Source organism: Haemaphysalis longicornis, unplaced genomic scaffold, assembly GCF_048455015.1.
Source record: "Haemaphysalis longicornis isolate Haplotype H1 unplaced genomic scaffold, Haemaphysalis longicornis Haplotype H1 scaffold_11, whole genome shotgun sequence".
NCBI lineage: Eukaryota > Metazoa > Arthropoda > Arachnida > Ixodida > Ixodidae > Haemaphysalis > Haemaphysalis longicornis.
This window is the reverse complement of record NW_027526214.1, coordinates 118,130,531-118,202,619: the sequence shown is the minus strand read 5'-3', so window position 1 is coordinate 118,202,619 and position 72,089 is coordinate 118,130,531. Positions and strand designations below refer to the sequence as shown.

General features: G+C 47.8%; 2 long non-coding RNA genes across 2 annotated transcripts; one reads left to right on the top strand and one right to left on the bottom strand.

The window, feature by feature from the left end:
• The first annotated feature begins 26,818 nt into the window (after nt 1-26,818).
• LOC144160895 (uncharacterized) lies at nt 26,819-31,232 on the top strand. Its single transcript, XR_013320428.1, has 2 exons — nt 26,819-27,123; nt 30,288-31,232. It is a non-coding gene; the product is annotated as an uncharacterized LOC144160895 (long non-coding RNA).
• A 6,676-nt stretch (nt 31,233-37,908) lies between these two features.
• LOC144160893 (uncharacterized) lies at nt 37,909-49,658 on the bottom strand. Its single transcript, XR_013320427.1, has 3 exons — nt 49,341-49,658; nt 46,372-46,445; nt 37,909-38,199 (listed from the first exon to the last, which is right to left on the bottom strand). It is a non-coding gene; the product is annotated as an uncharacterized LOC144160893 (long non-coding RNA).
• Between the last annotated feature and the right edge of the window lie 22,431 nt (nt 49,659-72,089).

Here is a 72,089-nt window from a genome sequence, read left to right as displayed (position 1 = left end):
CGTCCGGTTGGGGAGCGCCAGATAGCAAAAGTTGCTGCATGATCTCGGTAAGTCGTTACACGCTCTTCTCAAGGCGCGACAGTCGATCTGGTAACTCGTGTGTTCTTGCAGCAGCTGTCGGAGCGAAGGTTGGAGTTGAGTAATCCGAAATGCGATCGGAGAGTTGCGATAGTCGATCAAGGGACGTCTCATTAGAACCCGGGAGAATCACGCGCACCGACTGGGGCAGCCGTTGCTGAAAAAGTTCACGAAGAAGTGGGAGCTGGCCGTCCTGAAACGCGTGCACACAGAGTAGTTGCCGCATTCGGTGCAGCAGTTGGGAAGGTGGTTGGTCGCCGAGCTCTTCACGACACAAGAGCTGCCGAAGTGTTCTTTCGTGAGGCGCCTCGAGGCGGTCCAGCACCATCTGTTTGAAGGTGTCGTATTCCCCTTGTGTGGGCGGTTTAACCAAAATGTCCTCGATAGCGTCGGCGATTTCTGAGGGCAGGGCTGCGACGACGTGAAGGTACTTCGTCGACTGCGAGGTAATGTAACGGAGCTGAAAACGGGCCTTCACTTGGCTGAACAAAACTCTTGGATTTTTAGGCCAAACATTTGGTAGCATTATTTCGGTGGCGATGACTGCAGGCGTGGAGGCAGCAGTGTTGTCGTCGGAGCTCATCGCGGCGTGTTGGTTGAAGCGTTTTTCGGGTCACCAATTCTGTAGCAGCCGGGAATGTCGGCTGCCGAAGGAAGCGGAAAAGCAGAAGTGGAGCTGGTTTGGAGTTTCAAGACACACTGTTTATTTTCCAAAGATGCGAGAGCCGAGAGTTTCCTCCGACGAGGGAGAGAAGGAACACTCCAGCGTCCTTCTAAAAGAGAGAGGAAAAGGGGCCCCCGAGCCAGCAGACGGCAATGCCGCCCGAACTAATCCCAAGAGTCGGCCGGACAACAGGTTGTTCCCCGAAGAGGGTAGGAGCAGGCGCTGGCGTCGCGTATACCACTCTTCCACAAAGGCGCGCTGTCGACAGGCCGGCTGCAGACGGGAGAGAAAAGAATGCCGCGGTGCTAACCAGCTGCCGCAACACAGGAATCCGTGCCAAGCCAGAATGATCCTGAGCAGTATGGGACCCAGAATTTCATTATCTTACTAACACTTTAGAATAAGTTCAATCCCGCAGCCCATGTTTTATCTTTGCTAACTACTCTCGCATGTCAAGTTTAACAAACTAAAGTTTGGGTTTGGGCTAGTTGGTTCATATTTAAAAATTTAAATTTTTAAATCAAGTTTAAATCAAGTTTAAATCAAGTTTAAATCAAGTTTAAATCAAGTTTAAAAATCATATTTAAATCAAGTTTAACATCTATGAAACTCACCCCTAATCTGCCCAATCTTTCTTTGAGCAGAAAAGCAGCTGGATTGAATCTATTTCGAAAGATCTAGCACTTTAACCCCATTAAAAAAAAACGAACTGGTAACTAGTTCATCACATATATCACAACGCACTGATCATCCCTGTCAGGTTAACGTTCCGCATTGCAATACAAATCTTGATTCTTTCATGCCGAAAAAATCGAAACAAAGGAACCACCTGCCAACCTCAATCTCCACAATCACCCATGCGCGCGCATTTCGAACGGCCGCAAAAAGGTTACTTTCGTTCCCGTTGAACAGTTTTTTTCTTATTGTTGTTTACAAACGTGCATTATATAATTATCGAACATAAATTCGGGCTTTCTATCTTTTATGGTGATTTGTTTTTGGTGGATGGGTTTATTGTTCGTGTGTTGGTATGTTCGTTTTGTATTTTCTTCGGCTGGTATTTTGGTCTTCTATGCTGATTTTATTTGGTAGGTGTTTTAATTGCCTTGCATTAGTTCATATGCCCGCTTTGTATTTATTTCATTGTTTGAGCCTGTATATTGCTATCGGCTTTGTAAAATTTCTGGAAATATTATTATTTTCTAAAGTAACCGCATTTTGAGTGTAACTTTACTAATCTGCCTGTGTACAATTGTTTTGTATACTTGCCAACTTAACCGCTCCCTTATGTAACGCCCGCCGGGCATTGAAGGTATTTAAATAAGTAAATAAACAAATGAACTCATAAATAAATAAATAAATAAATAAATAAACAGTTTGTGAGTACACAGTTGCTGCCCAGAAATTTTTACTAGAAAAAATGGGCAGTGCAAAATAAATAACACAGTAGGTGGCTCGTCGTAAAAAAAGGGAATGTAGGAATGTTCATTAAAATAGCTATATTAAAACACAAAAAACGAATGCGAGATATGAAGTGAGGGACATCCCCGCTTGTTTAGAGGACATAAATCTTTGTCAATGTATGCCCTAATACTTGTGCCTGCGAACACACTTATGTCTTTACGCTACTTACGTGCTATTCGAGAACGTTTCGGGGAGCCTTGTTATTCCAGGACAATCTAACACCCCTTCATCCTGGTAGCACCCTGTCGCTGAGCTTAGGACACCCGATCGAATTGTGTGCTTGGGAAATAAATTATTTATTTGCGCGTTCGTTGCGAGCGTTGACAAAAGAAGAAAGAGTACGATTCAGCTCAGTAGAGCTTCAGCGCGCACCCCGTATGGTACTATTGTGGAAGCGGCTAACCTTAGTTTGTTTTAGCAGCGGGTTTTGAAGCGGTTAGAAGAGAATATAAAAGGCGAGTGTCGTTACAAAAGGTGCGGGGAGTCTGTTCCTACTCGCCACACCAAATGTGTGCCATCGCTCGAAGAACTTTCCCTTCGCCATGCACATTGCGCATTCGGAGGGTGTTCTCGCCCAAACACGAACACTTCACTGGACCAACTTCCTTTCCTTTATCAGCCACCGACAACTTTATGTACCGTTGAAGACTGCAGCGTTTCCTAGACAAAAAAAGTCATTCTTTGCAATGGCCGGCGTGAATTCTCGAGCGAAAGGCTGCTTTCACACGTACTTGGGCAACGTCGACTTTTTATCGATAATACCGGTAACCATGCATTCGGTTTGTTTATTTATGTGTTGTGTTTTTCGCCCAGCCGCGCCGGGCTGTGTTATCTGGCGGCCAAGTGACGCACGGGTTCTATTCTTTTTTTTATGCCACACGTGGTTTCTCTTTTGATACGTAGAGTGGCTGAAGCTAACGTCACCAGCCTGGAATAATGTTTTTTGATCTACAGTGTTCTAATTGAACGGTTCCAGAAACGATGTGCCGATAGATATATGCTCGCAGAACCGCAGAACAGGCGCCGCAGTATTCAATTAGCCAATATTCGAGTACTGCTGCCATAGACAAATAAAAAAATTAGAAGAGCGGACACACGGGCTTATCGCGCCAAAATGGCCTGACTCCTGCGCCATCCGGCAGTTGGCGCCAGTGCTAAAAACTATATATTAAAAAATTACGCTAACACAGAATATTATACTTTTAAAATTTCGTTACACATTAGACTACACACTATTATTCACGTAATAAGTTGAATGGCTGTGAATGTAAATTTTTGTGTCTTCTTTGTGCCAAGCCTGGCCAAGGCGGAAGCGCAAGCCGCCATTTGGCTCTTTCGGCAGCGTTTGCACGTGCGTTTCTGCAGCCTCGTGCTAACCTCTGTTGTGGAGAAGGAAACGCCTAGTGCTTTCTTTGCGACATCGGTTTTGCATCCTGAATGAAAGGTGAGACTTTGTTTTCTAAAGTGCTGGTGTGGCGTATCATATTCTCATTTCCTTCTACTTAAAACGCTGCGAGCACTGCGGAGCCTCAGGGAAATAAGGCATAGCTAGTTCTGCGTCTTTAGTATACGCGCTTTGGAAACGCCCCGGAAAGGCGTAAGACACCATTTTTTTAGCCGGACGTAATGATATTTTAGGCTGGTTGCGCCGTTATACCTAGCGTTGATGGATATCTGCGTTACGCGCCAGTCGTCGCACGTAGCGTTTACGTGCCGCAAACGGCGGCGGTGAGTTGGGTAAGTGGCCGGCCGGACGGCCGGCCGGCGGTCCGTAGGCAAAGCAGGCATTGTGCGCTGTCGGTGCACTGAATTACGTGAGCCGCGCGCTGTGTTGTATTATACTAGATAGCCATTGCTATCTTGGCCAACTGCTACAGTTATTATTATTATGCCCGTGACGCACTGCAAAGCCTTCCGGGCGAACGTACTGTCGGGAGCAAACGTCTGGATTCCACGCGAGCGGCGGCCGAAATGCATTGCAGCGCCACCCTGCGAAAGCTCGCCTGCTGTCGAGACACCGGCTGTAGGGCCTATCTTAACTGCACGCATGTTCGTTTGCTCGCACGAGCGAGTCTGATACGCTTTTTGTTCACGGAAAGACCGAACGGTGTCGCTTCGGCCGTGTCTAGCATTTACGACTGGGCAATTCCGTCGGCGTGTAGCATTTGCGATACGGTCTCAGTGAGTGGCAGTAAGCGGCCACTGATGCGTTGAACGGGTAGTTTTTCGTCACTCTTTATCAGCGTTGCACATGGAAAGTAGTTGCTATCTGCGACTGCACCGCAAAACAATAGTCTCAAACTGGTTTAAGGAAGCGTGTCGCTTCGCGACTGCTTTTATCGAATGAATCGAACGAACATGCGTGCAGTTAAGATAGGCCCTACAGCCGGTGTCTCGCAGCAGGCGAGCTTTCGCAGGGTGGCGCTGCAATGCATTTCGGCCGCCGCTCGCGTGGAATCCAGACTTTTGCTCCCGACAGTACGTGACGAAGTAACGGTATCTGCAATATTTGGCTTATCTGGGCATAACCAGCAGCCGTACACACATCGTAAAGTTTTACACGGGTGCATACCAAGCTGCCTGCGTACAGTGGTGGTCTCGGTAAGGGTGAACACGGGAGCGCGTGGCTGCCGGTACTATCAGAGCAGCCTACCGTGCCCTGTGCGAACAATCACGCATGCGCTGTGGGTGCCATGCGAGACCATCCCTTCAGTGCGCGCACAGCGACATCGGAGCGTCTGCGCGTCGTCTGCTATGTTTATAGTGCGTGTGGCGGTGGAGCTATCAGCCAATATGTAAATGAGTGGAAACTATAATCTATATGAAAAATGTATCCGTGTGAGCGGTAATTCGTTCTTTAGCTCTAATACAATTGTTTCGGCACAGCAACCTAACTCAAACCCATGTTTCAAACAGACTCATTCAAAAGATGAAGCACATTTTAAGAACACATAATTTTTGCGCTTGCTTACAAAACGTCTGTTAAATGCACATAAAAGCACGCAATTCAAGGCTTCGAGGGTGGTCCCTAAAAGGTGGTGTAGGCGCTACGACCTCCATTCAATATACGGGAGAAAACTATCATCCTTTACATTTTTATATTTGGGCGTTTTCATGCAAGAATGTTCTAATCGCGGATCAAAGCAAGGTACCATTAGCAGACGAGACGCAACATAGCAGACGACGAGCACACGCTCCGATGATGCCATGCGCGTGCTGAAAGCAAAACATTCCTCGGCACTCACAGCGCGTGCGTGATGGTTCGCGCTGGGCACGGTAGGCTGCACTGATAGGGCTGGTGGCCATGCGGTCCCGTGTTCACCCTTAGCGAGATCACCACTGTACCAAGCCAACCCACTCGCCGAAGCCGAGAACGCGCGCACGTCACTTCGCTTTGGCTCGTCAGGTGCGGTAAAAACGTGTCTTTAGTCGGCAGTTACAGCTTTCCTGGAGGCGGGGTGAGTGCGCAGTGAATTGAAACCTTCAAATTTGATCTTCTTTCTACATTGTTTATCAAGTCCGGTAATAGGCATTGCATACAACTGTTGGCCACTTGTCGTTTTTTCAAGCGTTTGCTCTTTTTTCTCCAGTCATATTTTGGCTAGTTTCTTAAAGCCCGTATTGCACAGATTGCACCTATTCAGTCGGAGCTGCGTGTGTTCTTGTCATGTTTTTCCGCACATGGCCTCTGGCGGTCATCAGTACGACGCTCACTGCTGCTTGCCATGGTGCCCATACTGCGCCCAAATATAACTTCGCCAGTTACTCATTCTCAAGATGCCTATCTTTCACGGGCCCATGGGGCAACAGGTTTGTTTAAGATTTGTATTATGTTCAGTTCCCTCTGGCTGGTCATCCTGATTTTACAAAAAAGATCAAGGGATTCAGGTTACGTGAGCAGCATCATCATTTTTGTTAAACCAAACAATAGCTGAAATGCATAAGAATCTGCCTAACCAGTGTTGCGAAATCACAGCGACACATATTTCAAGTGTTGCTAATTGCTTGACCGCGTGATTGCTGAATAGAATAGGAGAACGTAGGTTTTAAATAGGGGGCATGCACTGGAGGCAATGCTTGAGTACTAGTTGCAGTGAAATTTTCAGACTGTTCGCAGGTCATCTATCAGTGCAAGCAGTTTGTGTACGATATCACCTATCACCTGCCCAGGTCTACAGGTGCCTTCAAGACAGAGCCAACCAGCCAGCTGCATTCGTCATACCAAACATGGTGTAAGCACTTCATGGCACAGGAATTCATGGGTCCTGCCCTCACACGACTCACAAAAGTAGCCGTGCCAACTGTTCTCCCACTGCATTTTACTAGCGAAACATAGACGCGGACGAAGAAGAAGTACACAGGACACTCGCTAGACTACAACTGAAATTTTACATAGCGTCCGTGAAACAAAGAAAGATAACATATCACCACGACCTGCCTCTACACATCCCCACACCCGCCAACCTATGTGTCACACATGCGCCCTCGTAGGTAGCATATCTCCTTATCTGTAAGAGTGATTGAAGGCGTGCTGACACAATTAACTCCTTCCCTGTAGATCTGAAATGCCTCGTTAATCTCGCGACTAGTTTGGTCACGTCCAGATCCTACAACACGTGTTTTATCGAACGCCGGCGTACAATCAGGGCACCGCCTGCAATGATCGGCCAGATGGCCTCCCGCCGCAAGCGACGAAACTGCTGCACGGTGCTCTCTAAGCCTGTCGTTTAAACACCGCCCCGTCTGTCCCACGTAGCATTTGCCACAGGACAGCGGAATGCGGTAGATGACACCTTCTTTGCAGGTTACAAACCTGGTCAGCACCCCTTCAATCACTCTTACAGATAAGGAGATATGCTACCTACGAGGGCGCATGTGTGACACATAGGTTGGCGTGTGTGGGGATGTGTAGATGCAGGTCGTGGTGATATGTTATCTTTCTTTGTTTCACGGACGCTATGTAAAATATCAGTTGTAGTCTAGCGAGTGTCCTGTGTACTTCTTCTTCGTCCGCGTCTATGTTTCGCTAGTAAAATGCAGTCAGATAACCAACTAGCCAAACTTTATGCCTTAACTGTTCTCCCACAGTTATTCAGTTGTAATAATGACAGCCTGCAATGCTTCTGCTTCCTTATTGATGCTTCTGATGGATACCACAACTGTATTCCATCTATTGAACCTTGCCATTAGCACCCGAAAGTCTAACGCAATTCTCGGCACTCAATAAGGCTTGACAACTGATAAGCCTTTCGTTTACACAAGGTACAAACTATTTTTATCTCTGACGTGCCTCATCTCATTAAAACCACTGACAACAGCGTGCAGTCTCCACACACCGCTCGCAAATTATTGTTGCTGGTAGCTCTAATATTGTGAAAACAGTACATCCACGAAAACCCTTTTACAATATGAAGATTTCCAGGCGAAGAGGTCCTGCTAAATGTCGTTTGTCACCGTACGTGCCGCGTGTTGTTTGAGTGACCTAGATAAAGAGAACCATGCTGGGACCTACGTTGTCAAATGCGCTCGTAACGTCCTCAGAAATGATGTCTGTCTCAGCTGATTAGAACTTCTTGCTGTACTTGTTGGGGAATGATTTCCAGCGCCTGTTTGTGTTTCTTTGTTCGTGTTTCCTGTTGCGCTCCAAATATTGGCTCTGTTGCTGTGCCTTAGAAGTTCGTCGGTACTTAGTGTAACCCCTCAACGTAAAACTTTAGCCACGTGTTTTTTTCTGGCCAATTGTGTACTCGCATCGCGGCAAATAGATGCAACTGTTGTAAGTGCAGTGTACGCCGACTTTGTAGTGGGGTGGCCCTTTTCCGGCATCTTTGTTATCAGGTGAAGCACAGCTTGCCAATATACGCAGTGCTCCCGTGATGTGCCTCGTAAATCTAATTGCACTGCAATTCTTCTTGTTGTAATCAGGTAGACAAAGGGTACAATGCCATGCTGAATACATATATGCGATGTAATCCGCGATCATATAGGCGGCACAGACATTTTTAACCTCTGTCGTAGCACATGGTCGATTGCGAAACATACCTGATGTAAAATGTACTGTAGTAGCATTCCTCACTGCCTGGTGCCTGGTTGTGAGATGCACAGCATACTAATGTTAAGTTAAGTTGTGCATTTGTGCGTGTCACTTTTGAAATTTTGCTCGGCTACGTGTTCGAAATGGCACAAATGTGGCGCGTGGTCCCACAATTGTCGCGTTATCTTATGGGACTCTATAATGTGCCACCATTGCCTCATACACATATACTGTTTTCCTGTTTCTTATATTAGACTGTTCGTACTTACAGCGCCCCGCACGGGGCACCTTGAGCAATCTTGGTGACGGTACTGGCGATACCGCGGACCCCGAGCCCCCAAACATACGCTGGATCCAACCGTGGCAATGTGTTTATAGGTGGAGGGTTAGAAACCACGAACGGTGGCCGTCGGAGCCCAGGTCAAGCTCCGGCGGATGGGCTCCCTGTCTGTCTACCAGGCAGGGAGCTCCGGGACCTCTTTGGCTACCAGGGTAAGGTCAAAGAAGAAAGTACCCCAGTCTCCCTGCTTTTCAATGTATCATATGGCATTTTCGAAACCCCCCCCCCCCGACGTGATCGGCCCCCGAAAAGGGGCCGCACCGAAGTTTCCTTTCCACCCCTACCAACTATCAACGTTCCAAAACATGACAACTATCCCCGTTTTTTGGTCCTCGAATCAATAGACAAATCCAAACCCGTCTCCTCCCAATCTGTATTCCTCGTCTCCAAGTTCCTTGAAGGAATCATTGGCAAATCTTTCGAAGCGAAAAAACTACGAACAGGCGAAGTGTTGGTTGAAGTCAAGACGCAGCAGCAAGCCACAAATCTCCTGACCCAAACCCGCATGGCAGATCTGGACATCACTGTCACACCCCACCGCAGCCTCAACAGCTCGCAGGGGGTGATATCTCAGCCAGATCTGCTAAGTGAAACAGAGGCCGACCTTCTGGAAGGCCTGAAGGATCAGGGCGTAACAGCTGTCAGGAGAATCACCATCCGTCGCGACAATGTAGAAATACCAACAAAGCACGTAGTCTTAACATTCAGCAGTTCAAAACTTCCTGAGCACATCAATGCTGGTTTCATTAGGTGTGGTGTACGTCCGTACATACCTAACCCGCGCCGCTGCTACAAGTGCCAGCGGTTCGGGCACGCTACGACTTCTTGCCGCGGCAAACAGACCTGCGCAAAATGCGCCGCACACGACCACCCCATGAAAATTGTGACTCCACCACCTTCACCTGCGCAAACTGTCAGGGGCCGCACGCGGCATGGTCCCGCAGCTGTGAGAAGTTTCACCAGGAGAAGAAGATAATTCACGTAAAAGTAACCGAGAACATCTCCTTCCCCGAGGCGCGAAAGAGGTTCGCCTCTTTCCCCCTGGGGAGGTACGCCGACGCAGCTCGACGGGGGGCGGAGCGGCGTCTTGTTTCGGCGGGGACCCAGTACCGCGAGTCGGACTTGGTCCCGCCCCCGCCCCCCTCTGGGTTGCCTCAGGCAGCCCAACCCGCCTCCGCACCGCTCGCTGAGCAAGCAGCGGCTGTGGTGGCAACCACGTCTCGTGGGGATGCTGCTGCACCCACTGTTTCCTCCTCTCCACCGGCCCGAAGCGCCTGCGAGGGCCCGGAGGAGATGGAGCTGGAGGAAACCGCAGCAGTTCCCACCTCCGCCGCACCGCCTGTGCCACCCGGGGGGCTCCTGACGCCCTCGGCGGTCGCGGCCAAAACGAAGGGCACCGCAAAGGGTGCCCAGTCCAAGTCTAGGGGGCCCAGTCCGCTGGGCACCCCCTTGCCCTCAGATGACGACCTAGACGTCGAGCCGTTCCGGCATGCACCACAGCGGAAGGAACGGGCTCCGGCGTCCAGGTCAGTAGACAAAATGAAAAAGCCCCTTCCAAGAGTACAAGCCCCGAAAGCCGACACGTAAACACACACATACTCCAGTAGATCTAAACTTCAATAATGGGAAGAGAAAATATCATACAATGGAACTGCAGAGGCCTTCTTAAAAATCTTGATGATGTTTATGAGTTACTGCATTCCAATCAGCCAAGTGTCATGTGTGTACAAGAAACACACTTAAATTCCAGACATACAAACTTTTTGAATAGTTACCAGGTATTTAGGAAGGACAGGGTTGGTGGTGGTACATCTTCCGGGGGTGTGGCCATCATTGCCCGAAAGTCCTTGGCGTGTCATTCTATCCTGTTACAGACCGTCCTTGAGGCTGTTGCCATTCGTACCATAATTTTCAATAGGCTAATAACTCTATGCTCAGTTTACATCCCTCCTGATTTCCAGCTCTTGAGCTCGGATTTCGAGGTCCTTATGGATCAGCTACCCACACCTTTCATTCTTTTAGGCGACCTCAACGCACATAACTCTCTTTGGGGCTCTGCTCGCACAGATGCCCGAGGTCGCCTTATCGAAAAATATCTAACATCTTCGGGAGCATGTCTATTCAATACAAACAAGCCTACATACCATAATTTAGGACACAATAGTTATTCACACCTCGATTTGGCGATTGGCTCAGCAGTACTCTTTCGATCTCTAGAATGGGACGTTGGCACTAACCCATATGGCAGTGACCACTTCCCAACCACATTAACATACTTAGGTAAAGGCCCGAGCAGTCCATCTTCCCATAACAGGTTCAATGAAGATAGAGCGAACTGGAGTACATTTACAGAAACATCTAAACTACACCACACATCCATTGAACACCTACACGTTGAAGAAGCTACCCAACTCCTCACGGCGCACATCCTCGACGCCGCTGAGAAGTCCATTCCCCACGCCTCTGGTGCTCCGCGCAATCAGAGGAGGCCATGGTGGAATGAGGACTGTAGGCGGGCGCGAGAGGCCCAGAACAAGGCGTGGGGTATCCTTCGACGGTACCCCACGTCGGGCAACCTTATTTTGTTCAAACGGGCCAAGGCGTTAGGAAAACGTGTGCGCCGTGAGGCAAAACGAGAGAGTTGGCGCACCTTCCTTACATCTATTAACTCGTACACAGACACACACAAAGTCTGGACACGAATACGAAAACTAAAAGGACAACAGACACACAGCCTGCCCCTGGTTAGTACAACAGGGGACACACTGGAAGACCAGGCTAACACACTTGCACAACACTTTCAACACGTTTCCAGCTCTGCACACTACACAAACACTTTCCTGAGACATAAAACCACTTGTGAAAAGAAGTCCTTACATGATAATAACTGGTGAAAATCTGGTTACAACTCTGAATTTACTCTTTATGAGCTGAAGGCTGCCCTGAGCACATGTAAACCTTCAGCTCCAGGCGCAGATCAGATTACATACACAATGATACAACACCTACACCCAGATACTCTTGAAACACTCCTACACTTATACAACAACATATGGCTTTCGGGGCACATTCCGAAATCTTGGAGGGAGGCTATTGTAGTGGCGTTCTTGAAGGAGGGTAAGGACCCGTCTTCTCCCGCCAGTTACCGACCCATCGCCCTCACAAGCTGCCTGTGCAAGCTTCTCGAGAAGATGATTAACAGGAGACTCGTGCACTTCTTAGAATATAATGGTCTTCTCGAGAGCTGCCAGGCCGGCTTCAGGGTGGGGCGATCCACAAACGACCAACTCGTCGCCCTTGAGTCGTATATAAAGGATGCCTTTGTCCACAAACAGTTTTGTGCTACGGTCTTTTTTGATCTCGAGAAAGCCTACGATACCGCTTGGCGATACGGGATACTTTGCGACCTAAAAGCCTTCGGTGTCTCGGGAAATATGTTTAATACACTTCGTAGCTACCTGGCGGAGCGAACCTTTCGTGTGAGAGTTGGCACTGCCCTTTCAAATGTTTTCGTGCAGGAAAACGGCGTGCCTCAAGGCGGCGTTTTGAGCTGCACATTGTTCATTGTCAAGATGAACTCACTTCGAAAGGCGTTGCCACGAACCATTTCCTGTACAATATATGTTGATGATGTGCAAATTTCTTTTAAATCATGCAATATGTCAATCTGCGAACGCCAAGTCCAGCTTGGTGTCAACAAACTAGCAGGCTGGGCAGATCAGAACGGTTTTAAGCTGAACCCAGTCAAGAGCACTTGTGTTGTGTTTTCCAAAAGGCGTGGGATCAGGCCAGATCCAGACATCAAACTGAATGGTGTCTCGATTCCAGTCAAAAAAGAACACAAGTTCCTCGGTATAATTCTTGACGAAAAACTTTCCTTTATTTCTCATATGAAACAACTAAAACAAAAATGTCTTAAAACAATGAATATCCTTAAGGTTCTCTCACACCAATCCTATGGTTCCTTGAGAACCAGTTGGGCTTGTTGGTACATAGTTAAAATGGTTGCAGCGCAGAAACGACGACGGACGAGTAAGGAACAGACGGGACGTCCCGTCTGTTCCTTGCTCGTCCCGTCTGTTCCTTACTCGTCCGTCGTCGTTTCTGCGCTGCAACCATTTTACCTATGGTTCCGATAAAGAACTCCTGCTGCGCTTGTATACTGCTTTGGTTGGGTCTCGTTTGGACTATGGCAGTGTGGTATATGGGTCGGCGAGTAGAACAGCATTGCGAATGCTTGACCCAGTACTTGGGGCTACGGCTTGCGTCGGGTGCTTTTCGCACTAGCCCTGTCGAGAGTCTATATGTTGAATGTAATAAGTGGAGCCTTGAGAACCAGCGAACGTACATGGTCTTGCTTTATGCTTTTAAAATTTCATCTCAGAATAACCACCCTTTTTATCCTGTCCTTAACGATACATCCACATCTGTGCTGTTTGTAAATCGCCCGTCCATTACTCCGCCTTTTTCACTTCGAGCGAGAGAGCGAGCCTCGGATCTGAGTGCTTCGTTTTTAGACGTGTACGGGTCATCCTCTTTAAACATTTTACCGCCTTGGCAAGTTCGCCCTGTGTCCTGTGACCTTTCTTTTATGAGACTTGACAAAAATCGGGTACCGCGAGCTGCAATACTGCAGCACTTTCTGTCTTTGCAGTTTAAATACACATGTGCAGAATTTTATAGTGACGCTTCTAAATCCTCCAGTATGGTGTCGTGCGCTGCTCATGGTCCTAATTTCAATGCAGCTAGAACCATGAGCGTGCACACATCAATTTTTTCAGCAGAAGCGTATGGGATTTTATTAATTGTACGACACATTCTTGAAACTCAAATTCCCAATTCCATCATCTATACAGATTCTTTGAGTGTTGTTCGCGCACTGTCATCGCACAAGCCCCCCAGAAACCACATAGTTAATCTTGTATTCTGCACTATCATGTCCCTGTATGCACAAAAGCATGAGCTGGTCCTCTGCTGGGTCCCAGGACACGCAGGGATCTCTGGGAACGAGTTGGCAGACGAGAGGGCCGGTGCTGCTGCACTCAGGAACACTGTGGACATTACAACGGTACCCTACACAGACCTCAGGCCACACATAAGACAACACCTGCGCAGAACATGGCGAACACACTGGGACGAACAGACAGACAACAAACTACATGTAATAAAGCCACACTTGGGATGGTACACATCTGACTCACACAACAGACACACTGAAGTCGCCTTGGGTAGGCTGCGGATAGGGCACACCCATGCGACGCACTCGTATCTGCTGACGGGATCTTCTAGACCCCAGTGCAGCAGGTGCGGAGAGGCCCTATCCGTAGTGCACATACTAATCACATGCAAGGCACTTCACACAGCACGACACAAACACTTCAGAGAACTCTACAGACAACATATTCCCCTACATCCATCGTTTTTCCTAGGTGATGATGCCATTGTTTCCGTGAAACGTGTGTTTGAGTATTTGTCCGACGTCAAGTTTTTAAACCTCATTTCCTATCACGCATCATGAAATCTGGCCCTATACACCAGCCATGCTCATTGTCGTGCTGTGATTTTACTTTTGTTTTTGCTGATTTTACTTAGTGTTTAAGGTTCCACCCCTATCACCGACTATTGTTTTGGCGCTCTTTGCCCCAGTTGGCCTTGCGCCATAAACATCCAACGATCATCATCATCATCGTACTTACAGCGGAAGACATGAATTTGTGTGCCTTAATCGAGCCTGGAACCTGTCGTTGACAACGTACACGTACCTAATATATCCCCGCCTGGTCCTTTGCCTTTACTGAGAAGGCAACGCTTTCGGAAGGTAACCGGGCTTCTTGGGAAAATGCACACTGGCAAGGAACCAATAGGAAGTTGATGTTTTTCCTCTTAACGTTTTTGCGAGCGAATGTCCAAACAAATGTGATTTCTGTTCAATTACTGCTACTGATTTGAAGTTGCCCCGAGGCAATAGACCTCATCAGAGGTCATCAAACAAGCAAGGCCATCAAAGCCGGTTTGGTAAACGGGGCGCAAGTGTTTCCCTTCTTTCACATCCTAACTGGAGAAATTCCCAGACTAAAAAAAATATTTGCGGATATTGTGGTCGTAAACACTTGCAAGTAACCAGATGTCTAGATTTTGTTATGGTTCATATTTTTGTATGATTGAAACAGCGCACAGAGTCTGAGGGTGTCGTAGATACAACTTAAACTGTGGATGGCTGAATCTTCTGGGTTTTCTACATTTTCAATTACCCTGGAGAATTATTCCTCTGCTTGGTTGTGCTACCTCTACTTTTGCATTTTTTTTATTCCAGGAAACGTATTCTCCTGTCACTACTGTATACTGTCTTTGTTGTGGTGTATTACCCACTCTTTATTATTATATGTGTGTTGCAAAGAATGATAATTTGAACTTGTTGTTCCATTTAGTCACAGGCAATAAATATTTCTTCGTTGATGACGTATCTCTTTTATGTGGCTTGACCTGATGTGAACACACGACAGAATTTTTAACCAACTGTAAATGTACTGTAAATAGCAATTTCACATTTCAAAAAACAAAATGTTTTTTATTCCCTTGAAGTCATGCGGGCATTAGGACTGAGAATGATGTATTCTAGTAAACACTAATTAGTGCACGAAAGCCTCCGAATACCGTACCGATGCCCGTCGCCGTGAGCAGCGCTTTCCAGCCATTCAAAATACCCGCCAAAATCGGTATCCGGGAAACAGAAAGTGAACGTACGAAATCGAACGAGAGTACGTTTACCAGTTTGGCTACCCGCTCGGCGCGCTACACTACACTGCAGTCATTCGGCCACTGGGCTCTCTGGGAGTGTCCACTCTTACTAGTATTTCTCCCTATGCTGCTGCTTCGCCACCTGCGTATTTTTTTAGTTGTTAGGTTAGCACAAGTTAGCTCCAATTAACTTGTTTTTCTTTGAAGCCAACTGGGTCATTTGAGGATTCCTTGCATCTGGTGAAGGTGCAGGGTACACGATCCCTAGGCCTTATTCAAGTCGTAAACAAACTCCAACTCGTGCCAGCTCCCTACAGCAAGGCCTAGAACGGTAGTTTGCACTACAGTCGGATATATTGGAAGCGGAATACGCCACGACAGGTGCCATGAACAACGAATCCACGATGAGCAACTCAGCGAGCACTACTATGTTTCTGCAAAAACACCGGAGCCACCATCATTGCACGGGTCACCTATGAAATATTCCGAGGAAAGGCTGGAAACTCTCGAGAGAGTCCGGACGTTTAACCTTTGGGATGACGAACGAAACACTCAGGCAAGCGTTTTGCTATCTTCAGGACTGTCCACGCCTTGGTTCAAGAACCCCGAACGTGCGCTCACGACATGGGAGTTATTGAAGGCCGAGCTTTCAAAAACGTTCAGGACTCTTGTACGCAAGGAACGGGCCGAGCAGGTGTTCCGAACACGCACGCCGCATCCCAATAAAAGCGTGCTCATGTTGGTTGAGTAGTTGAAGCGACTTTGTCACAGTGTCGAATCAGAAATGAGTAAAGGAAAAAAAAGAGCTCTGGTTTTTTCTGCGAGTGCTTAAGCAACAGCGATTTGTATGCCTTGTCCGCCACCCTCGGAGACTGCTGCCGAATTCGCGTGCGATGCGGCCGCATTAGAGAAGACGCTTTAAATACGAACGAGGGAGTACGACTGTGCATTCAATAGGCTACGTTTGGGGCACTCTGTGCAGGGCCATTAGCTCTGATACACACCGGGCGAGACCATCCATGCAGGGGCATTGGGAGGAGCTTCGAAACAATTTTCCATGGAAGCCACAATCTCAAGTCCCCTCCCTCACGGGCGTGTTTGCGAAGAAGTTCAACCGGCTTTGAGGACTTCTACGCTACCCAAAGCACCCCGCGAACCACAAGCTATGACTTATTCCGCAGCAGTTCGTCCAAACCCGCGTGCTGAAACAAGTCGTGTTGTACCGCCATACACTGTCGACCGCCCGAGCCCCGAAATCCAAAACCAGGCACCGAGGAATACGGACGGATGGCGGACCCCCGAAATATCCTCCGCTATGCTACCACTGCGAAGAGGCCGACCACATCTGTCATCGCTTTTTCTAAAAGACGCTCGGTTTGCGAGAGTACTCTATTGACGCACAACGCCCTCTACCCGGTCAGCGCCCTACTGAGATCAAAGAATACCTCTCCGCCACCAACCGAGGTCTAGTGCGCTTCAACCATTTGCTGTCTCCCTACCCATACCAATCGCAAATCCATCGAAGCAACGCCGACTTCACGCCTTGGAGATGCCCTAGTTCACGAAGGCAAAAACAGCGGCGGAAAAACGAATACCCTTCAAAGAACCAACGACTTATGGTAGACCGAAATGCCCGACATGCGGTCAGCCCGACAACCCGATCTAGCTTTGACGGAACTCCCGAACACAACGACAGCAACACTGCGCGACGCGTTCCCGACAAAAAGATTCTGCCACTGAGAAGACGATGACCACGACGACGCACAGTGCCCGATCGTAGACACGCTGAACCCGAGATACAACGATCTGGCGTACCCGGAACTCGAGGAAGGCGGCGTCCGACGACTAGTTGCCATCCATGACTTTGATTTATTAGCCCTCATAAAACACGGGAATTGACTACTCGGTAATCAAGGGATAATTAGCGCCTCAGGTGAAAACGTTACGACCAGATGGGACGGTCCACACATACGCAAAGAAGGAGGCCATTTCCTAACGCCAAGTGAATCGCGCACATGGCAGGTCACCATAACGGTACCACGTACATAACTGCCTTCGTCATTTTGTCCAATTGCTCCAGTGACGTAATTTTTGGATTTCACTTTTGACGACAAAGGTGCAATATTTGACCTCCTGACAAAGTATACAACATTTCCCTTCGATCACTCCATGACGCCGCAACCGAAGCCCGAACAGCGTGCTGTTATAAGGATCACCGATGGTCATCTCACCCTGCCAACCAGCGCAAGCTTTCTGATCACCGTCGACTTGAAGATGCTGCTACTGACGTCGACGCAATCGTAAACAGTGATCAAAGTTTGCTTCTCGACTGCGGCGTCTCGGTGGGAAGAGGCATTGCGCACTTTAGGCAACGCCCGTCCCATGCTTTGGTCACTAATTTAACCACGAAATACCAGCTTTTTAATAAGTGCAGTCAAATTGCGTTCCTCGAACAATGTCAGAAACAAGTAACGTCATTGCGGTCGCCGTATTTAGACGCGCACCTAACGATTCCTTCACGCTCCCGCACTCCTTCGCCGTAAGCCCGGTGCTACCGCAAGGAAAATAGAACAAATTATTGACTTTGTTGCTTCGCTACAGCCAGCATTTTTTGTCGAACTTTAAATAATCTTAGATACCTTTTGCGAAGCACCGTATAATAACCAAAGATGGAGCCTTTATTACCCGACAGTCACTGCACCGCGTGTCGTTACACGACCGCAAAGCCTTCCGGACAGAAGCCGAAGACGTGCTCAGCGTCGACATTTACAGCTATCAAAAAGCCCCTTAGCTGCGCCGGTCGTAAGATGGCACAATAAGTTTCTCTGTCGACTACCGGAGACTGAACAAAACCACTAAAAAGGACGTGTACCACACGCTACCAGAAAGCGACGACATCGACCACCTCTGCCACGCGAAGTACTTCTCATCGATAAATCTGAAGACCGGCTACTATCAAATTTGAGTGAACGAGAGGAACCGAGATAAAACTGCATTCATACTTCCGGGTGGTGGCGTATACAAGTTCACGGTGATGCCGTTTGGGCAGTGCACGGAACAAGCAACGCTTCAAACACTCATCAACACTGTGCTAGCTGGCCTGAAGTGACACTTACGTCATACACCTCCACGACGTGGTGGTCTTCGGCCGAACTTTCGACGAACACCTCGCAAGTTTAGAGTTGTAATTAATGCCGTTGCAACGTCGGGGTTAACGCTGAAGCCTGAAAGTGATACTTCGCGTAGGACTAACTAAACTTTTTGTGTCACATCGTCAACGCCGCGGGAGTCCCACCTGAGCCGGTGAAAACTTCAACCGCAGGGCAGCCCAGGGCCAAAATAAAAGAAGGGCGTGCGAACAGTTCTCGGACTTTTCGCGTGCCATCGGTGCTTCGCCGCAAACATCGCGCACATTGTAGCGCCATTCACGCGCTTGACATAAGATAGCACCCCTTTAAGCGGGCAAACCACCCAAGTAGAGCATTCTGCAAGGTGCAACAACGGCTTCAAAGCCCGCCCGCTTGCGACCGCTCATTTCGGCAAAAACGCTGCAACTGAAATGAACACGAATGCCAGTGCTATAGCCTCGGGTGCCGTCCTTGTCCAAAAACAAAGTGGTTGCGAAAAAGTTATCGGCCATGCCAGCCGTGGTTTCGCGAATGAAGAGAAAAACTACTCAGCGTTTCAGAAAGCCTCGCTGTTATATGGGCCTTTTAAAATTTCTGCCTTACGTGTGTGGTAGACCTTTCAAGGGTGTGAATGACCACCGCGTGCTGTGTTGGCTGGCCAATCTGAAGGACCCCTTTTGTCGTCTTGTGCGGTAGAGCTTGCGCCTACAAGAATTCGACATTACAATTATGTATAAATCTGGCGGGAAAGATTTCAACGCCGACTGCCTCTCGCACGCCCCTGTCGACCCACCAGTTCAAGACTCCGATAAAGACTGCGCGTTCTTCGGAGTCTTGATGGAGAGGTGCCTCGCCGTCCCGCAACGTGCCGACTGCGAGATACGCCTCATGATCGATTACCTTGAAAGACACAACGTCGCCTTGCCTAGGACTTTCAAACGGAATTTACCAGCATTCAGCATCAAAACTCCGTCTCGTGAATAAAAATTTCAACCCCGGAATGAGAACGAATTTTATGATTGTCCTGCCCGCTGATCTTTGTGACCAAATTTTGGAAATGTTCCATGGCGACCCGTCTTTCATACAGCCCGGCGCAGCTCACACTATTCGAAAAATCAAAGTGAGGTACTACTGGCCCCGCCTTATAACTAATGTGTCCCTACTGCAAAAGCCAGTGGCACTAGCCTAGTGCATATTGTGTTATGGGACCAGTGTTACACACTAGCACATTATGGATACTAGCAATATTGGGTCAATTTCCATCGGCGATGGAGGAGGAGAGGGAAAAAGCCGTGCGAACAGCTTGACAAGCCCTATCCCCCCTCCTGGCTACAGCGATTGGCATAGCACTGACAACAACAATAACACAAAAATAAAACGAAACCAACTTTTCAATATGCAGTATACAAAATAACAATAAAAATAGCAGTTAAGATATTTACATAGTCATGCAAACAAAAGTCATAGGCACATGAAACAATAATAAGCACAAGAAATAAACAGTATACATAGCAATATTAATTTGACGTAGTGGTAAATCGTACCATGGCAACGTAATACAACTTCTATATACGCGCTAATTATCCATAAAGAAATACGAACGTATCCGATATACAACGCAATAAAATTCTCACTCATACAAAGTAATGTAGGTCAGCATCCGAACAATAGAGTAGGAAAGAGAAAACAATAGGTTATCATGGGGAATCGTATGTAAGAAACATGTTTCTCAATTTTCTAGTATTTAGCTGGAAAATATCGATATTTTGTTTTAGGTAATTATTTAGGAGGGTAGGAATTCGGTGTTTTACGGTTTGCAAAGCGTAATTAGTTCGGTATGCATGCACAGTCCAGTGTTCTGGATTTCGTGTGTTATATTTTGTCGGTGTATTTTTATTTAGTTGGCTAAGAATTTTCAAAAAGTTATGTTGTCTTGTGTCCTTGATTAATGCTTGACATAGGTAGTAATTACAAAGGTGTTCTACGCTCACTATTTTAAAAGTTTCAAATAAAGTCTGCACCGGAAAATCAAATGGAGAGTGAGTAATTATCCTAATTGCGTTCCTCTGTAGCCTGCACAATTTTTGTATATTGCTAGAAATGGTTGTACCCCAGACAAGCACGCAATAATTCAAGTAAGGCAGAAACAATGATTTGTACAACAGTAGCATGATACTTTTAGGGAGGTGTTCTCTATGTCGATAAAATATACCAATTATTGATGAAAGCTTTTGTGACATAAGATTCACGTGCTTGTCCCACGACATATTGTTTGTGAAAATTACTCCTAGGGTTTTGAACTCATTCACAAGTTCAATCTCTGATTACTTAACATAAGTTTTGAGCAAAGTGTAGCCACTCTCGCTTTAGCGTGGAATATTATTGCTTTGGTTTTTGAAACACTAATTAGTAAACCATTAACAGATGACAATTTTATGATTTTTTATGGAATAGTATTTGCTATATTACAAAGTTCAAGGCAGGTTTCATATGATATAAATATGCTAGAATCGTCTGCATATATAACAAATTTTGCTCGGGAATCAATGTCTACGATATCATTTATGTACACATTAAACAAAAATGGTCCTAACACACTGCCCTGGGGTACTCCATCCCGGGTATGCAAAAGAGTTGACGAATACCCGTTGTTTTTAACGAACTGAAATCGGTGGGATAGGTAGGATTTGACTAATTGTAATAATTGACCTCTTATCCCATAAGAGCTGAATTTATCCAGTAGAAGATCTCGGTTTAAGTAGTCAAAGGCTTTCGTGAAGCCGATAAATATTCCTAGCACAAAGTTTTTGCTTTCTATATTTTTAGTATGTATTCGTTTTGGTCCAGAAGAGCCATTTGTGTAGATCGATGAGGACGGAAACCATATTGCGCCTCGGTTATTATTTTTGTTTTTTCTGCGAAGGAAGCGAGTCGAGCATGGATAAGTTTTTTTAATCCTTTGGAGAACACGGGTAAAATAGATACAGGCCGGTAGTTACCGAGGTTATTACGATCACCCTTCTTATAGATTGCAATTACTTTCGCTATCTGCATTTTTGGGGGGAAAATACCTGTACAAAAGCTTAAGTTAAAAATATGTGTTAATAGTGGAGCTATGATGTCGATTACAAATTTTACTGGTTTGATTTGTATGTCTTCAGCGTCGCAACAATTTGTGTTGTTTAGGGCTAAGAACGTGCAGTGCACTTCTTCAACGGAAACAGGGTTTAAAAACATGCTATTTAACTGACTATCATTATTTACAGTGGTGGTCTGATGTTTGATAGATGGAATAGGCAAATTAGTGAAATGTGTGTTGAACGCATTTGACAAATCTTGACCACTGGTTTTTTCCCATCAACAATGAGCCCATCGATCGATTTCGTTACCCGTGAGTTGTTCATAACTTGATTTAGTTTTCCCCACAAAGCCTTGCTATCACTTTCGATTGGTTGAAAACTATTTTCGAAATATTGAACTTTGGCTTTCTTAAGTTCCTTATTCAAGTCATTCCGATATCTTTTGAACTCTTGAAGTTTGTTGTTATCCCTCGTGCGGATAAACGTGTGAAACAAGCAATTTTTTATTTTAATTTTAGCTAACAACCCATTTGTTATTCATGGCTTTCCAACTCTTGAGAATATACTAATAGTTTTGAAAGGAAAGCGTCTGCTGTACAGCTCTTTGAATTTGCTCATAAATAAATCATAGGAAACGTTCGTATCTTGAGAATTAAACACTTCTAACCATTTCGTACTCATTATGTTGTGTCGGAACTGATGTAGTTGAGATGGCAAGATTTCCTGGTAATGTATTTTATCCGCGATTCATTTGTGTTAAACTGTCGTATTTATGCACAGAAAAGTCGGGAGGTGATCACTAATGTAGTACGTCAAGACTCCTGCTTTAGTTTGACATGATTTATAATTTGTTAGAAATAAATCAATCAGTGTAGACGCGCTTGTGGTTATCCTTGTTGGTAATGAGATAGTATTTATCATATTATGTTCTGCAAGCAAGACACTAAATTGTTTAACAGGTTCAGAATCACACAATAGATTTATATTAAAATCACCTCCACAAATAATATTCATTTTATTCGCATTGATATAGGAAAAGAGACGTTCTAAATTATTAAAAAAAGATGCTAAGTTGCCGTCCCGAGGCCTGTATGTTGTTGTGAAAACTATTTGTTTGCACTGCAGTATGATAATCTCAATATCCCGTGTAGAGTGCGTAAAAGAGGGCATTACCTCGCACTTTAAGTCCTCTGTGATCAAGATAGCGACACCACCACCTCTACCGGATTGTCGGTTCAGGTTGTAAGTACCATATCCTACGGCACTGAATGGCACTTCTTTATTTTCATACCACGTTTCGGTTAGCCTAATTGCATGACATCTAATTTTTAATTCAGTAAGCAAAACTTCTAAAGCGTCGAATTTATTTCTAGGAGATCTCATGTTGGCGTGAAATGTCTTCAATGACGAGTGAAATTCTTGGCCTACAAAGCTAGCAATCTGATCTAGGTTTATGTAGTGGCTTTCATTCATGTTAAAAGGAAAAATAACAACTAAATTTGGTCAAGTCGGCACAGATAATTCAATAGTCTTCCGAGGCAGCCAGCGCGAGATCACCCACTGATCTGATAAGTCGCGCTGGATAGCCGTCCTTGCGCCGTACGAGAATTTTTCCGTTTCGGTGCCAGGCAAACTGGAAGCCTTGTTCCTTGGCCCATTTCTTCGCTTCAAAGAGAAGTAGCCTACAGTGCTTAGTCAAGTTCTCTTGTATGAACTCTGGCGATTCAGCAGTCCTAAGCTTTAGTCTTTTCGCGAACCATTCGTCCCTCACATCGTTGCGGGAAAATCGGACAATGATGCCGGGTGTTTTCCCAGGCTTGGCTGATAAGCGGTGAATCACAGCAACGTCAATGCAAGACAGGCGAGCTACATTTAACAGGGTTGCCAACTCGTTTATTTTTTGTATCAAGTTTTTATTTTCCTCTAGTTCGATTCCATGAAATTCTAAATTCAGTTTGCGGTTTCGCCATTCTAGATCATTCAGCTGTTCCTTTAAGGGATCCACCTCGGGGTAAACATTGATTTCAAGAGCCTGCACTTTTTTCTTGATGCTCTTTATGTCACCTTTATGACGTGTAGTGTCAGCTAGAATGGTGTCATACTTGTCTGACATCACTTTGACTTAGAGTTCAATGTTTTCAACAGTAGTTTTTAGCTCCAGCAGGGAGCTTAGTTTCATTTGATTGTCAAGAAGGATAGCGGTAATGTCAGACAGTACAGCGTCGGTTTTAGTCCCATGAGTGACCAGCGTGAAGTCAACGTCTTTGGAGCTTTGAGGGTTTTGCGGTTTTAATTTATTTTTTGAGCCACTGCGAGACCTCCCGACACGGCACGTCTGACATCGCCACGACTTCTTTGTAGCTTCTCTCATTGAAGAGAATTGAGTCTCTGAAATACCCGAACATTTTCTGACGTTATAGACGAAGTTGCATTCGCTACATATTGTCACGTAGCCAAGGACGACGCAGTTGTCTTGCAGGAGAAACAAGTTTATTGGAGCGAACTTGTGCTCCCCTAACAATTCAAAAGAATACAGAGGCGGCGAAGCAGCGGTCAACAAAGTGACGCGTCAGCGAGCGTCGCAGAATCGAATGCCCCGGCGTCTGCTCTGCAGGCTTTTTATCTTTCGGCGCGCGTGGTTCTGGAACCGTCGATTCGCATCGAGAACATTGTAGATGCAAGAAGATTATTCCGGGATGTTCACGTTAGATCGGAATGCTCTCCCTATCCGAACAGATAACACACGCGGCACAGAAAGAAAGAATGGAACCCACGCTTCTCTTGACACGGAGATAACACAGACCGGCGCAGCCGGGCGGTAAAAGCAAAACACAAATAAACAAACCCAGTGCATGGTTCGCGGCATTACCCCCCCCCCCCTCTAAGAGTGCATCGACCCGATGCTAACATACGCGACAGTCCGAAAATAAAAATAAAAGTTCGTCATCGTTCGTAGAAAGGTTTTAAGCGAACCACGTGGATGACTTCGGGCCGCGTACGTCGTCGTGATGTGCCGGAGTCACCATCGGGGATCACTTCGTAGGTAAGTTGGCCAACACGTCGCAGAATCTGGTAGGGTCCGAAATACCGTCGCAGAAGTTTCTCGCTCAGTCCGCGTCGTCGGATGGGAGTCCCCACCCACACACGATCCCCTGGTTGGTACATGGCGTCTCGGCGTCGGAGGTTGTAGCGGCCGGCATCCACCAGCTGCTGGTCCCTTATACGAACTCGAGTGAGCTGGCGGGCCTCCTCCGCACGTTGAAGGTATCCTTGGACGTCGGCGTTCAGGTCGTCGTCTTCTACATGCGGAAGCATGGCGTCGAGCCTCGTAGTCGGTTGTCTTCCGTAGACAAGCTCGAACGGTGTCATCTGCGTAGTTTCCTGCGTCGCTCTATTGTACGCAAACGTGACATACGGGAGGACTTAGTCCCAAGTCTTATGTTCAACGTCGACGTACATGGACAGCATATCCGCAATTGTCTTGTTCAGACGTTCTGTTAGTCCATTCGTTTGGGGGTGGTACGCCGTCGTTCTTCGGTGATCCGTGTTGCTGTAGCGTAAGATTCCTTGCATCAGCTCCGCAGTAAAGGCCGTTCCGCGGTCCGTGATTAGGACTTCAGGGGCTCCATGTCGCAGCACAACTTGGCTTATGAAGAACTTGGCGACTTCTTGTGCAGTCCCCCGCGGAAGAGCGGGGGTCTCTGCGTAGCGCGTCATGTAGTCTGTCGCTACGACAATCCACTTGTTCTCATCGTGACGTCGGGAACGGGCCTAGAAGGTCCATTCCAGTCTGTTGAAAGGGCCTCGACGGGACGGTGATCGGTTGTAGAAGTCCGGCGGGTCTTGTCGGCGGCGTTTTTCGTCGCTGGCAGTCCCGGCAACTCCGAACGTACACTCTAAGAAATCGGGGGAGCAGTTGAAGAGTCCAACAGTCATTGTACTCCTGCAAGCGTTGGCGCGCTCCCCTCGAAAGCTGCGGGGAGTTGGATGTAATGTTCGCTCCCATGAGGAGGAAGAGCAAAACTGACAGCGTACTCTTCTCGTGCGCGGCGGAGTGCAGCCCCAGTTCCGCTCCCGCACCAGTGAAGAGTAAAGCTGCACATCGTCTCCTCTCACCAGCACGAAGAGTAAAATCGCAATTTCATTCTTGTCAAGTGCGGGAGTAAGCATGGAGAGGCACTCCTACCATTTACGCACACCAACTCATCAGCGATGTTTTATTTGCATACGTATATATTATATAAAGCAGTTGTGTAAAAAGCTCCCGAGTACTTCCGCCGCGTATTCTAAACGTGCAAGAATATGAATTCATGTAACGATTGCTCGCATCGTTCAGTGACATGAATGGAGCAAGCTTGACAAAACTAAAAAAAACGCATGTCTCGATTTGGTTTTGTTTTTTCCTCTGTAATGGCTTAGTTATCGACATTTAAAAAGTTGTCAGACTATGCATCATAAAAGGTGCGCACCACGGAGGAAAGAATACTGCGCGCCGATTTCAGCCATTACGCCGATTACACCGAGGGCGTCCCAGCGGCGGGGGCGCGGCGGTGGACGCCGCGTCTCCGTAGCTCAGCCCGACGAATATACGGCGTACTACCACGGCGGATTTTCCGCCACGCAATCTCGCGTCTACGGTGAAAGCCGACACAGGCGGTGCACCCGCAAGAACCGGGCGAGCGACGACTGATCGCGCCAGACCGTGATGTCCCGCCAGCGCGGAACACAGGGCTGCGCTTTGTAAACCATGTGCTACGCACGAAGTGGACTTCCAAACAGACGCTTCATCCAACATGGGAAGTTCGACCTGCCCTTATCGTCATGCTTGCATGCTTGAACACAGTACGACGCGTGCTCGCATCGAATAGGAGAAACTAGGTTTTGAGAATTCAAGGTATAATTATTGAGAAAACTGAGGTTACAGTGGATCAGGACAGAAGAGCACGGGGAGCTCCATGACGGGGAGAAAACGTCTCACGCGGTGCGCAGGCGTGGGGCGACTCTCCTCGGCGAACAGCACACACACGTGACACGCCCCAGGCAAGACTCCAAAGCTCTCACTCGTTGGTATAAACATCCGGCCGCGTTCGCTGCGACGGTGGCGGTTTCAGGTGTTTCGTGCTCCGGGCTTGGCCCCTCGGCAGGCTGCCGGTGTCTGTTTTCGTTTTCGCCTTCTCGGCGCCAGCATTCTCGGCGCGAGAATTATCCGAAGCTTCGGAGACGGCTTGCTCAACATGGGAAGTTTGACCTGCCCTATCGTCATACTTGCTTGAACGCAGTGTGACGCGTGCTCGCTAACTGCTTGCATGCCTGTGCGTCAGCGTTAGATCACGAACACGTAAGCAAGCCGTATATTAGTTCGTGCGTGCGTGCGTGCATGCGTGGAACTAGTTTTTATTTCGGACGGACATTACAGCTGCGGCGGCGCAGAGGCCGATACCGGAACTATATGCACTGTGTAGCAATGCGCGCGCAAGCCGCCGGACCAGCCGGTGTGCAGTCGCTGCCTTTGCAGGCTTCGCGCCTTAAGCTTGGGATCTTGGGATGACGACCATGGATTTATCTACCGGACGAAGAAATGCTGGCTGGAAGTGGAGGTAAGCCATTAGTTAACCTGGTATTCTTATCTTGTGTATTTAGCGAAGGAGAGTTGCTCTCTAGCTTCGGTCCGCGGAAGCGGCTAACCCTAATGTTTTCGTCACTCATTTTGACCGTTGCTTAGATTTGAAGGGCGGCTTTTGTACCCGTGTGCAAACAGCGTCGAGTCTTGCACCGTTTCAATCCCTTTGATTCGTGAAGTGTTGGTATCCTAGCCGAATGTTTTCGCAGGTAAGAAGCACGGTCGCGCGAGTAGTCGCAGCGCTACCCTGTATTCTTAACTCAGCGGCTAGGGTTAGAGTGGCTGCAGTGCAGTAGCTGTGGCTACCTGCGCGGCTCCAAAGAATTTCGTACAGTAGGCTGAGTGATAGGAGTGCGTCTAGCGCGTAGAAGTCACTAAAGTTACAATGATTTTAGTTACCGCCGCGCGTACTGCAGCAGACTGAAATCCTGTCCAGACAGGTTTTTTGCGTTTTGATTTGTACTCTTAGCTCGGCGGCTAGGGTTAGAGTGGCTGCCGTGCAGTAGCTGTGGCTACTAGCGCGACTCCAAAGAATTTCGTACAATCGGCTGAGTAATAGGAGCGCGTCTAGCGCGTGGCAGTCACTAAAATTACAATGATTTTAGTTACCGCCGCGCGTACTGCAGCAGACTGAAATCCTGTCCAGATAGGTTTTTTGCGTTTTGATTTGTACTCTTAGCTAGGCGGCTAGGGTTAGAGTGGCTGCCGTGCAGTAGCTGTGGCGACCTGCGCGGCTCCAAAGAATTTCGTCCAATGGGCTGAGTGATAGGAGCGCGTCTAGCGCGTGGCAGTCACTAAAATTACAATAATAGAGAGTTTTAGCAGTACGTTCGTTACGTTCGTTACGTTCGTTCCGTTGCTACCGGGTTTACCGGGACCCGACTGCGCATGCGCGCGTACGTACCGGGTTGTTTCCGTAGAGTGAGACGGAAAACGTGTTTTAGCACTCCGTAGCGTCGTACCGTTCGTTCCGTGTGACGGCTGATTAGCCGAGTAGTTGCAAAAATCCGCACGCTAAAAATACGTAAATAAACAACGCAGTTTCCCCTAAAGCATTGCAAATCTAAAATAAATCGCGCTCGGCCGGACGCATTGTGAGGCAGGGGCTGCGGTGGCGGCGACGGCACCAGAGCGAGCGCAGGTGACGACATGGTCGCGCGCCGTTCACGTGGAGGAATGGCCTTGGCCTTGCCCGATTGAAGCGCTAGACACATGTACAATTGGTACATGCGATTCGTATGCGACTGATCGTTACGACTGTCACCACGACTAGTTGTACGCGTGAATTTGAGACACATGGCCCGATGCGGGTGTGCGATGCCTCGTCGGCGCCGCTCCGCCCACTGTTTTTGCACCATGGTCAACTACGACGATCGCTGAGCTGAATTTGTAGATTCCGCGGGTTTGTACGCAAGAAATGGATAAAGCAGGCAATCGTGAAGCGTTTTCTGCATCGGAAACAGTCCGCGCACACGCCGGTCGCACCTGCCAGCTCGGCACACTCAGCGGCTCGAACCGGCGCAGACCACGGTAGCAACCGCTTGTCGCTGTTCTTCCAAATCAATCTGATCACTAAAACGAAGTTCCACCTGCGAGAAAGTAAGTGTTAGTGTGGTGAAAAATTGTGCTAGGGATTGTTCTCGGGGCTTATTTTAAAAGCGGCGATCAGATATATCTGCCGCGATGCAAGCATATGCTGACCGGCCATGGATGCCGCGGCGCGCGGTGCGGCGAGTGGCCTGCCTCGGATGGCGATACCTGCCTCGGAAGCATCGAAACAGGCTACGCAGATGTCTCGGTCACCGGTCGCTCACAGCAGTTGTAGCTCAAATAAAGTTTCACATGCGAGAAAGGGGATGATAGTGAGGTGAAACGTTGTGTTACGGAGTGTCATTCGCAGTTGCACAGATAGCGGCGATCAAATATTCGCCAGGACGCTAAGCCTAAAGTTTCTAACACCCGAGCAAGCCGGTTGCGGGCTCCGGATACGGTAACACGGAAGCAGAGCGCCGGGAGAGACGCCGGCCGCGTACGGAACAAATTGCGCATGCGCAGTCGGGTCCCGGTAAACCCGGTAGCAACGGAACGAACGTAACGAACGTACTGCTAAAACTCTCTAATTTTAGTGACCGCCGCGCGTACAGCAGCAGACTGAAATGCCGTCCTGACGGGGCTTAGGTTTTTTGCGTTTTGATTGAGGACAGGATGGCCGGAGATGGGACTGTTAAGGGGTAACTACATGCGTCTAAGCCGATGAGCGACGCGAGAAAACTCACTCATTGGGTACGGCAAACAGTTATTGTGGGCGACACAGACAAAATTTTTTTACACAGGCCGCTGACGGCGGCAACTGCGGCAGGCGACGGGCCGTCGCCGTCGCGGGCTTATACCGGCCAGAAGCAGCCCACGAGCGAGCGGCAGCAACGACGACGAATGGCATTGGCAGCAATGCATTATTTCTTTTTTTTCGTTTGTCGCTGTCTCCCATAGTGTTTGTTGTACCCATTACGGTACTTTTTTTCGCGTTGGTTGTCGCCGTCGCTGCGTGTGGTTTAATGTTCGAGCGTTCTGATCGTTCAATAACGAGCCTATTGGTTCTCATCAGGTGTTGCGATCTGCTGCGTGCATGCAACGAAGCGTACTCGAGAATGAAAAAAACAGTAGCTATATGCCCCATAGCAACTTTTACACGCTGTACTTGTGAACGTATAATGGGCCGTACGTTGCAGTCGGCTGAGGGCAAAATCCTATGCAAATTCATCAGGGATTATAATGTTACGAAAAGAGTTCTCTTTACTTAAATTTTGTTAAATGTTTTTATACCGGGAACGACAGCGGGGTAAACAATAGAAGCTACGGACACGTAAGCACTAATGGGTTTGGGGCGCATTGCGTAGGCAGACAGCTGTAGGGCGCGCTGTCTGACATGACATTGACCAAGTGGCACAATGAGCGTGGCTGCATCCAAGGTCACCGCACATTCGCATGTAGACTTGTGACTGCGCCAAGCAGTATTGCATTCCAGTACGGGTTCAATGCGTTCACTCGGCGCAAAAACTAATCTATCACGTCGTCAAACTCGTCAATTTTTTTTTCATTGTTGAACTTATCTTTGCTGTCCCCCTCTTTCTTCCTATGCAGGAACCACGGGAAGACGGTACTTGCCCGAAGATTTTTTTTTCCTGAGAGAGAACGAGATCCCCGAGGCGTCAGCAGGAGTGGCCGTCGCATTCAAGACACTTCTGCTCACATTCTTGGACATCGTGGATGAGTTCCCATTGCTGCTGTCTGTGTTTTCAAAGGGGAAGCGCACCTTCTTGCTTCTGTAGACGTTACTTCGGCTCAAGCACGGCGCCCTGGTCGGTACTGTTCTGAAGGCCGCCACCAACATTATGAAGCATTCAGCTAGAACGTGTTTGTTTTTAATAGCAAGTTATGCCTTTTTTAAATCTTACTAGCGCATCCTCATTTGAGAACCACCCGCCTAAAAAACCCAGTGGGAATGTTTCCGGTGGTTTCCTATTGTCCCACCAACATATCTGTTGCAAAGTTCCCGTGTCAGTGGCTTTGTATCTTTGTGTTGATTGCACCTTGTAATGCGCTAATAGTAATCCACGCTGAATAGTTTTAGTCCAAGATTTTTGTTTCGCAAAATTTATTTGTAAATGTTTTTGATGTGTCCTAAATAAGAGCTGGCTTTCCAGTCCATGTGAAGCACTCACTGATGTACTAAGGCCACTTTGTTTTATGTTAATACTGTTAACTATTTTCCCACTGCTGTATTTCTACTGACACTTTCGTGCTAATGCCAGTACCTTTTTATTTGTGGGTGTTAATGTCATTTTTATTGTCTTAATTTAATGTTTGTATTTCAGTGTTATCAATTGCTTTGCTGCATTTTTATTTGTGAATTTTTCTTGGATGTATCCTCAATAGGCGTTACGTCTCCTGTGTGCATGTGGAGTAAGAACCGTTTTTATGCTGTGATATTTTAATTCAAAATGAATTGCTTTTTGTGTGAAATTGCACAATGAACCGATTGTTGTGGTATTTTTTTGAAAAATAAAGTCTGACCTTGTTTTTTTTTTTCCATGTTTCAAAATGGCTTGTCCTGTTTTGTTTGCTTGTAACTGCCTATAGTACCATCGTGGGGATGGGGGGGGGAGGAGGGGGGGGGGGGGGGCTAGTAGCAGGCGGAGCGAAAACACGCTGCATCGCGGGGAATAGCAGAACGCTCTTGAGGCGTAACGAGATGCTTTACAAGAGAGAGTAGTAGTACCCGTCTGCAGTATCCGGGAACGCCGAAACCAATAGAGCTTATTCACGCCTAAAGGGAGTGACGGAACGCTGCCTTGTACATGGCATAGCAATTCCCACACGGGTTCAAGTACTCCGCTTCGACAGCAGCAAGTAAATCCCACGAGGAGTGTTTCGCCTCTCGTTTGGCCGCCACGCGCTACTCCTCGGAAGAGTCGCCCAATACTGCCAAAGAGAGTGAAATATGGGACAAAAGTTTTTACTACTAGACAGAGTGCCCAGCACTCCTCGTCTTCTTAGAGTGTAGTGGGTGACGTCGGATGTAAGGCGGGGCCAGAAGTACTTCGCCTTAATTTTTGCAATAGTGCGAGCCGTGCCAAAATATCCGGAAGACGGGTCGTCGTGGGATGCTTCCAAAATTTCGTCACGAAGGTCTGCGGGTATGACAAGTACATAATTCGTTCTTGTTCCGGGGCTGAAATTCTTCTTCACGAGGACGGAGTTTTTGAGGCTGAATGCTGGTAAGTTACGCTTGAACGCTATAGTCACGGCGACGTTTCGTCCTTCGAGGTAGTCGATCATTACTCGCAAGTCGGGGTCGGCACGCTGCTGGGCGGCTAGGTCGCTCTCCGTAACAACCCCGAAGAACGCACTGTCTTCATCGGAGTCTTGTGGTGGTGGGTCGACAGGGGCGCGGGACAGGCAGTCGGCGTCGGAGTGTTTCCTGCCGGATTTGTAGACGATTGTAACATCGAACTCTTGCAGGCGCAAACTCCACCGCCCAAGACGGCCAGAGGGGTCCTTCAAATTGGCGAGCCAACACAGCGCATGGTGGTCTGTTACAACCTTGAACGGTCTGCCATGCACGTATTGGCGAAATTTTGAAATGGCCCATATAATAGCCAGGCACTGTTTTTCGGAGGCAGAGTAGTTTTTCTTCTCCTTCGACAGACCACGGCTGGCATAGGCGATTACGTTTTCGCACCCGCTTTGTTTTTGGACAAGGACGGCACCCAACCCTATATCACTGGCGTCCGTGTGTATTTCCGTTTGGGCGTTTTCGTCGAAATGAGCGAGCACGGGCGGGCTTTGCAGGTGTTTTTGCAGCTCGCAGAATGACTTTTCTTGGTCGTCTTCCCAGCTGAAAGCGGTGCTATCTATCGTCAAGCGCGTGAGCGGCACTGCAATGCGTGCGAAGTTTGCGACGAAGCGCCGGTAGTATGCGCACAGTCCAAAAAAATTCCCCCGCATTTCCCCGAAGGGGAGTATGAGGAAGTGCGAAGCACGGGGTGATGCTATGAGGGGGAGTTTGTTGAAGTTTGGTGGCATTTTGCACGCCGCAGCTCGCTTCGCCTGCTTGCGTTCGGCATCGCGAGCCTTCATTTCGGGATCGGCAGCCATCGAGACTGCAGAACTAGACGACCGCTCTCGACGAAGATTCGCGCGCTACTAACTGCAGAGCCGAGCCGAGCGAGGAGACTGTAGCGAGAGAGCACGCTAGCGCCGACCCACGGAGGTCTGGCCGGTTATTGCTGCATATATAGGGGAGTGTGCCGCGCCGAGCCACGTGGCTGAGAGAGAGGAGGCGCGGGCGAGCGCGACGAGCGAAGGGGAGAGGGCAGCGAACGCGCGCAACGGGGCAGCGGCAGCCGAGCGAGGGGAGAGGAGGCGCGAGCGCGGGACGTCACGGCGCGCGGAAGGGGAGGGAGGCGCGAGCGCGTGACGTCACGGCGAGAGCGCGCGCCATCACATGGTGTAGTGACGTCACTGCGCCGTTGCTATGGACGCCTTCCCTCCGCTACCGCACCGTTGCTAAGGAGAGGAGGGCGCGATAACACCTGCGGGCGACGGACGGCGGTGGAAGGAGTAGGTCCGACTAAGAAGTGCTTCGGACTTAAAATCTGCGCACGCCCTTCTTATCTTTCGGCCTTGGGAGTTCGCTATGGCTGAAGTTTTCGCCGGGTCAGGCAGGACTCCCGCGGCGTTGACGACATGGCCCAAAAACTTCAGTTCCTCATACGCGAAGCGGCACTTTTCAGGCTTCAGCGTTAACCCCGACGTACGGATGGCCTCGAGTACAGACTGCAACCTTGCGAGGTGTTCGTCGAAAGTCCGGGAGAATACCACAACGTCGTCGAGGTATACGAGGCAGGTGTGCCACTTAAGGCCAGCTAGCACAGTGTCCATGACTCTTTGGAACGTTGCTGGTGCCGTGGATAGCCCAAACGGCATTACCTTGAACTCGTATAGGCCGTCCGGGGTTATGAATGCAGTCTTCTCTCGATCTCTCTCTTCCACTTCAATTTGCCAGTAGCCGGTCTTCAGGTCCATCGATGAGAAGTACCTCGTATGGCAGAGGTGGTCGAGGGCGTCGTCGATTCGTGGCGGGGGGTACACGTCCTTTTTGGTGATCTTCTTCAATCGCCGGTAGTCAACGCAGAACCTCAGTGTGCCGTCTTTTTTCTTCACGAGTACGACCGGCGCAGCCCACGGACTTTTCGATGGCTGTATAATGTCGTCGTTGAGCACGTCGTCGACTTGAGTCCGGATGGCTTCGCGCTCGTGGGAAGAGACGCGGTACGGTGACTGTCGGGTAGGTCGGGCTCCATCCTCGGTTATTATCCGGTGCTTCGCCAGAGGTGTTTGACGTAACATCGAGTTCGACGAAAAACACTCGCTGTAGCGACGCAGCAAAGCCAATAACTTGTTCCTTTCTTTTTGCGGTAGCGCCGGATTCACGTCGAAGGGGTGCGGTAGCTTGAAGGTATCGTCGGGTGCGTGTTCAAAGTCGGCGACTGCTATCACGTCACTTGCTTGTTGCGTTTCTTCGACGAACGAAATTGCAGCGCCCTTGTTTAAATGCTGGTACTCCTCGGTGAAATTGGTGACCAAAACGTGGGATTTGCGCTGCTTAAACCGCGCAATGCCTCTTGCGACAGACACACCGCGGTCAAGAAGCAACCTTTGGTCACTCTCCACGATAGCGTCGATGTCGGGAGCAGCACCTTCACAGTAGACGGTGATCATCAAGCTTGCGCGGGGTGGCAGGGTGACGTGATCATCGGCGATCCTTACAGCTGCATGGTGTTCGGGGTTCGATTCCGGCGTCATGGAGCGGTCGGAGGAAAAAGTTATCGACTTCGTCTGCAGATCGATTATTGCGCCGTTGTCCGTCAAAAAGTCCATTCCGAGAATTACGTCGCGGGAGCAGTTGGGCAAAACGACGAACACCGCAGGGTACCTCGTGCCGTCTATGGTGACGCGCGATGTGCACGTTCCACTTGGCGTCACGAGGTGGCCTCCTGCTGTGCGTATGTGCGGACCGCCCCATCTGGTCATAACCTTCTTCAGCTTAGACGCAAATGGTCCGCTCATTACGGAGTAGTCGGCTCCCGTGTCTACGAGGGCGACTACATCAAAGCGGTCGATGGACACCTTGACGTCGGATGCCGCCTTCCTCGAGTTCCGGGTGCGTCGGGGCGTCGCATCTCGGCTTGTGCGTGTTGACGGTCGGGCACTGCGCGTCGTCGTTGTCATCGTCTTCTCAGCGGACGTCTCGGTCCGGTCGGGTACGCGTCGCGGCGTATAGCTGTCGTCGTGTACGGGAGTCACGTCAGGTCTGGGTCGGGTCGTCGGGATGAGGGCATGTTGTGAGTTAGTGTCTTCCGCGAGTCGTTGCGTCGTTGGAGGGTTTTCATTTTTCCGCGATCGTGCAACTTTACCTCCAGAAGTTGCTGCTTTTAGTTTCCCCCGCGTGGGATGGGGGACCTTCCACGGGCGAAGTCAGCACTGCTACGGCGGTTCGGCGATTGGTACGGGTAGGGCGATGGCGAGCGGTTGAAACGGGATGGGCCACGGCTGGTTTCAGATAGATACTCGTCGATCTCACGTCGTCGTTGGCCAGGCAGAGGGCGAGGTGCGTCGACGGAGAAACCACGCAGTCCGAGTCTCTTCTATGGGCAGCGACGGTAGATGTGGTCGGCCTCTCCGCAGTGGTAGCACAGAGGACGATTATCGGGAGTTCGCCATACGTCCGTCTTCCTCAGCGTCTGGTTTCGGGCTACCGGGGTCGGGCGGGTGACAGTGGGCGGCGGTACGGCGGGGCCTCTTGACGGCGTGTTGGAGCAGGGCGGTGTCGACGAACAGCCGCAGAGTAGGTCATAGCCTCGGGCTCGCGGGGTGCTTCGGACGGCACAGAGGATCCCAAAACCTGCTGTACTTCTTCCCGGATCACGTCGGTCAGTGAAGTGACTTGAGGTTGTGGTGTCGCCATCGGGAAAAGTTTCCGCAGCTCCTCCCTTACCACTGCGCGGATAGTGTCGCGTAGTGAGTCGGAGTTATTAGCGCTGGCACCAATCGTCTCCGAAACCAGCGCATTGATTGGGCGGTCGTACTGCCTCGTTCAAATTTGGAGCGTCTTCTCCATCGCGGCGGCCTCAGACGCGAATTCGGACACGGTCTTGGGGGGGTTGCGAACAAGGTACGCGAAGAGCTCTTGCTTCACACCTCGCATCCAAAACCGTTGTTTCTTTTCCTCCGTCATTCCTGGGTCCGCACGGCGGAAAAGTCGCTTCATTTCCTCGACGAAGATTACGACTCCTTCGTTCGGGTGCTGCGTTCGAGTTTCCAGTAAAATCGCAGCTCGTTCTTTTCTCACCAAAGTCGTGAAGGTCTTAAGGAACTCGCTTTTGAATTGCGTCCAGTCGGTCAAGGCGCTCTCGTGGTTTTCAAACCAAGTTCGAGCTGCATCCTCCAAGTAAAACAAAACATGCCGGAAGGTTTCTTCATCGTCCCACCTGTTGAAGATCCGCACGCGCTCCAGCTTCTCCAACCATTCCTCTGGGTCTTCAGCGGGGGCTCCCCGGAACGATGGCCGTTCCCGGGGCTGCTAGAGCATGATTGGCGACGTTGTTTCTTGTACCATGGTGTTGGTTGCAGCGTTCCTTCTCTTGGGCCCTTCTGGCATCAAACCGAACTCGGGTGGTAAATCTTGCACGCGGAGGCTGGCTCTTGTTGGACTGGCTTGGCGGCTTCCCGAGGTTGTAGTGGGCATGAAGGGTGCGTACCCAGCACCTCCACCAGATGTCACGTAGCCAAGGACGACGCAGTTGTCTTGCAGGAGAAACAAGTTTATTGGAGCGAACTTGTGCTCCCCTAACAACTCAAAAGAATACACAGGCGGCGAAGCAGCGGTCAACAAATTGACTTGCGTCAGCGAGCGTCGCAGAATCGAATGCCCCGGCGTCTGCTCTGCAGGCTTTTTATCTTTCGGCGCGCGTGGTTCTGGAACCGTCAATTCGCATCGAGAACATTGTAGATGCAAGAAGATTATTCCGGGATGTTCACGTTAGATCGGAATCCTCTCCCTATCCGAACAGATAACACACGAGGCACAGAAAGAAAGAATGGAACACGTGCTTCCCTTGGCACGGAGATAACACAGACCGGCGCAGCCGGGCGGTAAAAGCAAAACACAAATAAACAAACCCAATGCATGGTTCGCGGCAATATCATGTTCGGTTCACAACCTTCTACCTCCTCGCTGCACCACAAGCAACACAATCTGTTATCAGCCATAGCACTGTACAGCAAAGCAACGTGGCAGCAACAGTGGCAAATCTACATCAAGCATAGAATAACAGTTCCAAACATAAAACAAACCTGCAAAAATCACGGTAGCGGCTTAGACGACGTGCTCGCTTGCCACCGCTGCTGCCAGAAATGTCAGGCCAGTCGTGTCGTTCAAGCTTTTATAGGTGCCGATGCGCATGGGGGGCGTAATCTTGCTTCTTGGAGTGACGTCAGCCACAGTCGTTGAAGAGTGACGCTTGTTCGTCGAGTGGAGCGGCCAGATGTGGCCGGTCACCTTGAATCCAGAAAACTGTGCAGGCGTCAATGGCAGCAACGGCAAAAATCACGGGAGCGGCTTAGACGACGTGCTCGCTTGCCACCGCTGCTGCCAGAAATATCCGGCCAGTCGTGTCGTCCAAGCTTTTGTAGGTGCCGATGCGCATGGGGGGCGTAATCTTGCTTCTTGGAGTTACGTCAGCCACAGCCGTTGAAGACTTACGCTTGTTCGTCGAGTGGAGCGGGCAGATGTGGCCGGTCGCCTTGAATCCAGGAGAACTGCAAAGGCGTCGATGGCAGCAACTGCAAAAATCACGGGAGCGGCTCAGACGACGTGCTCGCTTGCCACCGCTGCTGCCAGAAATGTCCGGCCAGTCGTGTCGTCCAAGCTTTTATAGGTGCCGATGAGCATGGGGGGCGAAATCTTGCTTCTTCCCTATCCGAAAAGCCAGCGCGCTGGCGGGCAGCGTTCAGCGCGCGCCTGATTTCCGGACCAGCGCGCGCGTTTTCCAGCGGCGCTGGCCGCTCGAAAGCGCGTGCGCTGGCCGCTCGAAAACGCTTGTGCTGGCGCTGAAAATCGCGCGCGCTGGCGCCGAAAATCGAGCGCGCTGGCGCTGAAATTCGAGCGCGCTGGCGCTGGATTAGCTACACCAGGATATTTCAGAAATTTACATTCCCTTTTATTGCCTCTTCATTTCTTTACAGGGGACATCTCTATGTTGCCAACTCTCGCGCGTTGACATGGAACTGTATTATCCATACACACAGGCTTCATTTTTATTATGCAACGCAGCAGACGTATTCGAAGATCCCTTGCTTGAAGGCTGCCTTCACTATGCAAGATCCCAAAACAGGAGCCCATAAACCGCGTAGAGCTGTTGCTGTTTGCGATGTACCTTGCTCCAGGCACGTCCCTTGTCTTCCTTTGTCCTCAAGTTCCCATTGGCACCTAAAAAGAAAAACAAAACAAGGCAAAAATAGCTTTCCAGAAATACTGCAGGTAAAAAAATGCAAGTGGTTACTTGCTATTTATGCCTGTAGGTAGCACCACAAAAAATGTTTTAGAAAAATGGAGCAATGTCTGAAACTGGTGTGCAAAGCATGCAATTATGGAAAGCTGTGTGCCCTAGTTCACTGTTAACATGGAATGTTGCAAGGGTATTTGTTCAGCATTGCATGCAGCTGAAGACCTAAAAAAATGGCAAGGCCCATTAACCCTGATGTCCACTGATTGGCCAATGATTTCCAATGATGTCCTTTGGCCAATGTGTCCATTGTTTGTTTGCCAACATGTTTGTTGGCCAATGATGTCGCTTGACCAACCATCCTGTGATGCCCATCAGCCAACATTCTGTATTAGCAAGCTCTCACCCAACTCGAAACTGTGCTAGCACGAGCTCATCGCCATGAAATGGGCCGCAGGAGCTCACCCAGCCAAAGCAGACGGTGCGTGCATGAGCCAATTGCCTTTCAAGCGCGCAGGTGGACATCTGGATCTGCCGCTTCGGCTGAGTGATACACCACATGAGCTATCACTGTTCTTAGCTTGTACCCAAGTATAAAGTGTTTCACTGCAGCTACGAGATAGATGCATCCACCACACTCACATATTGCCATTATATTTAGCTCTTTGAATGACACCCTATGGCCGTTAAGTACAATTTAACATTTATATTACTAAAGAAAGCACCTGCTACAGCACAGATAGCAGTCCAAAGACGAAATTTAAAAAAAAAGTTTGGTTTACCAACTCATAATTGTCTTGTAGAATCACGTGTTCATGACTGTGACTTGCTTAGGTGAAATTTCTCACTAACTGGGAGTTCAAAATTACAGCAGGATTTTTAAATGTTGCGTTGAACAAGCCTAATTTAGGCAAACAAGGAATAAGCAAACAATCCTGTGCCATTTCATGACTGCAACCAGTGTTATTTTAGGTGACACAGTGAAGGTGCTTGCATATTCTACATGTTCAATGCAGCTCAAGCAACCGAAAAATCATGCCTGCCATACGCAGCACACTCAATGTGGCTGATGTGCTGCATTTTGCCCCTTCCGTGGCATTCACAAGAATGGACCGGCATTTTCTCCCACCTGCTGGAGCATTTAGGAGTGCATGTCAAAGTTCATCTAGGTAAGCCTTCACATTCAATTTTAATTTTGAAAAAACTTTGGTCGGGTGGAAGAAAAGGCTATACAGCGGCAGTCTTTGAATTCTGTCTTGGGTCATGGCGAAAGTCACCACTTCAGCCCGTCAATAAGCTGGAGCATTGTCAAAGGTGAAGACGGCTTGGCCATTGGGGTCATGTTCTCGGGCTCGCTGCAATGATTCTTCAAGAAATTGATCAAAGATGGCCCAGTGTGCCTTGTTGGCGATACTCCAGTGAATGACGCTGCTGGCCAATATTAAGAGCAGGATGTTCGTTTCCTCTTCGGTGTCCGTCACAAGTTTTACAGCTGGAGCACCCCTCTTTGCTCGGGCAAAACAAAACTTAATATGCACCACACATTACTATTGGTCTCATTACTCTAGTCGCATTAAACCATCATGCCCACCTTCAGCAACGATTCTGCATACTCGCGGCGCTTCACTGTGACAAACTTCAGCGAACTGCCATGGCTGTCAAACCAGTGGTGAATGCAGGAGGAACTAATCTCAAGGCCTGGCGTGGCTTTGTTGAGAGCAGACCGCATCCGAGAAAGCATGAAATATGGGTGGTTGTCAACAATTTCAGTCAGCACTTGCGTGACAGCCTCATCAAAAATCTGTTCAACAACAATGCTTTTTGGCGGTGCTGCGGTTCGTTGCTGCAAGAAATGTAGCCGTGTTGACATTTATGCCAAGCATCTCGGGGAGAAGCTTCAAGCCGCCACCGCGCCAATACACGTGAAGGATTCGGGCTGGGTCGAAATTTGAAACGGAGTTGTACTTCTCTCCACCAGGAGCTTTTTCAGTGTCCCACGAAAACATTTTTTTAATCCATTCTCCATAAAATATCTTATCCGTAGAGATTACAGACATTCACTAACATGCGACAACCAGAAGAGCTTTCAGTCAGTGCCTGCCATCTAAATCATCTGCTCGCGTAACATTACACAGAGAATTTCCTTTGGTAAAACACAATTCTTAAATGCCTTAGTTATTGAGTTCTGAATCAATATTTTTTCCCAGTGTTAGCTGTTGTTTTGTAATAGTGGGTGAGAAAAAAGCCTGAACTTCAAGGCAAAGCACCTTGAGTAGGAAGAATCGCTGCAGACACCATCGTGCCCTTATTCTGCAGCGATTCTTCCTACTCAAGGAGCTTTGCCTTGACGTTCCGACAGTTTTTCTTGACCAACACTGTGAAAAAACATTGATTCAAAATTCAATATCAAAGGCATTTAAGAATTGTGTTTTACCAAACGAACTTCCCTGTGTATTGTTATGTTAGCAGGCGATTTAGATGAGAGACACTGACAGACGCTCTCCTGGTCTTCGCGGGTAGTGACTGTCTGCTAAGCTCTACACATAAGATATTTTCCACAGAATGGATAAAAAATGCCATGTTTTCATGGAACACCAAGAAAGCTCCTGGTGAAGAGAAGAAGCACAATTCCATTTCAAATGTCAATCCAGCCCGAATCGTTGAGGTATATTGGTGCGATGGCGACTTAAAACATCTCAGCGATGTGCGTAGCATTAACATCAAAATGGCTATTTATTGCAGCAACAGGCCACAAAACTGACAAAACGCGTGGTGGTTAAACTTTCCACGAGACTGTCGTGCAAGCGGTGACTGAAATTGTTGACAATCACCCATCTTTCACTCTTTCTCAGATTCAATCTGGTCTCAGCAAAGCCATGCCATGCCTTGAAATTAGTTCCTCTAGCAGTGAGAACTTGCTAGGCTGCCACAGCTATTCGCTGAAGTTGGCCACGCCGAGACGAGTTGAGACAAACTGCTTAAATTATCCTTGCTACCGGAATAATGAGCTAGTTGGAGCACTTTCCCCAGCCCCTTTGGAACAAGCGAACTAGGATCGCATTGTTGTGCCATGAGTAAGCAAGATCACTGTTGAATGAGGGCAATGTAGTGCAACTACATTGATAAGACCAATTTTAATGTGTGGTGCACATGAAGATTTGTTTTTCCAGAGTAAAGAGGGGTGCTCCAGCTGCAGAACTTCTGACGGCCACCAAAGAGGACACAAAACATCCTGCTCTCAATGTTGGCCAATGACCCTATCCACTAGGGCATCGCCAACAAAGTACACCGGGGCCGTGTTCAACAAACTCTTAGAAGTGTCGCAGCAAGACTGAGAGCTCATCCCCGATGGCGAAACTGTCTTCCCTTTGACAACACTTCAGCACATTGATGGTCAGAGTGGCAATTCTGGCCATGACCCAACACACATTCCAAAGACCGTCGCCATCTAGCTTTTTCTCCAATCTGACCGAAAAAGTTATTTCAAAATTCCGATTGAGTGGGAAGGCTTACTTACCTAGAAAAACTTTTACAAGCACTCCTGATGCACCAGCAGGTGGAAAAAAAAGACCGCCGGTCCATGATTCCAACGCCACAGAAGAGGCAAAATGCAGCACATCAGCTGCATAGAGTTTGAAGCATATCACAGGCATAATTCTTCGTTTAAAAGATAAATGAATGCTATGCTTAAATGAGAGCTAATTAGCTGCTTACTTCACAACAAGTGTTAATGTACCACATACAGCTATATGCCATGTGCTCGCCATGAGAAACCAGCTTCCTCACTTACAATGACATGCACATTTAGTGAAAAATGTGAACAGACCTCTCACATAAATCGTTTTCTATGTATATGTAGCCTCACTTGAATGAGAAGCCCTTTTCCAGATCGCATACCTTCAGTGTGCTATACATCTCTCCACAAATATACAAGCTCTTGTTGCCTGCACTGCTGAACGGTGTATACACTGGGCTTTTACCATGAAATGGCACTACCTGCATGGCGGCTCCAACGCCATGAGTGTGGTTGCACTCTGCCGCGCGGGCAGCACATTGCACAATGCGAAACGTGGTTTCTGGCGGGGTGTTGGCAAGAACGTTCGTTCGTGTGGACGGTGTTTTCTGCATGATCCGTGGGTTCACGAATTCTTTGTCGTAAGGAGTAGCCAGCATTGTTTTCGCTTAGAAATTTCGGACTGCACTGTTCACGCCTCCTACAACTGTAGATGCTAAGCAGGCCGCACCACAAAAACAAGCGTGCCATTTTTTTTCTTCCTGTTTTCTACCTGAATGTTAGGGCGGTGGTTGAGAACTTTGCGCAGCGAATGCAACCGTCAAATGGTTGGACAGACACAGCGGCGCGGATAGCGCACCTGTTTCGTGCTATCTCGGTATCATTACAGTGTGCTGCTTTCCTTATTTCTTGCCTTGCTTCAAACCGTAGCTCGAGTAAGGAAAATTTCTCTGTCCATGGCTGCAACAAACAAGCCGTTTCTTTTCTCTTTTTTTTCTGTTTTGAAGTTAATGCTAGGGGGGTGCTTGAAGATGGTCTGATTTAATTTGACAAATTCTCAAAGAAGTTATTCAGCCCCAAATCTGTTCCACCCGTTTCATTTCAACTGATCCCCAGGATGAAGGGCGTCTAAGCTTTCACCTCGCGCCTCGTCACATGTTTGATTACATAGTGCTAAAATATTTATAAATTAAGGTAGCTGGTGTACTTCATGGGTGAGACGAACCCGAATGGGCACGCAGCCTTAACATAGGCTACTTCAAGTGTTTTGAGGTGAACGCGCCTACATGCGTGCAATGCCACTTCTCAGGTAATTGTGGGCAATCTAACCCTTTTGTCGCATTTGCCTCTTTTCTAATGACCAAGGGTGTTTAGAGGTAACACACTACAGCTTGACGCTGGGTGCACAGCTTGAATACTTCAAAAACAGCGCAGAGACGAAGATGTATGAAGTGATAAACTAGAGCGCTCTTTATTTTTTACTTGTCTCTGTGCTGCTTTTGAAGTCAAAGCATGTCCCATGATCTTGTTCAGCTTATAACTTCCGCTTCATCTACACCGAAAAGAAAACACTTAAAATTCATTCATCAAACCTGTCGTCACTGCTGCAACTAATTTTATCACGTGGTTACCTCGAAATTGTGCACACCCAGACCCTGTGCATGAAAATGCCCAGCTTTATTGGGAGCTCAGGAGAGGACGTTCATGCGTGTGACGCACCAGAGCACTGTCGCCACAGCACCTCACCATCTTCCCTATTCAATATGCGTGCAGTATGCCTGGGTGGCTCATCTTACACGCCGTCATCACATAAAATATCGTTGCAGCCATGGACAGAGAAATTTTCCTTACTCGAGCTACGGTTTGAAGCAAGGCAAGAAATAAGGAAAGCAGCACACGGCAATGATACCGAGATAGCACTAAACAGGTGCGCTATCCACGCCGCTGTGTCTGTCCAACCATTTGACGGTTGCATTCGCTGCGCAGTTCTCAACCACCGCCCTAACATTCAGGTAGAAAACAGGAAGAAAAAAAATGGCACGCTTGTTTTTGTGGTGCGGCCTGCTTAGCATCTGCAGTTGTAGGAGGCGTGAACAGTGCAGTCCGAAATTTCTAAGCGAAAACAATGCTGGCTACTCCTTACGACAAAGAATTCGTGAACCCATGGATCATGTAGAAAACACCGTCCACACGAACGAACGTTCTTGCCAACACCCCGCCAGAAACCACGTTTCGCATTGTGCAATGTGCTGCCCGCGCGGCAGAGTGCAACCGCACTCATGGCGTTGGAGCCGCCATGCAGGTAGTGCCATTTCATGGTAAAAGTCCAGTGTATACACCGTTCAGCAGTGCAGGCAACAAGAGCTTGTATATTTGTGGAGAGATGTATAGCACACTGAAGGTATGTGATTTTGAAAAGGGCTTCTCATTCAAGTGAGGCTACATATACATAGAAAATGATTTATGTGAGAGGTCTGTTCACATTTTTCACTAAATGTGCATGTCATTGCAAGTTAGGAAGCTGGTTTCTCACCACGAGCACATGGCATACAGCTGCATGTGGTACATTAACACCTACAGTGACATTTTTGAAGTAAGCATCCCATTAGCACTCCAATGTTGGAACACCACGAGTCCTTAAAGAAGTCTCGTCCAATCTGCATTCGTGACCTCACAAAATGCAGCCCTCCTTTTAAACAACCATGTTCACTAAGCACAAAAAGACACAGAAAAAAAGACGGAGGTCAGCATAAACAGGGTGCCACTCATAACTACAATTTATTTAGAAAAGAAGAAACATATATACACAGTCTCGGTGCATGTCACACATTGATACTATGAATTGCATCACATGTCCTCACCTAAATACATTAAGTCTTGCTGTGAGAGTGCTATGGACGGCGCATTTGTTGCCTTGTTTTCTGATTGTGCATTTCGAGTATTTCCCCGGTTCTTTGATCTTTATGTTTGCAAGCAAGTGGTAGCGCCAAACTTTGCGGTGCATTTACACTCATCAAAATAGTTTGCCAACTGTAAGACGTTGCCTTTGTTTGTGATTGTCTTGTAGGAAGCAGGCGTGAAGTGGATGCGGCTTCCCACATTTATTTAGGTCGCGTAGGCCCGGCCAGCACATGGGGCCGCCCAGCTGCTCAGTCGACGTTCGATGTGTTCTGTGGCGCGTAGGACTGCCTACGCAGCCCGGGAAAGCGCCGCTGATGATGATCGTGGGATGATGCAGATGATGAAAGTAGCGCTGCTAGAAAATGAGGTGCACGCCACTACAGTCTGTTCGTATTCCTTTGGTCTTACATTGATGCATCTTCCCATTTGTTTTAGATAGCTCACTGAACCGATAATCCAATATCATAAACCACCCCATGGCCTATCTAATATGCTGGGACTGAGGTTTTATGACACCGCCTTCGCTTCGTGTTGCGCCCATTGTTTGAGCTTTCTTTTTGATGGCTGCAATATGCCTCTCAACTTCTTTGGTGCCTTAAATACCACCCTTACCCATATCTTGACGCGACATTCTTCAGCTCGTGTGAAAGCTTGTGCGCATTCGGAATCAACACGTATTCCCATTTCTTTTCTTTTTCCCGATGCAAGCTGGATGTTCATGCACCTGCTTTCACCTATCTGGCCATTTTTTTCGCAGGCTAGTGTGAGTGCGCATTTTGGATAACCATCACCCCTCAAACGCGCCATCAGTCTCAGCCAAGGGTGGTTTTTGATATTGTATTGTTGGTCGAGTGAGCTATGTAGGACAAATGGGAAGATGTGTGAATGTAATACCAAAGGAACACGAGCGTGCCATCAATAACAAAGACAGCCTTTCACACCTGGCCGCCCATTGCGATGACTATAAATACACGGCAAAGTTTGACACTACCACTTGCTTGCATAAACATAGAGATCAAAGAGCCAAGGAAATACTTGAAGGCCACATAATCAGAAAACGAGGTGACAAATGCATCATCCAGCCATCTGTAAGACTATCACAGCAAGAAGTAGTGCATTTAGATAAGAATATGTGGTGCAATTCGTAGCATCAATGTGTGACATGTGCCAGTGGCAGATCCAAGGGCGGGGAGGAGGGGCAGTCGCCCACCCCAAAGCCACTAGCTACTCTACCCCACCACCTTTCACTCCCCTCGGAAGTGATCTTTTGGCACGTGTAATTTTTTAGGCCGCGGTGTGGACCATTACCATCCACGGCGAGCAAAGCACCCCTCATTTGTTGCAACTAATGCAACCACTCCATGCTAATCACTTTCTCCCCACAAACAATTTTTCCCTTCAAATAGTTGAGTGCAGCAGCGAGGAGGGAACCTTTTTTAAACATGTCACACGGTTGTCTGAAATATGTTGATCAACAAGCACCTCCTGAGCAAGTGACAACGAATCGCGGCATTTGGTTGTGCCTACCCCCCCCCCAAAGTCTCCTGGATCCGCCCCTGACATGCGCCGAGAATGTGTACATATGTTTGTTCTTTTTAAAGTAAATCCCAGTCGTGAGTGGTGGCCTGTTAGTGTTTACCTCTGTCTTTTTGTGCCAGTGAACATGAATTTAAACGAACTCACCCAGTTATCTGTTTTGATGCATTTTAACACGCATTCAACGGTCCTCAATTGTACGCACCTGGTTACAAGCCCAACAGGGTGTGTTTTGATGTGGTACATTGCAGCAGTCGAGGTTATTTCGCAGGGTGATCACTGAAACCGAGGAAAAAGACAGGCATGGAGATGTGAAAGTACGCAAATATGCACTGCATAAGCTTTACAAAAGGCATGCGCCATCTCAGACGATGCAGCATGACAGTCTTCTCAGCATTCATGTGACGTAATATTCTGCAGTCAAGTCAAAGTGCTGTGGTTTTGAAGTCAAATTTGGGGCTAGTGCACAGAAGCTATAAACATGGGCAGTAAGATGTACTGCAGTGTGCTATGGATTTATTGATACCATGAGGTGTTTTTAACTTGAGCTAAAAGATGCGGTTTTGTATACTAATGATTGAGCTAGCACAAGTGGTAAGTAATAGAAAAACTCTATTCACACGCTGGCAATAACTAGCAACGGACACCCTACTAACCCTTTCACTGCCACTCCCAAGATAATTAGGGCAAACACACACGTACACCCGTGTACCTGCGTTGCCTCTTTACCTAACTCCCTGCCACTTCTAGACAACTCGTTTAAAAAATATTGTGGGTGTGCCGTGCCATCCATTGATATGCCACAGAAATGCTTAAACCGTGTCAGGTAAAGTTCAGACAACAACTGCATCGGATGTTTCTTCACCCGGGTTATACCTGTACTACACGAGCGTTTTGAAAGACATTTCAGTCGAATGACCTTCAAAATTTCAAATGTCATTCGAACTGGAAGGAGTTCTGTCAATCTACACGACCATTCTCAAAGGCAGTTGAAAGTTTCCGCGTTTGCCCGCCATGTTTTGGTGTCGCCACTGTTGCCATGTCTCGTTGGCAAAAATTTAATTTTAGAGTTAAAATGGGCAAAAAAGCAATTACTCGTGATTAAATTTATAGCAATCTACAAGCACGCACAATGCAGCCAGTTTTTGTCTTTTTTCGCACTTCTGGTATTGAGAGTACTAAGTTACCTCGTAATCGTAGAGCGAGTGACAATGAACGAAAACAAGTGAAAAATTGTGAAGATCTTGCACTTCAAACACCAAGTTTTACTCGTAAATAATTGGTTTTGTTATTATGGCTTGCAGAAACTGAGCCCGAGGGTACGACCGTTCGTGTTTCAAAGGCCTTTGAGACTCTGAAATGTAGTTGTGCTCCTTTGACTCAAATGCCATTTTAACCAAATGACTGAAAAACGTTGTGTAGCAGCTCAAAGGTGTCATTTGAGTCAAATGACATTCGACTCAAAGGCCTTCGAAACGCTCGTGTAGCACGGATATTACTTTGTCTTATCTCAGCGGCATGGCCGCACTGGCCATGGCGAGTCAGGTACGACCAAAACACCAAAGGGAGCCTTGCTATCTGTGTGTCAGCTGCCAGCTGCCGCTTAGTGTGGTGCATTATTTCAAACATTACACTAAAAAGTTTTCCAAATATTTTGACATCCTAATTAACAGGTAATTATTCGGTAACTAGTTGAGCGCAACCTTGAATAAATTGTTCACGTTTTGCAAAGAATCATACTGCATTACTGTAAAATTTCTCATCATTGACCAGGTATAAGAAAACCATGGCAGTGAAAGGGTTAAGTGTCTTTTCGAATATGCGGAACTGCTGACAAAATTTTGCATTCCACGAAATCCTGTGGTGAGCAACTTCGATGCAGCACTTGATGATTGCTTGACACATAAGCGGTTCCTTCGTGCTCACATATCTGTCAAACCGTTGGCTTCAGCTACACACACTGCCGCATTAGAGGGTCCGTGCTGGGTAGCGCGTTATGAACGACCCACCAAGAAGCACGCACACTGCAATTGGAGAGAAACAGCTGCGCTGAACTCGTGCACTGTTGAGTGAAGCCAGCGTGTCACAGCAGGAAGTGCTTGGGCATAGTATTATTTTTTCTTTACACAGCCAAAATTTGAGCACTTCATAGCTGACAGCCTTGACTAGGTGGGCCTTATTCACCCAATAGTGCACGAGCCCACCTGACACACGCAGTCCATCCATCGGTATCACTAGCCTTCGTTAGGGGCTAGGGTGTGCTGGTAGAGGCTCCTCCATTGCATTCCTTGTCTTCTTAAGTTCGATTAATAATGAACAATAAATATTGAGTTGAGTGAGCGCCTACAGTATTCCTTGTTAGTTTCTGTGTGGTCCGCGGTTTTCGGATAATGGTACCTTGCAAACTCGCTTAACTTTCTGCACTAGTTTACAACGATACAGGTGCCTCTAAAAACAAACCCCACACTCCCCGCAAGCTACTTCCGACGGAATCAAGTGTAGCTTTTACGCAAATATTTCTGGGGCACCTCCTGTCCAAGTTACTTTTTTAATCTAACGTGGCTGTCCACCCGGGTGTAGTGGCCACGGCGTTGCGCAGCCCACGCTAAATTTAGACTTCGATCCGCAGCCGCGGTCAATCCTGGATAGACAGGCTGCACACACATGCCCCGGTGTTAAAAAGCATCGCGTGATGTCAAATAAAGTGTAGACCTGTACTACAGCGCCATTATCGTAGTTACGGTCGAGCTTCAGCATGATTTGATGCTGGCTGTCGCGGTAACTGAACCGGTAAATCCAGCAGGCTCAGCAGGGTCACCTAAGCTTTCAGAGCAAATGAGGTGGGGGGTCTAGTGAACTGTGATGGTAGGGTTTAACGCGCCGACGCAACGCAGGCGATGAGGCGCGCCGTGTGGAGAGCTCCGGATTAATTTTGACCACCTGGGGATCTTTAACGTGCGCCGAAATCTCGTACACACGGGCGTTTTTTGCTTTTCGCCTCCATCAGAAAAGCGGCTGCCGCGGCCAGAATCGAACCCGCTACCTCGTGCTCAGCAGCGCAACGCCTTAGCCAGTGAGCCACCGCGGCGGGTCAGGGTCTAGTGAACTCTGATCAACAAATAACAAACATAACTTCCAAACAAGTACTCATTGCAAAAAACGCGTAGTACTTACCGTACTACAAACGACTTTTCCAACGCAAAATCCTTCTTTACTGCAGTCTTCAGCTTGCGCACAGCACACTTGGTTCGGATGCAACGTTATCCATCACTGACGCGTGAAGCAGACGGCGATGATCGTAACACCTGCGTTCTACCCGGCCCCGCGTGTCCAACACGCGCGTGTGTCGGAAGAGCAGACATAACGTTGTGAAAATTCTATAAAGATGACTTAACATAAACGAGAGAAATCTAACTATAAAACTGAACAAAACGAGCCCCAGCACCAGGCAGCTCACATACATACAAACAAACTAGACAAAGTGAGAGGTAGTTGCCAGACTGCAGTAATAACAGCTCTCTTTTTAACGAAAGTCATGTTTGTACTCTAATATTGATAATAATCGTTCTGTTTTTAACAGATATAATAAGTTTAAACATCAAATTTGAGATTTTTAGATGCAAAAGTAAATACGCATGAAATTACCCTGAGAAATTTGCGCTGATGGAAATAAAAAAGTTGACTTTCTTTGTTTAATTAGTTCATGGTAGTTTTTTGAGGGAGAGAACTTTTCCACTCTGGGATCATGTAGGGGTTGGCAAGCGCTTGCTGTTGTAAAAGAAGGGGGGAGAAATAATAAAACACTCAGTGCAAAAAAAAAAAAGAATTGCTTTGCGAGGATTCGAACCACTGCCGCTTCAGGCTCCAGGCGATACGGGAATTGTCGAGCGTTTTACCACTGAGGTACCGCGCAGAACACGCTTGAAAGCGAGAAGTTTATACAGTTACTTTCGTCGTCAGTGATTGTTGTCGCTTGTGTTTAGTTTCGCCCGCATTTGAGAAATTATGGCAATTATCACGCTTGTTTGTCACGCACCGATCTTGCACCCGAGGCCAAATATACTGTGCTACAAGTGATTTCGCGAAAACTACCGTATGTGCTCAAGAAAAGCTTTCGCAGATCATCTCCGACTACTTCTCTGCAAGCCACGAAAGCCACGTTTTAAATGGAATATGCGTCGCTGGCTTTGATAACGCTTGTTTGTCACGCACCCATCTTACAGACAAGCCGCATCATGCTAATTATTATTACAAGCGATGTCACTCCTGGCACGTCAAGCGCAGCAAACTCGTTGTGCAAGACGACCGCTGACAGCAGTGCAGACCTGTGATATCCTGCGAGATGTGTGGGGATGTTGCAAAGGCCACCAAAGCCGCCCTCCGCGATTACGGAGGTGAAATTCTCGTTGGTTCAATTCCAACAAGGGCAGCCGCAAGTGCCGCAATTCTTGCTTTTGTTTCTGGCTTTCTGCCAATTTGTTGCCGTGGGACTTGTCTTAATTGCTGCACCTGATTCACACGCCGCCGAACAAATAATTACTTAGCCGCAGCCCCCAAACAAGCAGCTACTTTTAACAATACCGTTGTTGCATTTGGCAGCTATGTGAAGAAGTGTGATCCAAACAACGTGCAGTGCCTTCTACTGCCGTGACTGAAGCAATTACTGCTTAGTTATAATAACGAAATTGAAATGGAAGATACACGAGGTAATCTACTGATGTTACCAGGAACCATTTGACCACATGGAAAATAATAAATAGACAAGTATATTGTCACGGAGCATAGTGGTATTGCCCACCACTATGCTCCGTGACATTATTGACTATGTGACCATGATATGCTCCCTGTAACAATGGGGCTCTTCAATTTACAGTCTCGGACTCACCGCGGACTCCCTGAGAAGCAGTCTGGCATTCGATTTTCCCATGTATCGCTATGGCTTCGGGGAATCCTCGGACTACCCGCGGGCTATCCGCGGTGAGTCCGAGACGGTAAATCGAAGAGCCCCAATATTGACCACCATCACAGCAAGAGCCCTGTACGAAAAACCTAGGCATGCTTGCAATATAAAAAAAAGCAAAAACAAATGGCCTCATTGAAAAAAGTCCTGTCTGCTTAAAGCTTGTCCTCTAAGACATCTGTATCGTCAATTCAGTTTGTCATCAACGAAAAGCATTAAAGGCTGAAGCAATGAACAACCGTGCTTGCTGTGGTATGAGCCAAAACATATCTTGAAATGGCGGTGTGAATACTCAGAACCCAAACGTCTACGTCCAGCCTCTTATTATACGTTGTTGGATATGCCACCGTATGCTGTGGTATGCAGTCAAATATTTCACAGGGAACAATGCGCAGGGCGCGCTGCAAGCCGTTGTCGATGCGATAGAACACCAGCTGGTACTGAGATGTTAGCCGAGCAAATCAGAGCTCCTAATACTCCCACCCGCCAACAGCAGAGGCAAGGCCAGGCAATGCAAATATGAAAGATCCGAATCGTGACCAAATCCGGCAACGTGATCCCAGAGGTCAACAAAATCAGGATCCTAGGCGTGGTCATAAAAAAGCACGGAAGAAACGGCGTAACCATTGCCCGTCTCACAGCAAAAGCGGCCAACGCGATGCGACTTCTCAAACGAGTCTTGTCCCCAAGGCAGGCATGAAAGAGGAGAGCCTAATCAGGCTCGTAAAATCCTTCATCATCAGCCACATCACGTACATTGCAGCCTACCACAGATGGCTGCGACACGAACGCCTTCGCGACAGTCGTCATCGAGGTGTCAACCGGTGCTTTGAGGGTGGCAACGAGCGTGATAAGCACCGGAGCAGAACAAGTGGGGAGGTGGCCATCACCAACACAGACTGCCACACGGTGCTGAGTGACTGGAGACGGGCAGTGCGAAACATCACCAAAGGCCAAATCTGCAGGGAGGCCGAGCGCGTATTGCTAGCGGCCAAACTGCAAGACAGAAAAGTGCGGATAAAGTGGTTCCCGGCGCACGTGGCGAATGTGTCAAATTGCAACGCACAAGGAGATGGCACACGCAACGGTGTGAGTGCTAACAAACCGCGCCCCGGCGACTGACCGTCCGACGTGGTTCGAAGCCAAGGACCACATAACGAACTACAATGACATCACGAAGGCCTACCGCATGGCTCGCAGGACTCTCCCATCCCCACACCCAAGGCTCAGTCGAGCGGAGGCGGTACTACCGAGACAGCTCCAGACCAGATCGCTACCGAGCCCAGGACTGATGCATCGCATGTACCCCGAGGCATACCTGACCGACCAGTGCAAGGTCTGTCAGAGGGAGCCAGCAGACCACAGGCACATCTTGTGGGACTGCATCACATACCCAGAGGAAGCAAGATCAAGAACGATCTGCCGCGGCTTCAGGCAGCTGCGAAGAGCCACGACCAAGACCAACAACTTTGAGCCGTCCAGCAGGTCAACGGGCGCTCGAAAAGCAGGGGCCCGTGCCGAGCAACGGTAACCCTGAAGATGACGTAGGCCCTCGTCGGGGCGCGCGAGGGCTATATGTGTATGTCTCTGAGTATGTTTAAGGTTTCAGAATGGTTCACTGAATGGTCGACAAAATTGTCCAAGTGCCAGCACACGTAATGTGTCATGCCCTAGGGTGGGTACCGGTGTGCTTCCAAGTGTGGTAAGGTGAGGAGAGGGGTAACTGACTGAGAAAGTAGAGGACTCAAAACACAAATGTTGACTAATAGCATCCTTGATAAACATGCACCGGGGTTGCCCCTAGAACCGGCGCGGTGAACAGTACCCCATGATGGTGTGCACCGGCACAAAGCAGTGATCGAAAACAAACTGACTGGTTCTACCCTAGTGCCAGCTCTAGGGCTGTTAGAGCAACTCATAAAAGCATTTGTAAAAAAATGTAAAATGACGCCAGATGACAACAGCTAACAATTATATATACATACAACTTATATCCCTCACTCATATGCAACAAGGTAATTCCGCTCTTCTACTGAACAGCTGCCTACAAGCTGCTTCTCGTCTTCTTTCTGCGAGCCAGAACGTGAGTGCCAGTTATTACACGTTCCCCCCTTCCGCTACGGCAAAGCATGTGGGCCATTCATGGTCAAGGCACTACAGTTACTGTCCGTGATAATTCAATCGAACAAAATAGATGTAAAGCTGCAAAATTACTTTTACTGCAGCCTTCCTTGCAGTACAAAAAGTTCCTACATGGTACAGTATGTTGGCGTGCTCATTTGCAATCTCTGGCTGTTATTAGCATCCCGTACTGAGTACATTGCATCATTGTCTGATGAATTCATAAGCAACTCATCCGTGTGAGCAACATACAGCTGATTCCGCCTTCACACAAGTGCGCTGATGCACTGTCAGTGCAGCAGACGGTGGACGAGGCCACTTTGCCAACGTTGTTTGCGATGCCTGTTGGGATTGCACCCTGGCACTCCGTCGCCTCTCTCGGTGCGCGACAGGGCAACCAAAAATTGCCCCACAGCGATGCACCCCGGTTTATAGTGGACAGATGGTGCACATTGGTGCAGTTTGTCGAGAATAAAAAGATGCACCAGTGCGTCCAGGTGAGCACCGGTGTGGTTTATCGGGGATGCTATAAAAAACGAAAAGATGTCTAAAACTCAGACATTTTCAAGCAATAGTTGCATGCAGAGTGCATTAAGCACAGTAACACTAATGGATGATGACGTACACAGAAGTACACAGAAGATACATCCTAGAGAGGCGACTGGAAGAAATTCAGGGGAACACACGCACACATGTAGCTATTTACAAGCAATCCGCTTGCAGCTGTCAGCTGACAATTACAGCAACACCCCAAAAGAAGACGTACCCTATAACCACATTAAAAAAGATGTAGGGGACTTGCACATTGCAGTTTAATACCAAGCCCGTGCTGCGAATAGCTGATGAGGCTACTGTTGAAGGTAACTAACAAATGCAGCTGCTCAGTTTCCTTAACTTTTGCTCATGGAAAAAAAAAATGCTCTACTTGTCGATTCTGCCTTGCACGTACAGTCTACTCACATTATTTACAACTTGAGGGGACCTAGAGAGTATGTTTGAATGACCAGAAGTTCTGATTTATACGACTCCAGGCAATGAGACAATGCACGTTATGGTTGGGCATGGATGTGAATCACATTTTTAAACACTTTTACACTTGAACTACACAAAATAGACAGAGCAGAGGTGAAAAGTCCACAACTAGTTTATTGGTAGACTACTGCTGATCCAAAACCAGCAAGCAGGTGCCGGTATGACATGACTGGTCATTTTCAACCTATGAAGTGACGTCAAAAATGAATGTTTTAAAAATGGCCAAACTCTGAATACGGTCTCCTCTGAATACTAATTATGGTTCAGACAGTTGATCTACACTAAGCTTTTTCTTGATTTGTAATGTGTGTTTACCACCCGCAAATCATTTCTTTTTTGATTACTAAGTTTTACTACTCTCATAATGATAAATGAACCCAAATTTTTATCTGGTGGTGCGAAAGCAGCAGATATTTTCCAATGTGGACAAGTGAAAAGTATGAATCATCTGAATGACTGAGTTCAAATTATGTAGCCTTTCAATGCATTGAATGAGTAGAAGCAGGCTAAAAATGAAAATTTTGAATTTTTTAAAAGAAATAAGACTACAAGTTATAAGTTTTTACTGTATGGCATCTTGAAAAAGTTGCCAGTCAAGACTTGGTCTCCTGTAGTAACAACTTCCTTCTAACATCTAAGAACTTTTCTAGTAACTTCTGGGCTACAGGTGTCCACAACCTAGATGCATAAAAAGCTTGTCCCCACCTTTGAAGAAGCAGCAGACAGGTGTTTGCAAGGCATGTTTCCAGTTTTGTGAAGCAAATGGAGTGCCTGCACTACATCCACATACCTGTGTTGCAGACTGCAGTTAAGAGCAACACGTATGGTAGCCCGGTACCTTTAATGTTTTGTCCCAAAAACAAAAGAAATGCTTCACATTTTTACTCTATCTTGCACGATCTTGAATGTGTTGACATGGAAGATTTCAAGAATGCCATAATAAAGTTCATTACCCGGAAAGTTTGTACGATATCATAAATCCAGTATGATCAATCACGTGGAGTAGGCAGGTATTAATAGCAAGTAAAATGTTCAAGGCTCACTTGTTGCATGCCTAAATCAATCAGACTGCTGTTTCGATCGTTCAAAAAATCTGCTGTACGCTTGGTGTGCTCTATGTTGCGTTTTCTTCTTCCTGACATCATGTATTCTACAATATCTATATATTTCTTGCGGTACGCATTGCATGGTGCGTGCTACATGGTACAGCGGCTTCATCGGTATGTTGTGTGATGGTATTACACTACACATTGCATAACTTTTCAACTATGTAGGACATTGTTACATTTGTCGTTACATATATTCAGCAGGTGGGTTCTCCAAACAAGGAAATAATTCTTGTTCAAACCTTCAGAACATTCCGTTAAGCAAGAAAATTGTAAGTTTTCATCATTCTGAACATTCTGATCCATTTTTATTCTCGGACTTCTCGTGTTCGCCGTGCACTCACAGGCCAGTAGTTCCCACAGGCGCTTGACTGGCAACCAGACTTCGTGTGATGTAGATATGATGGAGTAAATGCTGAAGCTGTTGTGCGTGAGTGATTGTGATATGCAACAACTTTGTTTAAAACACGGAGCACGAACAAGACAGGAGGGGAAACGCCGCTTCCTAGCGCAGCCAGGCAACGTGACAAGCGCTTGGCGATTAATTGTGCGGCCGCCGCGTTCGGCACTTCACTGCGCAGCCCAGTAATGAATTGTGGCAGCTGTCATTTCGTCCATCAGGGTGCCGCTACCCCCACCTTAAGCTTCGCCGTCGCAGCTACGGACTTCAGTTTTTAAGTCCGCTTTTCATTGTGGCAATATCTGGTCGCTCGCCTACGCTTGCCCGGTTCCCCTCTTCCTAGTAATTACGTTTAATCGCGGCTATCGTAAACAATGGTTTTGGCTGTTGCACGCGAAATTACAAGTGTCGACAGCGGTCACTTGGTTGTGAGCGTAACAAAAATAAATTGACCAACTTTTAATCTCACGATGAAAAACAACAGAGAAGCAGTGTAGACAAAAGGAAATATCGTTAAGACAGTTGCTTCAGACCCAAACACACTCGCGCGCGGCGAGGAGAGGGGCCTCCCCAACAGCTCGCTACCGGCTTGGTTTGCTCGCGTCTGATCGGTGTTGGGAACTTAGGCTTAGCATCGCTGCGGATATTTGATAGCCGCTATCTCTGCAACTGTGAATTACAATCCATAGCACAATTTTTCACCACACTAACATCCACTTTCTCGCATGTGGAAGTTTTTTCCGCGATCAGATTGATATCAAAGAGCGGCGACACGCTGTTGCTGCCGTGGTCTGGGCCGGTTCGAACCGCTTGCAGTGCCGTGCGGGCAGTCGGGCCAACGTTGGTCGGGCCGGCGTATTTGCAGGCACGGCCGACGTGCGCGCCGACCGTTTCCGAGTGCTGAAAACGCTTTACGATTGCCTGCTTCCATTGTTTTGGCGGACGACGCGCGGAATTTACAAATTTAGCACGGCTTTTGTCGTAGTTGATCGGGTGGATGATGGATCGCGAAACGAGCCGCTGCTGACGAGCAGTCGCGCTGATTGCGAGAGCGACGCAAAGAACGCAAGCACCTCTTGGGGGCAGCTTTGGGACGCCGGTTATTTGAGTGCCTTCGCCTCCTAGGCTCCGAACGCCAGGTGATTTTTTTTTTTTTTCGCCTCCGCTGATGCGTGCCGCCACGTCCGAACTGACTTGTGCGATTTTGAACACTGCGGCTGCGGAAACTGCGGTTAGCGCGACCGAACTGAGGTGGACAAGCTCAGTTTGCGCTAACCATGGTTAGCGGGGTAACCGCAGTTTCGTCTGTCGTGTAACGTAGCAAACTGTGGCTTTGTATAACCGCGGTTTGCTTAACCGTGGTTAAACAGTGCCCGTGTAACTAGGGTATAATCATTGCTTATTGATCATCGCGCGTTGTATGGCGGCGGACGCGCTCTCATTTGATTGCAGCAAATAATTTTAGTTCTAGAAACCAAATATATGGATAGGGGTACGAAGTGCCTCAAACCCCACTGTCTCGATCGTAATCACGTACCTATGCACGCGCTAATATGGTAAGCGGTTGCTGTTTCTGCGACAGCAAAAAGGGCAAAGTTGAAAATGTTGGTCAGTTAGGCGCCTTGATTTTGTAATAACGCATTTTTCCAAAGTTAGTTCAGCTAGGCCAAGGTATCCCGGCCTAGAGGAAACCCCCCACCAGGCGGGTGCCCAGACATCAGCACCTAAGTCTCGCACAAATAAAGTTTTTTCCTCCTCCTCTGCATGCAAAGCTTTTCTTTGCTTCACCGCACAGCACGCGCGCGCACACTGCGGTGGCAGCACCGCTTGGGTCCAGCGTACCGCCCGCCAGCGACACGTCAATTGCAGCATGAAAGCGCTGTTCACAAGTGAGGTTCGATTGCCTGCAGCACATTTCAGCACATTTACGCCACTCCGGCGCGCGTGACGCTGCTTGACAGCGTGGCTGAAACGCTGCTAAGCAGCACAAGCGGCTTTCAGCGGGGCCAGCAGCGCAAACCATTGCTTTCAGCGGATTTCAGCACAAAAGTGGCGCTGAAATTCACTGCCTTTTCGGATAGGGTTGGAGTGGCGTCAGCCACACTCGTTGAAGAGTGACGCTTGTTCGTCGAGTGGAGCGGCCAAATGTGGCCGGTCGCCTTGAATCCAGGAGAACTGCCAGGCGTCGATGGCAGCAACTGCAAAAATCACAGGAGCGGCTTACACGACATGCTCGCTTGCCACCGCTACTGCCATCGCCTCAATACCGGACACTAGCAACACTGCATGGTAACCATGCTGCATACTAGCAACACCTGATGTTAGCCGTGCTGAATGGTGGCCGTACTGGTGTTAGCCGTACTGGATGGTAGCATATACTGGACACAGTGGTGCAAGAGATTGGGACTTCAGAACGACAATCTCAACGCCACAGAAGAGCCTATGACAGATGTAGCAAGCAAACAGCAGGCAGATTTGGGTGACATTTCTTTTACTTTCGAAATTGTTAATTTTGCAGTAGTAACTCCCACAAAAATTCTTTCAGCTCATGCACGGTCTACATGAACCCCTAATTTTAGACCTTCCTCGTCTGTTGGGAGAAATGCTTGCTGGTGCGCCACAAAATTATTGGTTCGACATGCTTTCCGAACGCAATCACATCAAAGGCGACAATTTTTGAGAAGCAAATCGTGTTTATTTCCAAAAGACATTACTTGAGCAGCATACCACCCAGCTTCTGACGCAGTCTTCAGCCTTTTGGTTGCCAGGAAAACTTTCTCTAATATAGATGTGGAACAGGGCTGCATAAAAAAAACACCATGAGGTAGGCACAAATTTTCTGCACACGATCAATCACATGTAATATGCCTATTTCTAAAGCAAACCTTCCTATGCCTCACTGATTGCCTTGACGTGCGAGAAAAACCCACTACTGGTAAGCCAACTTTCGACATACTGCAGCAAAGCCAGATATACAGAATGCGGTTCCTAATTTTTTATGCCTCCCTGGTGGCATTGATGTCCAAGCAAAACACACTGCAGGAAAGACAACTTTATACAATGGGTTTCACAAAGTGTACATCAACCATACACCACACAACATAAAAATGGCTTGTCTCTGCACACCTTACAGGCCTCGTAATAGGCAGATCATAGTTGGGTAGTACACACGGATAGCGATTATCACTCGGCTTTGACTCCGGTAGCACGGGAGAACGCTTTGCGTTTCAACCATTGTTCGCTTCAAAAAGGGGCTTTTGATTTTTTCTGCATCGGAAGTTTAGCCATAGCATTAGGCTCACCTCTACTGTTGGCTTTGGCAATAACCCCTACTGTTTTGCTATTGCACCAGAAAAGCAAAAGTGGGAATGTCTTTCTCTTTTTTTTTTGAAACAGGGCTAGAAGAGTTAATGGCCAGGTGGAGGGGAACTGAATGATATACGCAACATTAAAGAGAACGCTTTACTCAAGACTGCACTAAAAGCTGAACTGAATAACCTTTTCTTTGAATCAAGAAGTTCTGTGTTTTATGGCTATCTGGGAGTGTTGTTTGAACATGATGCGGGGAAAGACAGCGCAGCAGGCACACCGACAAACAGAGGAAGACTGGATCACCCACCGCGGTGGCTCAGTGGCTAAGGCGTTGCGCTGCTGAGCCCAAGGGCGTGGGCTCGATTCCCGGCCATGGCGGCCGCTTTTCTGATAGAGGCGAAAAGTGAAAATGCCCCTCTGTGCGAGATTTTGGCGTGCATTAGAGATCTCCAGGTGGTCAAACATCATCCGGAGCCCTCCAATAGGGAGCGCCTCATTGCCTGTGTAGCACCGGCGCACTACACGTAATAATCAATCAAAAAGACTGGGCACACAAGAGCGCTGAACAGAACAGTTCTTTAAAAAGAAATACGCCCACATGTGTATATCAGGAATGGCCACACCATCAGTTAAGCAGTGGTGCACACGCAGGAATCTCAACTCTTTCTTTGACAATGCTATAGATGGTGAACTCACACATGCCTGTTCCGGCCTGTTAATCAGTTCTGCCTCAATTGTCTCCCATTTGGTACGACCAGAGCATCTTTTAACTGTTTTTTCAACGAGCGTCACAAAGCCGCACGTGGAGCAGTGCTGTGCTAGAAACGCGATCGTAGAGGTTTCTTCTGAGTGGTATATAACCCTGTTTGCATGCTTCCTTAACCTACCGTTTAAGCGCCTTCCGGTTTGCCCAATGTTGTTACCGGGAAGGGCAATTTTGTGCACTACCCCTTCGATGCATTCAACATAGGCCCTCCTGTGCTTCGTCCTGCAGTTTTTTTCCCTCCAGTTACCTCAGGGTCACTCAGTCTGCGCAGCCTGAAAGCTTGTTTGAGGCAAAAAAGACAACCTTCACGTCTGAGCGCTGGGCCACCTTTCAAGTGCAATTTTTTGGGCACGTAGATGAGAACTGTAACCTTCTGTTTGCTCATCATAGGCTCCGTGCATGGTTGAGCCTTCGCACGTAATCTTCCACGTATCCGCTCGGCAACGGAGGCGAGCATAGATGTAGGGCAGCCAGTGCTGTCCAGGCTCTCCACCTGACCATAGAAGCCAGCCACACTGAGGTGCAGACAGGATTTTCCAAGCAAAGCTATGCGGGTGCTTCCATTAAATGTGAACCTAGCGCCCTAGAACGCTAGCGTGTGAATATACAGAACGTGTTTAGACTGCATCTTCTGGACCTAACGTACGAACTTTTAATCCAAAGTAATTAGGGTTTTCAGATATTCGGTTTAAGGTCTATCCTGACGGTGGCTACTGGTGCTATCAACCGCGCGCTAAAACATCCCAGTTCTACCTTACAACTCCGCCGATTGAAAAATTGCAATAAGGCACGGTGACTCTGTGCTTCAAGAACATCCTTGAAATCATCTACAAATGAAAGCACCCGTATGGTTTGCTTGAAAAATCCTGTCTGCACCTCAGTGTGGCTGGCTTCTATGGCCAGGTGGAGAGCCTGGAGAGCGCTGGCTACCCTACATCTATGCTCGCCTCGGTTTCCGAGCGGATATGCGGAAGACTACGTGCGAAGGCTCAACCATGTGCAGAGCCTATAATGAGCAAACAGAAGGTTACAGTTCTCATCAACGTGCCCAAATTATCGCACCTTATAAAGGTGGCCCGGCGCTCAGATATGAAGGTTGTCTTTTTTGCCTCAAACAAGCTTTGAAGCTGTGCGGACTGAGCGACCCTGAGGTAACTGGGGGAAAAAACTGCAGGACGAAGCACAGGAGGGCCTATGTTAAATGCAGCGAAGGGGTAGTCCACAAAATTGCCCTTCCCGGATACAACATTGGGCAAGCCGGAAGACGCTTAAACGATATGTTAAGGAAGCATGCAAACAGGGTTATATATCACTCAGAAGAAACATGTGCGATCGGCTTTCTAGCACAGCACTGCTCCACGTGTGGCTGTGTGCCGCTCGTTGATAAAACAGTTAAAAGATGCTCTGGTTGTACCGAATGGGAGACAATTGAGGCAGAACTGATTAACAGGCTGGAACAGGCATGTGTGAGTTCACCATCCATAGCATTGTCAAAGAAAGAGTTGAGATTCCTGCGTGTGCACCACTGATTAACTGATGGTGTGGCCATTCCTCATATACAAATGTGGGCATATTTAAAAAAACTGTTCTTTTCTGCGCTCTTGTGTGTCCAGTCTTTTTATTGATTATGACGTGTAGCGCGCCGATGCTACACAGGCAATAAGGCGCCCCGTAGTGGAGGGCTCCGGATGATGTTTGACCACCTGGAGATCTCTAATGCACGCCAAAATCTCGCACACAGGGGCATTTTCACTTTTCGCCTCTATCAGAAAAGCGGCCGCCATGGCCGGGAATCAAGCCCGCGCCCTTGGGCTCAGCAGCACAACGCCTTAGCCACTGAGCCACCGCGGTGGATGATCCAGTCTTCCTCTGTTTGTCTATGTGCCTGCTCCGCTGTCTTTCCCCGCATCATGTTCAAACAACACTCCCAGATAGCCATAAAACACACAACTTCTTGGTTCAAAGAAAAGGTTATTCCAAAAAGCGCGTGGTGAGCAACATCGATGCGGCATCGACGGCAGTTTACAAGGTGCAGAGACCGGTGCTTGACACATAGGCGGCCCCTTTATGCTCCCATATCTGCATATCTGCCAAGCCGTTGGCTTCAGCTAGAAACAATCGAGGATTGAAATATGCCTGCTCAGTAGCACTTTGTGAGCACAACACCTAGAACCACACTGGGCTTCCGGCAGAAGCGGCTGCGCTGGACTTGCGTATTGTCGAAAGATTTAAGCATGCCAAAGCAAGAAGTGCTTGCGTATCAGCCAGCATTTCTTTCCTACAGCGAAAATGTGAGCTCTTTGTAGCTATGAGCCTTTATCAGGTGGGCCAGATTCCTTTGATTCGCCTGGAACAAGTGAATAATTTGACTGATAAGTAAGTTCAAAGGGGCTGCACCTGGGTCAGTCTCTACTCCCGGCGGGCGGCTGTGAGACACTGCACAGATATGATTCACCCCACGTAATCGGTGCTACTCTGCACAAGTACTGGGATTAGGCCATGCATGATATATCCAAAGCTCACTCGTAAGCTAATTTGCATGACATGCATGCTAGCAGCCCATCCGTGTCACTAGCTTTCCTTGGGGGCTGGGGTGTGCTAGTTGGCGCTCGTTCATTGCATTGCCTGGCTTGTCTTTGCCAGTTCGATTTGGCGATATAAATCTTAAGTTGAGTGAGTGCGTGCTAACAATTTCTTGTTACTCTGGGTGGTCTGCGGTTTACGGCCGATGGTACCTTGCAAACTGGCCTAGCTTTCTGCGCTAGTTTACAACGATACAGACGCCTCTGATAACGAGCCCGCCTCCTCGCTAGCTACTCCCTACGTAATCAAGCGGTCGGTTTTTCGCATGCATTTCCAAAGAACTTCTGTCCAAGCTACTTCTTGGTATACCGCAGATCTCCCAAGGGGTGGAGTGGTCCCAGCGTTGTGCCGCACACGCGAAATATTAGAGTTTTAATATGGTGGAAAGCACCACTTTAGCACGGCCACAGCGTTAGCGGGCACGCTAACCATCGCGTTACAAGGCGCTATCCGTTCGTGACTGCGGCGCGCAAATGTTATATCCACAGCTTTACGTTAACCCCACGCCAAAGGCAATTTTTCACATACGCGAAACACATACGCGCCACCGTGTTAAAAGAACCTCGGGTGATGTAAAATAATAAGTATCCCTATTTACAGCACGAACATCGTAGCCAAGGTCTAGCTTAAGCGTCATTTGAATATAGCTGCCGCGGAAACTGTGGACCGGTACATCGAGGAGGACGCCCAGCAAGTATGCTGTCACCTAGGCCTTGGAGAGCAAATGACACGGGGGTCTAGTGAACCCATAACCACCAGAAATCGCGCTCCAAACAACAACATATTTATGTAAAACGCGTGCTTCCCCTAGTAGAAACGACGTTTACAACGTAAAGTACTTCTTCACTGCAGTCTGTAGCTTCCGAACACCAGCACACTTTGTTCGGACGCAGTGTCACCCAAAACCTTTGGCGCGGTCTTTCATGAGGCGAATGAACAACACGCGTGGGTCGGATGCGCAGACATCACCATATAAGACATACACAGACATGATTAAACTAGAAATCGAGGTATAATACCCAAAAAACAGAAGAAAGCGCGCTACTAAGACCACCCATTCAGACTCCGCTAAGTGGGGGAGATAGTTTCCAGGCTTCAAGAGCTGCACCTCTATGTTTGACGAAAGTACGATAATTAAGAGGGTAATATTGGTAATATTCTTTTGGTTTTCAAAATTTACAATAATTTAGGCCTTCAAATTGGTGTTTTCACGCGGAAAAATAATTAACAGTTACTTTGACAGAATTACCATTACGTTAAAAAATGTTTACTTCTTTTTTTGTTCTTGTGGTCGGTTTGCTCGAATTAAAGCTTGATTACTATACATCTTTTGCCGGTATAGGTACCCTCTGTACAGGTACCCTCTGTACATGTGGACTATAAGGTGGCGAGCACGCAATGATACAGGCGCCCACAGTTGTGGTTAAAGTGAATTAGTGGTTGTTCTAACGTGGCTTTAACTTTGGCTCTGTTGAGTTCAAAATTTTGAACGACCACTCTCGCCGCGTGGTTAGCTGTTGCAAAACGCTGGCACAACAACGCAAAAAAAAGCATGTCGGGGGAATTGAACCCGGTACGATAGTACCGCAGGCGGAGGCGCAACCCCTACACCAAATATAAAGTGTCGGAAATGTTGCTTAATCAGCCGGTTTTACCTTCGTCTGGAAAAAATTACAAATTTCACGTTCGCTCTGTCTGGACGGACCGCTAAGTTCTCAGAAAATTCCACCTGGACGGAAGGTGCTCCGTTCAGTCTGGACGGAACTTTAGCACCTCTATATCGTCCTGTCTGGACGGAACGGTACTCACAGCCTTAACAAAATCCCATTGTTTTACGCTTCAGCCATGTTAGTGAATGAAATTCGGCGTTGTGTGTGACTGTGATTAGAGGACTGTGAATAGCCTATTTTTTTGCCGCTCACGCCGCGGGACAAAAATGAGGCAAGGGTCTAGTAAAGGTCAGCAAGTTGCCCCTCCAATCTTCCTTAGCAACCCCTTGTAGCGCCTGTAGTACAAGTGTGCAGTCTGTCATGGTGTTTACTCAACCGGCAAAACAGCATCCGCTCACACACTAGCCATAGTCGCTGTTGCTAATTCACACTATTTCTAGCTTTTATTGGTGTTTCCTGCAGATGAAACTAGCCAATTAAGGCAGTCACTACACCTTTTTATAACTTCAATGTTTGAAGTAGGCAGCTCCTGTTTTGGTTGCAGCTAACCTTTCTAATAGATCAATCTCTCTGTCTCTATCTATCTCTCCCTCTCTCTCTCTCTCTTTTTCTCTCCCGCGCTCTCTCGCTCACCCGTTTGGTTTGGCTGGGGTGCTGCTAGTTGTGCCTAGAGATGTTAGCGGTTGAAGAAACGTTCGAAACGGTTTGAAAACACGTTTTTTTTGTTTTTTACCGGGATAAGTATAAACAAAACAGACAGAGTTTCTCCGAAGCGGCGGTGATAACGTGAATGCTGATGTACCCTCTACAAACGGGCGAGTCAAAGTTCTTTACCATTACGCCTTACCCCCCCCCGCCGCTTCCCCTAAAACATAAGAAAAATGCATGTGCTCTACACACAGCGTTCCAGACACGTGAAAGTACAGCGGCCGAAGAACTGAAACCCATTGTCTCAGCACTACGACGTGTGGCACATGCTTGTCCTGTACAGGTACACACACCAGCACAACAACTACTATTAGTCGAGGGTCACCCTCTCCCACAGTTCAAAACGGTGCTTTGCCCACACCACAGTGCGCATGTTCACTGAGTCGTCCATCGAACATTAGATCAACATGCAGTGGGTGCGTTGCTTTCACTCCCCGTGTCTTTGGTGCTCAGTCCAAATCGATCACCCTTAATGACCACATTCTCCACTGCTTCACCGTCGTGCACACACGCACGACACGGCAAATGTAATAGTGAGTTGTCCAGCATCTTTTGCTGTATCAGCATACGAGGCGCCTTGCCCGAGCCTAGAAAAGGAGCACGTTGCCAAGGCTTTAGTCGTACAGTTGCACCTAGCCGATTGGGGTTTTCTGGGCCATATACAAGGCTAGAGATGATTTTTTGGAGGCCACACATTCCACTCCTCCTCTTCCACATCACCAGTCCTCTGTCGCCCTTCCTGTGCCCACGACGTTCAGAGTAAGCTTCCACGGGGACTTGGAAGAGGTCGTAGTTTTGCTCTAACCTGTAGAGTCTACGCGTCCACTAGGTGAGCAAGCACAATTACATTGCCTCCACGTACTCAAAGACACAGCGCGCCCAGCACTCACACTTGATAAACAGCAGGGAGCCATTCAATGCAACCTTTCTGGAGGCTTCCTTTGCTTCAAATGAGGACAGGCCAAGATGGCCCTGCACAGCCTTGTTAGCGGTGATGCCATAGCACCCAACTGCCATACGACCCAACTCACTTTGCTGTCGCTCTATCAATTTCCTGGTCTACGATGACAGGCAGATCACAGCGTTGACAAACGTCAGGGTTGGCACATAAACTAGCTTCCACAGTTCGCTTACCATACCAAAGCGGTTGCAGCCCCACAGCACCCGGCATCTAACGATGCCCGAGCCCGTAGTGCAGACTGCCGCAGCTTTCCCCCCCGTTCACCACACAAGTTCTCGTCCGCCCCCAAACATACATTCAGGTACTTGTGCACCGCTCGAGTGGTGAGATGTTCTCCGCCCAGTGTTAGCGTACTCTCTGTGTTCTCCCCACCAGCGAGGCCGACAACTGCCATTTTCTTGGTGTTGAACCCCAGGCCCAGTTACATGATCTCAGTATATGAAGCGTTCAGTAATACCTGAAGCTCTGATGACCATTCTGCAATGGCAACCAAATCAGCAGACCCGGTATCTGTATCTGTCATGTATGCCCCTCGTGCTAAATCTCAAGCCCAAAACCAAGGCCTTATTTAGTCAGCTCCCGCTCAATGCCTGCTGTGTGTAGAATACACAGTAGCGGTGAACGTTATTGACACACTAGTGTTGAGTATGGAAGACTGTAAAGCCAAGAGACAGCCAGTCATGTGCACCCTACCAGTGAAAATTAAGTGTTGCATTTACACAAACCCAAAAAAGTAACTCTGTTGCAGTAACAGTTCCACACAGTTTGCAAAAGAAACTTGTTACAGTTACTGTGACAAGTAATACTGGTGCTTTTTTGCTATGGTATAAAACTAATAGATCCAAAACCAAATGATACAGCATACTTATTTTAAACGTACAAAAACTTACGGGTAGTCAAAATTAACATTCTGAAAACTTAAAATAAGGGAACCTAAAAGGGAACACACTCAAGCGTAACAACAATTGTCATGTTTGCCCACTTTTGTCCCGTAAACTCACCTTCGTAAAGAGAGTTCGCCTTTCTCAAGTAATTTCTTTCAGATGCTGACAACCACACCAAGACGACAAGGCCACCAGCAAGAGCGACTCAGCAGACACCCCTAATGCTGTCATTTGCGCACCACTGAGTGGAAATCTCACACACATGCCTAAATGTATCTCATCCAGATGCTTTTCACCCATGCGAAAGGAATGAGCCATCATCGATGAAGCAGATGTATGTTTCTAACCCCAACCTCCATGAACACCAGCTTCCTTTCTTTCCCCGCATCAATATGGGTGCCACATTCTCAGCAGGCCTATCTGCAGTGGACATGGTAGGCCAGCTTCCTTCGCGGGGGAGGTGGAATTGCCCGTTCTTTTTTTTGTTTGCATTCGACTCAAGACGAAAGAAAAGTGCTGAGAAATCTCCTTAAAACCTGATCTCCGACCGGTTTAATGTAGGGGACGTAATCGCCTTGGCATACTTCTCTCATATACTGCGAAGGGAGTGTATTTCTACGTTTCGTGTTTAAATGTGGCTCAATTGTCGGCTGTCGGCTAACATTGCAACTGGGTGGAAGTGCCATGTGTGTAAATTTCCCAGTGTAATCTACGGTTACTGAAGGGTCAACCAAATAGTTCAAGTGTGATTTGTCCAAATTCAACCAAATGGTTCAAGCAGGTGTGAGTTGTGGTGCCGTGGACCCCAGACACCAGAATGCGGACACCAGAATGCTTGCGAGTGGGAGGGGGGCTAAAAGGAGGGGTAACAGATTAGAGAACCAGAGGAAGAGGACATGGAGTTACAACCTAACGCGCACGCAGTATAGACTGAAAAAATACAATTGAATATCTAAACACTGGAATTTATAATGAAGTTGAACGATGTGTGCAGTAAGCACACCAACACTCACAAAAGAACGTTGTGTACAGACAACACATTTCAGAAATCTTTCAAGAGATGCGACAAGGAAAATGTGTGTGCATCTGTGTGTGTGTAGGGGGTGAGGTGCTTACACAGTGCCATTTATGAGCAATCCGTGAGCAGCTGCTAAGTGGAAGAGTACCACAAGCAAAGACGTACCCAAGGAACACATTCAGGAGATGTGAAAGGATGAACAAAAATGGTGTTGGGGGGGTGGATTACACATAGCCATTTATAAACAAATTGTACGCAGTTGCCAACAACACAAGTACACCAACACCACAGAACAACAAGCACACAACAACTACATTTCAAAAAAGCAAAGTAAAGGGTGCGAGGAAGTTGCACATTGCAACTTAAAACAATGTCCTCGTTGCGAACAGCCAGCCAGACTAGCATTGAATATTACCAAGTGCGGTTGCTCAGTATCTTTAAATTTTTATTCATAAACAAAAATGTATGTACTTGTAGACTATGATTTGCACATGCAGTCTACTGTCATGATGTCAAACTTGTAGGGACCTCTAGAGTTTGTTATAATTAAGAGTGCTCAAATATATGATTATGGACAAGATAACAGTGCACATTATGATTGGGCATCGATCTGAATCACTTTTGAATCTCAATCACTGCTCTCACAAATCTACGGAGACATAAATATGTAGGCTTAACAATAACATCAGATCTAAGGTGGGATGCGCACATTGAGCATGTTACTTCATCTTCCATGCAAAAACTGTTTTTTATTCGCAGATCACACCATCGGGCACCCACCTCAAAAAACTCATATCTTATAAAACATTCATTATTCCAATCCTTGAATATGGAAGGACTATATGGTTCCCTCATGCCATGACTAACATAAAGAAAATAGAAAAGGTACAAAGGAAGGCCTTAAGATTCATACACAACAAATTTAAACTGGATGATTCACCCACTGTCCTTCTAGCTGTTTCTGGGCTTCCCACGCACGAAACACGGGCTAGGAAGGCACGTTTAAAATTTCTTTATCAACTCTTGAAAATATTACAAAATAGACGTTTCAAAGTACGTTGAATATTCACAAACACGAGCTACCCGTCACAAACATACAAATACTCTATTAAAAATAAATGTAACAATGATGCTTTGAAATACTCTTTTTTCCACTTGCCATCCACGAATGGAATTCGTTAACCCCTTTCACAACTAATGCCCAGTCATTGTGCGATTTCGTATCAAGAATTGAAAATAACGTCCCTTAGCGTCCTTGATATGTCTTTGCTTTTCTGTGACATGCAAACCAGCATGCACTCGTTCTTGGTTCGGACAGTTGTGTATACAGTGCATAATGGTAAACTACCATTGTTATTTTTTCATGAAAATTAGCTCGTACTTGTAGCACTTTGTGTATGGTGTGCATGATTGCTGTTTGTAAACTTAAAAGTTGCTAATTTTTATTTTTTATGTATTATTGGCCTATTTACCTAGTTACGATCCTTAAAGTGTTAAGTGTTCTTGGTAACTGTATATTGTAGTGCCCACCTGCTATGGTATCCTTGGAGACTGGCAGTATTGTAAATAAATTTTTTAACATTTTCCTACCTCAACTAGAAGAAACAAGCAGGGAGCAGAGGTGAAAAGCCCTCAGCTAGTTTATTGGCCATTCACGGGAAACCATACCTTTAAAAACAGAAAACATCCCGTATAACAAGAGTGGTCATTTTCAAACCATCAGGCCACGTCAAAAATGGGTGTTTTGAAAATGACTAAACTCTGGATTTGGTCTAATCTAACTGAATACCAAGTAGTTAATAAAGGTAGTCTACAGTAAACATTTGCTTTATTTCGAACATTCGTTTACTATGAAAGTTCTTTTTTAAACCTTGATGTGCTTTATGTCTGTATAAATCTTTACTGAGCAAAGGGGTGGCCAGTGGCCTAAGAATTGAGTGGCGTGTTTGGGGGGGGGGGGGTGAAGGGCATTATATGAAAACTTTTTTATTCTGATATCAACATATGGACGCAAATTCTTAGCTGGTGGTGCTAAAGGACTAGATATGTTGTGGTGTGGACAATATAAAAATTATGAATTAACCTAATGAATCTGGCCTTTCAATTCATGGGTCCTACTAAGCCAGCTAAAAACATTTTGTATTTTGTTTGAACAAACTGAAAGACCCGCCGCGGTGACTCAGTGGCTAAGGCGTTGCGCTGCTGAGCACGAGGTCGCGGGTTCGATTCCCGGCCGCGGCGGCCGCTTTTCTGATGGAGGCGAAAAGCAAAAACGCCCGTGTGTACGAGATTTCGGCGCACGTTGAAGATCCCCAGGTGGTCAAAATTACACCGGAGCCCTCCACTACGGCGTGCCTCATCGCCTGCGTTGCGTCGGCGCGTTAAACCCTAAAAATCAATCAAATCATGAACAAACCGAAAGAGAAATCATCAGAGTTTGCACTGTACTGCATCTAGAAAACGTTTCCAATTAAGGCTATGTCAACATCTCCTACAGTTGCTAGGCGTCCACAACATGTTGCATAAACAGCCAGTCCCACCTTCCGAGGAGCAGAAGGTGTGTGTAACAATAAAGGTAAGTGTCAGAACAGCATCCACACACCTGTGTTATAGGCTAAAATTATAAGCAGCAAGTAAAATTGCTGGGTCCCTTTATATTTTCTTCCTTAAACAAAACATTTGTTCAATTTGTTGATTCTGGCGTGTACGTGTCTTGGATATGTTGACATATAATTAATGATCTCAAGGTAGATAATTAGTGACCTTCACATTGCAAGTCTCTGTGACTTCATAGATTTCAACAAATTCATTAAGAATATTTATGTGGTGTAGGTAGGCAATTTACAATAAATAAATAATTTTACTTGCTGCAAACCTAAATCAAGTATACTGCCCTTTCCAAGTGCAAGAAGGTCACCGTACACTTGCAATGCTCCATGCGGCGCTTATTTGTAAAGCTAAATCTTTCTTAGAGGAAGAGATGGCGTCCTGTAAAAAAATTCATTTCCACATTAAATTGTTGGTCGACCGAAAAGCTTTCATAAAAAAATAAAAACCAGTCCTAGGGCCTTCATATTTTGGTGCCAGACTGCTGAACTTGCTGCTTGGGAAAATGTCTTCCCAACAATTCATTTGTGTCTGCAAGTGAAGCAGAATTTCCGGGTATACCTGCGTAAGCTAGCTTACTGCGTAAGCTAGCAGTATTATTGCGTAATACTGCTGTGGATTTGTGGCCCGCTGTTTCGAAGGACATTTTCTCAAACATGGTTATTGCCGCTAAGAAGGACGTAAAAAGTTATTTCGCGAATAGTTTGTGCAAACCATGCCACCTTACAACCTTTCACAAGAAGGAGGCAGAGCAGTCAAAACGTTTATTGAGAAAAAAAACGGTGTGTGGGCCTCCTCTGTTCAGGAGGCTGCACGTCGCCGCTGCTCGCGTGGCCCGCTGGATCCGCCTGAGCTGCTCCTGCAGGTCCGACCTGGTCAACGCGCATTCCCACTGCTCGGGTGTAGGGGAAGGGAGAGGAACAGGGTGTTGAGGGCACAGGAAAACGAGGTGGGCAGTGGTGGCTGGAAATTGACAGTCCGGGCAGTTGTACTCAAAGCGTGATGGGGAGATGTGGGAGAGGGTGGTGGGGTGAGAGTATGCGCCAGTTTGTACTCTGCGCCAGAGTCGCGATTCTTCGATGGACAGGGAAGGGTGGGGCGGAGAATACCTTCGGTGAGTGTGGCAATAGTGTGATAAGATGTCGGTGAAGCAGGGTTGGTTGAAGAGGATGGATAGTGGCCGTCACAGAGTCCGAGCCGCCTGGCCCTGTAGGGAACGCCCGGAAGTGACGCTCGCGGGCCGCAGCATGTGCTGCTTCATTTCCAGGGAGTCAGGCATGTCCCGGAGTCCATACGGTCCGGAATGGCTTTCAGGAGCTTGAGCGCCGCCGTGGGTACTCGTCCGCGTAGGTAATGTCGGCAGGCTTGTTGAGAATCTGTGATTATGGTTAGGTGGGTGGTGGGTGTGTGTGTGTGGCCACCGCGAGGGCAATGGCGGTGGCCACCGCCATTGGCCTCGCGGTGGCTTCAGCAGCGGTTGAAGAGAGATGAACGAAGATAGCGACGTTGAGAACGGTGCCCTCGTTGTCCGTCACTGCTAGGGTAGAGCGGGGGTTTGATGGGGTTTGGGCGATATCGCTCCAGCGAGCATCCCTGGCTGAGAAGTACTTCCGTTGAACGTGCTGCACTCTCACTTTGCGTAGGCCAGGGTTGTATACGAGATGCATGTGACGTTGAATTGGTGCCACCTTGATATTGGTCTGGATGTGGGGAAGAAGAGGATGAAGCTCGTTATGAGGGTTCGGCGTGAAGAGGACCCTAAAAAAACTGTCGAGATTTGAACCCGGCACCTCCA